The 60,948-nt window shown below is 40.3% G+C and overlaps 1 protein-coding gene and 1 pseudogene across 3 annotated transcripts; one reads left to right on the forward strand and one right to left on the reverse strand.

The window, feature by feature from the left end:
* The first annotated feature begins 9,769 nt into the window (after positions 1-9,769).
* LOC132384483 (small nuclear ribonucleoprotein Sm D2-like) lies at positions 9,770-10,290 on the forward strand (annotated as a pseudogene).
* Positions 10,291-17,603: 7,313 nt separating this feature from the next.
* On the reverse strand, positions 17,604-59,520 carry dhx58 (DEXH (Asp-Glu-X-His) box polypeptide 58). Of its 3 annotated transcripts, none has more exons than XM_059956460.1 (13): positions 59,384-59,520; positions 54,374-54,554; positions 48,844-49,048; positions 47,079-47,269; positions 42,085-42,201; positions 39,401-39,527; positions 37,767-37,958; positions 36,212-36,465; positions 23,212-23,361; positions 21,973-22,134; positions 19,982-20,172; positions 19,285-19,378; positions 17,604-18,271 (listed from the first exon to the last, which is right to left on the reverse strand). In XM_059956460.1, the coding sequence occupies exons 2-13, from the start codon at positions 54,545-54,547 to the stop codon at positions 18,095-18,097; spliced, it is 2,034 nt and encodes a 677-aa protein (XP_059812443.1). In that variant the 5' UTR covers positions 54,548-54,554; positions 59,384-59,520; the 3' UTR covers positions 17,604-18,094. The 3 variants fall into 3 exon arrangements, with proteins under 3 accessions (XP_059812443.1, XP_059812442.1, XP_059812444.1); XM_059956459.1 differs by lacking the exon at positions 59,384-59,520 and adding an exon at positions 56,646-57,494; XM_059956461.1 differs by lacking the exon at positions 59,384-59,520 and adding an exon at positions 54,988-55,004.
* Positions 59,521-60,948: the final 1,428 nt, after the last annotated feature.

The following is a 60,948-nucleotide window of genomic DNA, read 5'->3' on the forward strand; positions in this document are numbered from 1 at the left end:
TCTCTCCGTCTCCCTTTCTCCCTCTCCCCCTCTCCCCCCCTCAACATTCTCTGACACCTAGGTGTTTAGTACTCAGCCAGGTACCCCATCTGAGCCAGATTCCTCAACTTCAACAGCATACTTTTAGCTTCAAGATTGTTTCACTCACAAATAGAAACTTGAAACAATTTAAACAACAGAATTAATCTCAATTCCCATTCCTAATCAAGATGTTTCTCCAGTCTTATCTCAGGAACTATGTACTTCCCTCCTTTTTGCCTCCAAAGGCAGTGAGATCACCAAATTCCTCCCATTGTCTATTCAAACTAGTTGCATGTTGTTGTGGGACAAATTCACAGGATTAATTGCAGCTAAGGCCACTGAAGTAGAATTGACTTTATTTTATTGACTTTATTTCTTACATCCTTCACATACATGAGGAATAAAAATCTTTATGTTATGTCTCCGTCTAAATGTGCAATGTGCAATCATAGTAACTTATAATAATTTATAATAAATAGAACAGTCAATGTAATATAGAAATACACTCAAATCAGTCTAAAGGCCTGGTGGAAGAAGCTGTCCCAGAGCCTGTTGGTCCTGGCTTTTATGCTGCGGTACCTTTTCCCGGATGGTAGCAGCTGGAACAGTTTGTGGTTGGGGTGACTCAGGTCCCCAAAGATCCTTCAGGCCCTTTTTTCACACCTGTCCTTGTAAATGTCCTGAATAGTGGGAAGTTCACATCCACAGATGCGCTGGGCTGTCCGCTCCACTCTCAGCAGAGTCCTGTGATTGAGGGAAGTACAGTTCCCATACCAGACAGTGATACAGCCAGTCAGGATGCTCTCAATTGTGCCCCTGTAGAAAGTTCTTAGGATTTGGGGGCCCATACCAAACTTCCTTAACCGTCTGAGGTGAAAGAGGCGCTGTTGTGTCTTTTTCTCCACACAGCTGGTGTGTACAGGCCACGTGAGGTCCTCGGTGATGTGGATGCTGAGGAACTTAAAGCTGTTCACCCTGGTCACCTCCGGACTAACACCTCACTCTTCATTTGGGGCACATGGCAAAGTACCTGAATAGGTCAAAGGGAACCCACTAGGCAAAGCCTCTGGCCTCAGACATCATCCTCCAAATGATTCAGACATGTGAATTCCCAAAATATTTGAGAATTATTATGATCTGGATGATTTTAGTTGGATTGGAGGAGTTTGTGAAAAGAGTAAATACAAACAGCCACAGAATGAGATACATCTCCCTGACAAACCATGTTCCAGCAAAGTGTCTGTTGTTAAGAAAGATGGAAATTATTTACATTTTATCAGAGACTGTGACATACCAGACTTCTGGGAAATTCATCCATTTCAGATTCGAACTATCCAACTTCTCGAACACTGCCAAAAATCTAAGCATGATATACATAGATTTAGGAAAGAGAATTTCAATCCTCAATACTCTCTCGTTTGTCAAAAATAAAACTACCTTCAGCCAAGACTTCAAAAGAGATCTTATTTTAATTTCCTTGGTTGGTAACATAGTGGTTAGCACAATGCTATTACAACACCAGCAATCATCAATCAGGGTTCGATTGCCGCCATTGCTGTAAGGAGTTAGTACATACTCTCTGTGACCGTGTGGGTTTCCTCCAGGTGCTCCAGTTTCCTCCCACATTCCAATGACGTACAGTTAATGTTAGTGAGTTGTGGACGTGCCATGTTGGTACCAGAAATATGGGGACACTTGCTGGGTTGCCCAGCACAACTCTCGTTAATTTGAGTTCATGCAAATGATGCATTTTGCCGTGTATTCCGATGTATTGATGCACATGTGACAAATAAATCTAATCTTTAAATACTATTTCAAAACTGAGGTAATTTCCATCACCTTCTCAAAAAGGTCATTTCAGAGTGGATTCCTAATCCGAGGACTGCCAATTTTCCTAATCTAAACAATTATTTTCTCCATGGAAGGAGAGTATTTGGCCCATTGAATCCATAAAAGCAATCCAGCAAAGTAACAATCCTCCAAACCCTCTCCATAATGCTGTAAACTCTTTCATTTCAAGTACAGATTGATTCATAGTCAAGATGGAATTTCCCTCTACCACCATTCCTGGCAATGCACCCAATCCACTTGTACCATGAAGAAGCTTATTTTCACATCACTCTTAGCTCTTCTGTCGATCCCTTTCATTCTATGTCTTCCATTCACAACTTCCTGCCAACGTAAACAACTACTCTCTCATTCCATGATCCAGGCCCACATTGATTTTAAATATCTCAATCAGATGCCCTCTTAAACTTTTCTTTGCAAGGGTAACTCCACCTTCTCATCCCTGGAATCAAATCATTCTAAAAGTCTTTTCAGCCTCCTGTCTAAAGTCTTCACATCTTTGTTCATGTGTGAGACCCAGAACTGTGCACAAAAAGCCACACCAGTGTGGCACAAATATTCATTATGACTTCTTCGATCTTACACTACTTATAAAGCTCAAGTTTCTTCTTATGCTTTTATAACCACTTTCTTGGTCTGATTTGTTGCTTCCAATAAATAAAGCACATGCACTCCAAATCATATCGTTCTTGTACCTATTTTGGATTTGTAGAACTAAACTGTCAGTATAGATGTTTACATATTTAAGTGTTTACAAGTGTTTAAATATTGCAAACCATTTGAACTGAGCAAGGCAAACCCCTCAGTGTTCTCTCCTGTACAGTTTTATTGTGTATCTTAGCATTTAAAATGGTTATTTGCTTAATCAAATCAAGTTAGAAGTACTAAACTGTCAAGAAAGATGCATTAAAATGGCAAAAAATAGGGGCCCAGGTTAGACTTTGCAAGGGTCTGACATCAATATCCTTCTCTGTACAGCATCATGTCCTGTAATCAATATCTCACTCAATGGCCTTCCATTCAACAAACTCCCAACATTGAAGAGGTTGGAATTCATGGAGATATTACGTAACTGGAAGGTAGATCGTGGTAGTGCGTTGGACAAATTTGGTAAGAGAGGGAATTAGCAGAGAATCAAATCAACTTGCGACAGAAGGAATCAATCAGGAAGAAAATCAGAGGAGATGCGGGCTGTTACGAGTGGAGGAAGTTAGTAGAAAGTGCTGCCAGCATGAAGATAAAAGGAAATGATCAAAAATATCAATCAAGGATGAACACAACCAGATGCAGGTGTACCAATCAGCAGGAACCCAACTAAGGGAAGAGGACCAGAGAACTCCAGTCAAGGCCACATTTAGTGTGCAAAGCCTGAACCTAATTGTACAGAACACTTTTGTTCAAATAACGATAAGGTCAGACTTTCATTATTACACACACCTAGAGGCTTCCATTCAGGTAAACATCTTGCACTTGAGGGATCCAGAGCCATTTTCTGGAAGCATGAGGGATGAGCACTGAGTAATCAGTTATGTATTTGATAAAGGTCTATTGAACAGCAAACAGACACATTGCAATACTTAACAGAATTTCTACACTGTGATCTTTACATTAGTCTTCATCCCTTTGTTTCTCTTCCTTGCATCATTCTTCATATATCTTGAGCAATAGACCACAGAACAATGTAGCACAAAAGCACAAGAACAGGCCCTTTGACCCACAATGTTGTGCTAAACTAATTAAACTAGTAAATGCCAAACTAAACTGATTCCTTCTGCCTTCACAAGGTGCATAGCCCACGTTTCTATGCACATGCATGTGCCTATCTAAGAGACACTTCAATGCCTCTAGTATCTGCCTTCCCCACCCCTCCTGGTAGTGCATTCCAAGTACCCTCCACTCTCTGTGTAAAAAAAACCATTTGAATTTACCCCTCTCACCTTAAATGCATGCCCTCTGATATTAGACATTTCAACCCTGGGAAAAAGGCTGGCTGTAAAATCTATGCCTCTCATAACCTTATAAACCTCTGACAGGTCTTCCTTCAGTCTTTGTCACTCCAAAGAAAACAATCCAAATTTGTCCAGCATCTCATTATAGCACATAATGTTTTCCAGTCATAAGTAACATAATTTGAACAACTCTTCTGCCTATTTAGGAACAAAACAAAATTCCTCAGGAAATTTTTTGTTGCAATTTATGGCTTGACTGCTCTCTGCTTCTGTGTTATTGGCAGATGTGATATAGCTATCCCATGAATACATGCAAATTAGCAGGAACAGGCATACATGTACTGCCCCCTGCTGGTCTCTGCTGAAGTCTTACTACATACCAACATCCCTCCTCAGCCAAGTTTTCACAATTTTTAAATGCATTTACTTTAATCCAGTTCCAGTTTGTACCTTCCATTGCCAGTAAAATTTCCATAATTTGCTCTCCAACTACTTGGAAATCACTGTGGTTCTGCATCCTTAACACTCATAATGTCTCCAACGCTCCCCTAAAGCTCAGCAGTCCTCAGTCCCTGTGCTCCCCTGAAACTTGCATGGGACTCCTGTTCACACACTCCGCTGCAATTCCACAGGGGCCCGGTACGCACGTTCCTCGGAAACTCACCACGGCCCCAGTTTTCGCATTCCTCTAAAACTCACCAATTTTTCTAAATAAAGTAATTTATTTTAATACTGTATGACCTCTTTAAAAAAGGAAACTGAGAGTGTGCTGGAATATTGAAAAAAAATAATATGCAATAGGTCCAAAAATCTGCTAATCCTTCGTCAAAGGGCCAAGCAAGCAGATTATTGTAATTTTTATTTATTAGGCTTAATTTTTAACGTGGAACTTATCAAAAGTCAATCAGCTTTATGTAATTTCATCAACAAAATTATTTAGGTTTGTTCAGGGTAAGTTACCATCTAAATCTGTATTGGCCTTCTCCTGTTATTTCCCACAAAACTGTTCCAAGCTGCCACTTGCAACACTCTCCTTCAGTTTACATATTATTGATAATAGACCAATGAACCTCCAATTGTCAGAGTCAGATTTATTGGCCCATTTAAATTGATCCCAGGTGAGATGCCAAAGGAATGCATGTAAACTAAGTTCTCCTTCAGAACCCAAAGACATCATTCAACTTGTCTTGTTTCCAAGACAAGTATTCTGCTCACAAGCCATTAAAAAATGGAAATAATAGCATTAGTATCAGTGAATAATAAAAAGCACAAAAATAATCTCAAACAATTGACTTTATAACGTTGGAATCAAGTTTGATACCTCCTTAGATGTATACATAAAGGACACTGGGCCTCCATTTTATCTCTCTGATGTTTACCAGTTACAGATAGAAACCCGGGTCTAAAGTCAGAGGCTAATAAGCCAGGGAACCAAAAATCAAGTCAGATAAGTGAGATCAGAATCCAAGTCCGTGTTCAGAGTCTAATATTGTAAAGCAGTGAACCAAAACCCAAGTCAAAGGTCAGAGATTAATATTATCCAGCAGTCAATTAAGAACCAAAGTCAAAGGTCACAGGTTATTTCTATGAACCAGTGAACCAAGAATCCATCTCAAAGGTCACTCAGAGTTGAAATCAGCACTATTTTATAGGACTCCCACAATCCAGTTCATGCTCTCTTCTCGCTGCTGCCATTGGGAAGGAGGTACAGGAGCTTTAGGTTCAGGAACAGTCAAGTCCTTAAACCATCAGGCTCCTGAACCAGCGTGGGAAACTTCACTCACCTCATCACTGAACTGATTGCACAACCTGTGGACTCACTTTCAAGGACTCTACAACTCATATTCTCGGTATTATTTATTTATTTGTCTGTTATTAATATTATTGGGTTTTTTGTATTTACATAATTTGTATTCTTACACAGGTTGTCTGTCAGTCTTTTTGTGTAGTTTTTCATTGATTCTACAGTATTTCTTTGTTCGACTGTGAATGCCTGCAAGAAAATTAATCTCAGGGTTGTATGTGGTGACATATACGTACTTTGATAATAAATTTACTTGGAACTTTGAACTTTTATCAGACTTTCTTCCGTAATTAATTATTTCCATCTTCACCTCCAACAATCTGTTAAAATCTAGGCTTGCCTTACACTGTCACCATCTTCTGTCTAACTGCTCACAGCAGATGACCTCCTGCATTACAGTCCAAGCCATTCACTACCAGCTGAAAGAAAGGCCTGAAGAAGAAAGTAGCTTTGTCCATCAAACCTCAACTGTCCAGCATCAACAGATCATTCTTCTAGCATGTATCTACTACTTGGAACTACAGCAGTACCATCACTGGTTCCGACGCACTCAAAACTCTCCTTCCACCCCTTGTAAACATCAGACACTGAGATGAACACCCAATAATTCCCAAACTCTATCTGCCCTCCTCAATTTAGCCATCCAGGTCCAACGGCCAGGGTGATTTCTTCATTAGCCTTCCAGCATGCTTTGTTGTCAAGCCTCAGGCATGGATTTTGACTAATTGGATTTAATGTTTTATTTGTAAAAGAGGTTAAAGGAACTAGGGGGCTAAATTATTCACACAAATAGTAGTTGGTATCTGGAATGAGGTGCCAGGGAAGGTGATGGTGGCAGGGACAGTAGCAACATTTAAGAGATGCCTTGACAGGCACTTTGGATATGGAAGAGCAGGCAAGTGGAATTATGTTCAGCATGGACATAATGGGCTGAAGGGCCAGTTTCTACACTGTACTGCCCTACAACTCTATGAATCTACTGAATAATCGCACAGAACAATAAAGCTGGATGTTGATAAAAAAAAAATAAAAAGCACAAAATGCTGGCAGAACTCAGCAGGCCAGACAGTATCTACGGGAGGAGGTAGTGACGACATTTCGGGCTGAAACCCTTCATCACAATCCAGATCCAGTTCACCCTCCTGATAAAGGGTTTCGGCCCAAAACGTCGTCACTACCTCTTCCCATAGATGCTGTCTGGTCTGCTGAGTTCTGCCAGCATTTTGTGTTTTTTTTTATTTCCAGCATCTGCAGATTCACTCGTGTTGCAGCTGGATGTTGAAATGGACTGTCAATAGATCCTGCTCTTCCTTGAAATGTCAGATGTGTCAGCACAAGACTCTGTAAATTTAGGGTGTAACATTAAGAACTGTATCAAATACAATTAAACTAAAACTGTAGGGCAGTGTTCGCCTGTCAAAGTAGGTGCTGGATGGTCAGGCTAAAAATACATTAAAGCATAGAACACAGGAATACACCCTTAGGCCTGCAATGACCAATTAAGCTAATCCCTTCTGCTGACACACGGTCTATATCCCTCTATTCCCTGTATATTTATGTGTTCATCTAAAAGCCTCTTGAATGCCACTATTGCATCTGCTTCCACTACCACTCCTAGCAATGCATTCCAGGCAAACACCACTCTCTGTCTCTTGCCCTGCATGCCTCCTACACTTACTCCTAATTCACAAATTTGTCTGTTTGGATGTATTGTGAGACTGTAATCCAACTTCTAGGCTCCTCGGCCATGGGAAACAACCTTTCAAGCCCTCTTAAGGGTATTAATGACTCTGCCACTGACTGCCCCAAGCCCGGCTGCAAAAGGAGGAGGTTGGGCACAAGGCAAGCAACCTCATCCCATAAAACTCAGAGTGACGGAAATGTCAACCAAAGCTCCAGAGGTCACATCCCTGGGTGAGGAGGGAACTTCAAAGATGGACTGCTTCTGGGTAGAACTTGGAAGAGTGGCCCAGGACAAAGGGCTCTGGCAAGCTGCTGTTGGCAGAAAGTAAGGGAGAGATGGGCTGAAAGTAAATTAGTAAGAGTATTGCTGCAACAGACTGAAACCAGTCATTGGTCACTAGACCTGGCATAAAGGCAGCCTAAAAGAAGTCAAGTAATCATTTTCTTTTGGTGGGAATGCCTTTTTCATTTGACCACAGAATAACATGACAAAAGGTCTTCAAATTGCAACAGTGACTCTGATTTTTGATTTATATTAAATCTATTTCTCTTTCCTCAGACGCTGCCTGCACTACTGAGAGTTTCACAATTCTTCAAGTCAAGTCACTTTTTATTGTCATTCCGACCATAACTGCTGGTACAGTACACAGTAAAAACAAGACAACGTTTTTCAGGACCATGGTGCTACATGAACAATGCAAAAACTACACTGAACTACATAAACCAACACAAAAACTACACTAGACTACACAGAACAGTGCAGGCATTACAATAAATGATAAACAAGACAATAGGCACAGTAGAGGTTAGTAGGGAGGGCTGGCCGGCAGGCTAGGGTTTGCTTTTTTCCTGGCACAGACTCCTGCCCGCTTGCCTCGCTTCCGCTTCCTCGCACACCGCTTATGATGTCCCCACCTCTGGCCACTGGCATCAAGCGACTCTGAGGACTGCAGGCCCGATTCCCTCAGCAAGCGGAGGTCACGCAACCTGACCAGCAGATTTTCATGAAGGTTTGTTTTTGGGCGATCTCTGTATTGTAGCAGTATCTGGCGATGGTAGATACTGTTATCCATTGCCCTAAACCCTAATTGTGCCTTAAAATTAAATTTAAAAAACTAAATTAAATTAAAGCAAACTAAATTAAAGTAGCACCAGATCCGAAAGGCCGCTGCTGCCGTGTGCCGCTCTGCCTACTGGAATTCTTCTGTTTTTATAACTTTTTGAAGACTTCCTTTAATTTTTTTTTCATAAAAATCTGAGATACAAGGATCAGATCAGTATCACAAGTGGCACAGGAAGTTAATGGAGAAACTATGATGATGCCGTGCCTCTGGGCGCTACTTCCCAGAGACAGTTGGAGAGGCCAACATTGGCAAAATATTCAGAATGAAAGTCAGAATGAAATAGGGAGAGACGGTTTTGAGTGTTATGTTGGCACTGGAAGGATGGCGATACTTGCAGGCTGCCCCCAGCACAATCCTTGCTGATTTGAATTGATGCAAACAATGCAATAAAGCTCATCTAAAAAATCTTCTGATTTGGAGGAAATTGTACAGTGACACTAAAGAAAAGCACTAAGATAGCAAGACAAATCATGGTCACTATTTTTACTTAAAATACCTGCAAAAAAAAACAACCCATCAAAAGTTCAGGAAGAAAGGCACTATCACAAAGACTCCATGAGAAGTGCAAGTCATATCCATTTAGATTCAGACCACATCTGTGGTTTGTTACTTTCTTTTGCTACATCACTCCCCCTGCTGGTCAGTATCCCAAGTATACTCGATGAGCCCCAGAATTAGAATTGTTTTCACTGACATATGATGTGAAATTTGCTGTTTTGCAGCAGCAGTACAGTACAATACCTAAAAATGTACTATAAGTTACAATATGATATAAAAAATAAATAAATAGTGCAAAACAAAAGCAAGAAGTTGTTCCTAAAATGTAGAGTGTGCATTTTCAGGCTCCTGTACCTCCTCCCTGGTGGTAGTAATGAGAAGAGGGCATGTCCTTAATGATGCGTTGCACCTTCTTGAGGCATCACCTTTTGAGGATGTCCTCGATGCTGGAGAGGTTAGTGCCCATGATGGAGCTGGCTAAGTCTACAACTCTCTGCAGCTTTTCCCAGTCTTGTTTCTTGGAGCCTTCAGTGACATAACCAATCAGAATGGCCTCTACGGTAAATCTGTAGAAATTTGTCAGAGTCTTTAGTGACTTGTCAAATCTTCTCAAACTCCTAATGAAATATAGCCTAATGAATTATTGGGCACCACAGGAAAGACAATAATTGCTGATTTTTATTATTTAAAAACAAAATTGCTGGAAATCTGAAATAAAAACAGAAAATGCTAGAGATAGTCAATAAGCCATTCAGTAACTTTGGAAAGAGAAACTGAGGGGCCTTTCTCTTCCGGCGGGAGACGAAGCGCGGTTGTGGGTGAGGAGGCGATCCGGCGCCACAAAGAGAGAGGGAAGCATGAGTCTATTAAAAAATGAGATGACTCCCAAGGAATTGCAGAAGAGAGAGGAAGAGGAGTTTAATATGGGGCCCCTCTCTGTTCTGACACAATCTGTCTAAAATAACACACAGGTCCTTATTTAACTGCTGGAACAATAAGAAGCTGCTTGGCAGAGTCAAGGCCTTTGACGGACATTGCAACATGGTGTTAGAAAACATGAAGGAAATGTGGACCGAGGTACCCAAGAAAGGGAAAAAGCAAGAAGTCAAAACCCATCAACAAGGACCGATACATCTCTAAGATGTTCCTTCGAGGGGACTCTGTGATTGTCGTACTTAGGAACCCACTGATCACAGGCAAATGAACGCCATTTTCTGAGAGATTTGTAACGTATCACATGACATAAGCACGCAAAAGTTAGGTTTTTGGATTTATTGTCTGTATCATTGTCCCAATGATATCTGTTTAGTATCTGTTTGATATCTGTTTGACCTTTGACAAGGTGCCACACATGAGGCTGCTAAACAAGACAAGAGCCCGTGGAATTATGGGAAAGTTACATAAGTGGATAGAGTGTTGGTTGAGTGGCAGGAAACAGAGAATGGGAATAAAGAGATCCCATTCTGGTTGGCTGCCAGTTACCAGTAGTGTTCCACAGGGGTCCGTGTTGGGGCTGCTTCTTTTTAACGTTGTATATTAACGATTTGGATTATGAAATAGATGGCTTTGTGGCTAAGTTTGCTGATGATACAAAGAAAGGTAGAGGGGGCAGTAGTGTTGAGAAAACAGAGAGTCTGCAGAGAGACTTGGATAGATTGGGGGAATGAGCAAAGAAGTGGCAAATGAATTACAATGTCGGAAAGTGTATGGTCATGCATTTTGGTAGAAGAAATAAATTGGCAGACTATTATTTAAATGGGGAGAGAATTCAAAGTTCTGAGATGCAACGGGACTTGAGAGTCCTCGTGCAGGATACCCTTAAGGTTAACCTCCAGGTTGAGTCGGTGGTGAAGGAGGAAAAAGCAATGTTGGCATTCATTTCTAGAGGAATAGAGTATAGGAGCAGGGACGTGATGTTGAGGCTCTACAAGGCACTAGTAGGACCTCACTTGGAATACTGTGTGCAGTTTTGGGCTCCTTATTTAAGAAAGGATGTGCTGACGTTGGAGAGGGTTCAGAGAAGATTCACTGGAATGATTCCGGGAATGAGAGGGTTAACATATGAGGAACATTTGACTGCTCTTGGACTGTACTCCTTGGAGTTTAGAAGAATGAGGAGGGACCTCATAGAAACATTTCGAATGTTGAAAGGCATGGACAGAGTGGATGTGGCAAAGTTGTTTCCCATGGTGGGGGAGTCTAGTACCAGAGGGCATGACTTGAGGATTGCAGGGCGCCCATTCAGAACAGAGATGCAAAAAAATTTTTTTAGCCAGAGGGTGGTGAATCTATGGAATTTGTTTCCACGGGCGGCAGTGGAGGCCAAGTCATTGGGTGTATTTAAGGCAGAGATAGATAGGTATCTGAGTAGTCAGGACATCAAAGGTTATGGTGAAAAGGTGGGGGAATGGGACTAAAGGGGAGATTGTATCAGCTCATAATGAAATGGCAGAGCAGACTCAATGGGCCGAATGGCTGACTTCTGCTCCTTTGTCTTATGGTCTAGTATCATTTGTAATAAAAACTATCATTTTGATGAAAAAAAATTTAAAAAAGGAAAGAGAAACTGAGTTAACATATCAAGTTGATGACCTATCAAAAAATTAAAGATCATCAAACATAAAACCTAATTCAGTTTCTCTCTGAATATTTCCAATAGTTTTTGTTTTTGTTTCAAAAAAATGTCCTCAATATGCAACACACACAAAACGCTGGAGGAAATCAGCAGGTCAGGCAGCATCTACGGAAGCGAATAAACAGTCGACATTTTGGCTGAGGCCCTTCTTCAGGACTGAGCAGCGAGAGAATATGTAGGTGGTCATTCAGGATACTGACAAATACAAGCTAATATTTCACATTGCAAATCTTATAGCTCGGGGAAGGTTGATGCCCCATGCTGTCTGTTGTGCTCAAGGAGAGGAACCTTGGAGCACATCTTGAGCTGCTGCCTGAAAACGCTTGGAGACGGCCGATACCACAAGAGACATGACCAGGTATAGAAGACCCTCGTGGAGGCAATCTTCTTAGGGATCAATAACAGTGAACGAGCTCAAGCCTGCAATCAAGCCATCGTCTTGTGAGAGATAGAGAGCAACCAGAAGCAAGAGTAAAGCCACCCACAGAGATTCTGGCACCTGCTCCTGACTGACCTAGGGAAACAACTGAAGTTCCCACAGCACTTTGTCAAGACCACCATCAGACCAGACATCCTCATGGTCTCAGAGGCAGCAAAATACATCATCCTGCTGGAGCTGACAGTGCCATGAGAGAAGCTCTGGAGGTGCTGCCAGATGCGAGGAACTGGACAGTCTGTTGGAGGCAGGGATGGAAGGCAAAGAACATGCCTGTTGAAGTGGGCTGCCATGCCTTCACTAGACAATCTCTTCACAGAGCCCTCAGTGCATTGGCATCGCTGGTAAAAGGAGGCAGAGAGCCATCGGAAACCACAGAGGCAGCAGAGGAAGCCTCAAGATGGCTCTGGATGAAGAGAAGAAGTCCATGGGGATCTGCAGCACATGCTCCCTGAACACAAGTCGTGGCTTGATCAACCACGGCTGGGTCGCCTGGTTGAGGGTGTCTGATGTTGAAAGACCTGAAGCACCCAATGACCCCAGGTTATATCACTGATGATGTGTCCCAAGGCATTGTGAGAAGTATTCTTCAATAAATAGTGGTGTTGAAAGAAATTAATAGGCCAATCAAATCCATAACAACTCTTAGTGGAGTGATGCTAATTTTGTGTTCCACCTCACCTTAGTTCCCAGTAATTTATTCTCTGATTTATACCCAGCAATTCCTTTTGCCATTAACTTACACTAAGTGGTAATTTACAAAAGCCAATTAGCCTCCATCATTGGGATGTGGGAAGAAACTGGATCAACCACGGAGATAATGTGCAAACTTCACAAGACAGCACCTAGGTCGGGATTAAACGTGAGTTACCATGACTCCCATCCTCACTCACATTTGCTGGGGTACTGAATGTCCTTCATCGTCCCTGGACTATCAGCAGTAATGGAGTCTCCAGCCTTCACAGATCACACAGGAAATACCCAATCTCTACAGCCTTGCACTGAGAACCTTCAACACTCATCCCAAGTTCCAGCAGTTTTAGCTGAAACACCCTTTTTCCCTACCACCAGCTCCTTGCAAAAGACCTCTCAAATCTTGCTTCCTTAGCCTCATCATTAATCATCTGCCAAAACCCTTACTGTGTTTGACCCACAGCTTACAGACACTGATTAGCCTAATATAATAAAGCTTTTTGTAAGATTGCACCTATAAAACAACTTCACCTAATCACAAGACCAGTGTAGGTGATGTTGATCATCTTAGTTCACCAACTCGTAAAAACACAAAACATTATCCACACAGTCAACAAATGATGCAAGGGTTCTCATCTACAACTCTTTACCTGGGTCTCATTAGTTATTCTCCACCATTAGTACAATGGTGTCGCATTACAGCTTTGGCGACTCAGGTTCAATTCCCGCCACTGTCTGTAAGGAGTTTGGAAGTTCTCCTCCAACAGTGTGGGTTTCCTCTGGGTGTTCTGGTTTCCTCCCACATTCCAAAGATGCACAGGTTAGTGTTGGTAAGTTGTGAGCATGCTTGGTTGGCACCTAAAGTTTGGTCGCATGGGTGTAACAGTGCAGTGCAGGCCCATTGGGCCAGAATTTTAAAAAAATATAAAATCTGCAGTTGCTTGATTGGTACTCTCGCCTTTGTGTCAGATTCTTCCCTGTTTTAAGTCTTACTGCAGGGATTTATGCACAGACAATGGTCTACATTAATAGCATAATGCTAGACTGTCTGTAACAGTGCCTTTTGGACAAGTGATAAAACCAAAGACCTCTCTGTCCCTTCTGGAGAATTTAAGTGTTCATATGGCTTGGGAAAACTCAAATGATTTCTGAACAGTCCACGAATACTACCTCACTATTTCTCTTTTGCTCTATTTGTGTGTGATTTAGAGGAATTTTTAATGTCTTGCACTGTACTGCTGCCACTAAACAACAAATTTCACATCATACTGTATGTCAGTGGTAATACAGCTGATTTTAACTCTAAAAAAAGACACACCTTAATAGCAACGAGTAAAATCTGCCACGTGAATTGCAGAGAACAAGAAGCATAGATGGTTTTCTTCTTCTTCCCCCACCTCTGTCCCTTTGCAAACCAGGGTCAGTGATTTACACAGTTCAAGGCAAAACCAGGGACCACTGCAGAGCTAAAACCCTGTGCCAGCTTCTAAATAGTGGCCACTATTTCTTGAGTTACACTTGTACTTCATTTTACCTCCTTTATTTCTTAATCTCGGCTATGGCCATTTGAGCTCTGGAGCCCAAGGGCAAATACGAAAGCCAGAAACTTGACTGAATGGGGAAAAAATGCAAGCAGTGCCCCTCAAATCTGCTCAGCTTCCTTGTGCATGAAAACTTTTTGTCACCTCACAAGTGAAGCTGTAATTCATAGAGGGGGTAGAGTAGGCATTTGCTGTTGAAGTCAACAATAATGTACATGTTGGTATTATGTAGATGTTATTATTTTATAGTTACTTTATATATTATATAATATATACATTAATATATAATGTACTCTATGTGTATACAATGTACATTACTATATACAATATAATGTATGTACATGCATGTGTGTGTGTATGTATGTGTGTATATATATATATATATATATATATATATATATATATGTATATATATACACTGTGTATATACAGTGAAACCCCGTTATAATGGGATTGTTTGGGTCCATAAAATGTCATTGCGAAAAAAGTGGGGTTGTGCTAAATCAGGGTTCAAACTGACCCAATGTTGATCTAACATCCTAAAACACCCCTATTTTCAGGGTTATGGACGATCTCAGCGTTATTATTTTGGATCCTTCGTCAGGACTAACGGAAAAAAGAGATAGTAAGAGATTTGGCAAGTGGCAGAGGGAGGGAGAGATCTGAAATGATAGGACAAGACAGGAGGGGGAGTGATGAAGCCAAGAGCTGGGAAGTTGATTGGCAAAAGGGATACAAGGCTGGAGAAAGGGGAGTATGGATTGATATGAACATGGATGGACATGGAGTCCAACGACTCATCGCGTTGTATCCAAATTCGCGTTAAATCGGGGCACGTAAAATTGGGGTTTCACTGTGTGTATATGTATATATTAAAAAAAATGTGTTTTATAGTAATTTGTTTTTGTTCCAATCCATGCCTGGTGGCGCATTGGGCAGCAATTGACACTTCTTTAGCATCTATCTGTTATTTACGAGGTCGAGTTGCCAGCTCGATGCTCAACCCAGCACGGATGGAAAGTGTGCAATTGGCCGGACAGATTCGAACCCGGGACCAGTTGCCTCGAAGTATGGAATGGATGCCACTACACCACCGGCTGGCTTTTATGGTAATGCATATTATATAAGTTATACACAATCAATGGTGACGTACGTGTGTGTGTGTGTGTGTGTGTGTGTGTTCACGCACGCACATATGCTTGCACACACGTGCGGGTCTGCACGTCAATATGCTAAGTCTGCAGCTGAGCCTGCCCTCCAACTATCTTAGCCCCACTGAACCAAATCCTTTCTATTGATGTAAAAGGGAATGTTGCAAAAAATAGTGTGAGAAAATAAAGTGTATATAAACAGCCTGATGTTAGCTAATGAGACACCACCATATTTTGACTTGCTCAACACTCCATCATGCTACATTGTGTGTACAAAAACAATATTACTGAGGATACAAATAATGATGACGGACCTTACAAAAGAGCATGTGGAATCAACATCATCAAGTTCAGATGAAATAGAACTGACAGAAGTATAATTGCATTACTGCTCACCCATGCAGTTTGAAACTATTAGTCTTGGTGTAACCAACTACACTGAGTAGATGAGTAGGTTGAGACCTCAGCTCCAATATGGGGCTGCTTATGCTGCAGATTCCCTTAAATAGAGGGTGGAGGTGTACTCACAACCTGAAATATTCACTTCTACACAACCCATAGGGACAGCAGTCGTGTAGCATTTAGCTTAACTCTATGGCAACACCATCTATTGGAGTTCAACTCTGCTGCTGTCTGTAAGGAGTTTGTACGTTCTCTCTGTGACTGCGTGGATTTCCTCCGGGTGCTCTGGTTCCCTCCTAAAGTCCAAAGACGTGCAGGTTGAAAATCACAATTGTCATTTGGGGGTAACTGGGCCGCGCTGGCTCATTGGGCCAGAAGGGCCTGTTTACTGTGCTATATCTCTAAATAAAATAAAACATAGTCGATTTTGAAAAGCTTTAGTTATGAATTAAATGCTTGCATCCTTTTCAGATTTGCGAGTCCCTGATAGTTTTTAGAAGGGATTTTATTATTGAGTATTGTTAGGATATGCAGTGTCCTACAGGTGCATAACTATTTCAAAAAAGCTAGTTTGCATTAAAGAGAGAGAGCGATCTGAGCCTATGACTCCTCCATGAGATGGACTCAATGGACCAGGTAACCTCCTTGCATACTATATTAGTGCATTTTTGAGGACCAAGTTGTCAGATCATTGCCAGACAAAAGCCAAAGGAGAAAACATTAAGAGACTATTAGATCGGCACATGGATGACAGAAAAATGGAGGTGGTGTTAGATTGATCTTAGGGTAGGTTATGTGGGCCAAAGGGCCTGTACTGTGCTGTAATGTTCTATGTTCTAAAACTTTCCCCATGGAGGGGTTATCAGCTACACTGCCCACACCATCCCCAATAAATCACCAAGCAACCTTTCAGGGGACAGGATAAGCAGTAGTCTGGCAGCTGGTAATCTCTTTACTCTCAAGGGGCTAGGAATGCCCCTGCAAGGGGTAGGAGGCGTAGCAAATAAAGCAAGATGGTCACTAGATAAATAAAATTGCCAAGGCTATAACATCTGTAGTCTCTTTGATGTTGCTGCTTACAGACATCCCATCCTGCAAAAACTCATTTAAGGAAGGTAGCACCTTTGTTTAGTGATTTTGTCTAATTTGTAAACCAAGTTGGGGATATGCAGAAAACGTGACAGTAAAATATGTACTTATATTATCATGGAGTCACTTTTTTATTCTATTAAACTTTAAGCAAGTCTACAGGGAGTTTGGCTTCATCACGTTGGACATCAGTAGAGTAACTCCTTAGCAGCTAGCCAGCTCGTTTAAATAATGTTAGCTATACTAATGAATGAATGACACCTGTTCAGCTCACCTCAACATATCTTTTACATTTTAACCCACCATGGGCAATAGAAAATTCACTGTTGCAAACAGTGCGGCGAGCAACACTGTCATTATTTTTGAGGTTGATTTTAAAGCCCACCCACAGGGAAAACTGATAGGTCTACTTAGCACAAAGAGAGACCAATCAGGATGCTCGCCCTCACTCCCTCTCTCCCTCTCAAAAAAATTGATTTCCGGGATACTGTATATAATTTGGAGGAGTTAGGAAGCCGCTATCAATATGCGGGAGACTCCCGGAACTTCCGGGAGAGGTGAGATCTCTGTGCTTACCAAGGCAAATAACACTGACTGATTGAGGCCTCTGTCAGTTAGGGTCAACCATGGATGTTGCGGCCTGGCCGTCTAGATACACAAGCCTGGGCAGTACAACATAGAGAGCAAGCTGTTGCCCATGTAGCAAGCTCCCCCTCTCTGCACATCTGATGAACACAAAGGAACAGTTTTTATTGGTTTTTTTTAAATCAAGAAAGCATAGTACAAAGGAAGTTTGTGCAGTACATACCACATAACAAATATACAATTTACATCGATGACAGAGATGCACCTATGCTACAATCATCCTTTGGTTGCCTCCCTGCCCTGCCCCACCCCTCCCAATTCCCATCTCCAAGCCATCAAAAGGTTAAACAGCAGTTTATAACTTTGCTTTGAATAAAACCAAAAGTTTGGTTACAGATGAGTAAGTTCCTACAGAGCATCCATTACAGTAAAAGCTCAATCTAATTGCAAGTTTCACTTCTCTAACTAGTACTGAGAAGAACCTCTGAAATCATATTGTTAACTAAAATCGTTTTACATCTTTTCAAGATTTTTCTCATCATTGCACACTGGAATATGTAAATTCATTTCTAAGATGTCTGAAGTATAAACTAGTTGGAAGGTGTCATTGAGAATTAAAAGTTTATTATGCTCATTCAGATATCTAGAATGTTGTCTTTACAATATTCAATGTAGTTGAAGTCCTGGATCTGGCAGGGAACACTTTTCCATTGCTTGAAGGGTCTTCTCTCATTTGGCAGCTCCACCACAAAGTTCTTGATGCATAAACTGGGAATGGGCACTTTCTTGTAGATCATCTGCATTCCCCAGTTCTGTGTGGAGAGATACATTAGAGGGATAATTAAATGCTATTTCAAAACTGATTTTTGGAGACAACCCTAGTAGTGTGATCACTTGAGTTGAGCATGATGTTCTCCCAGGGAGTTATTGCCTCAGTGGAGAATGCCTGTGCATTACTTTGTCTAACGTAGGGAGGCTGAGGAAATGGGCAGTCATCACATGGTCCTTGACAGATTGGGGTCAGGGTCCAGTGACGTGGCATGGAAGGTGACTGGGGACCCTTCCCTGTTGTAACCATCTTCTGCCTTCACTGTGGTTGTGATTGTGTCATCATTTTCTGCCAACTCCACCGCTGATGTCTGTGTTGGATTGCACTTTGTCTGGAACCTCCCCCTTGACCTTACCGCCATGGGTGACCCTACCAGGAGCTAAGCTCCAGCCAGCATCGCTCTCGGGATCTCAGGAACTCACAAGCCTCTCCACCACAACAGGATGATAACCACAGTTAGCACCAACAATCTAGATTTCAAGGAAGAAGACAGTTCACATTGCTAATGCAGTCTGCATCCTATCTGACTTGGAGATGGAATCACGTACACAGCTGTGAATCAAGGCAGAGATTAGGCAATTCCATCAGCTTAACTTGTCAATTGGAGATTGCTTCTGATGGACATATCATTAACACAGAAAGTGGGATTTAAATAAGGCAAAAGCTGTATGAATGCAGTGGTAGGTGAGTCACAACACTCAGTTGTACTAATCCACACAGAATAACAAAACCCCTGTTTATCCCCAGATAGTCTAGGTTGGTTTGTGATAAATAACTTTAATAGAACTCAGTACATTGTGGTTCACAGTGTCTCCAAAGTACTCTTGTTAAATTTACAAAAGGTCTTCAGTTATAGATTGCATATCCCACTTTTTCCAGTTGCATACATATTTTTTGGATATTAATGAGGCTCAAAATGAGTTTTGCCAAGGCAGTTGTCTGCTTCATTTCCCAAGTTGCAACTGGTCACCATAGGGCTCACTGGATCAAACATACCTGGCCACATTTCACACACACAACTGTGCCACCTGGTTCCCAGTCTTCAAATTTCCTTGGAAGGTTAATTTTTCCATGGACTTTGTAGTAAATCCTGGAAAAACAAAATAGGAGTCAAAAGCGAATAAAACGTTTATATTTAGCTGGGGCCACAGATAAGGGCTCATCCTTGTGTTAATGTTCCATTTTCAGCCTTTTAAAAAAAAACCTTCCAAAATCTTGAAACCAAAAGCAAGAAGTATATACCAAAAATCTGAAATTTTAAAAAATGTTGCAATTAATCATAGCAATAATCTACTATACGAAGACACATAAAATGCTGCAGGAACTCAGCAGGTCAGGCAGCATCTGTGGAAGGGAATAAACAGTCAATGTTTCAGGCTGAGACTCTTCATCAGGACAGCACCGATCTACCAGAGGAACTCAGTGGGTTAAGCAGCATCAGTGGAAGAAGAGAAATTGCTGATATTTTGTGTCAAAATTGTCTTGATGCAGAGAGCATTTACAATCTGGAATTCAATGCCTTTATGAGCAATGGAAACAAACTCAGTGCCTTAACAATGAAATTGCAGGAGCATTTATTGGAGAATAACCTGTACAATTATGGGGATTAGAGCAGGGGAATGGGCTTGTTTGTCACAGAGCAGGCCTGGCCTTGTACTGCATTTGTGCCATAACTGTAATTCTGAACACTTACCGGAAGTTTGGATTCACATTAACATGATGCATGCCCTCAATGATTCGGAGGTCACTGGCAGAACACACTGCCTTATTGCAGTTCCGACAGCAAAACCTCACATGTTCAGGAAGATTTTCCATCCTCATGGAATCTTGTTTCTCATCTTTCACCTTCTGTTTCATTATGCCTTCCAACTGCAGCTCTTGAATCTAAAACAGAGAAATCATTTTGGGTTTAAGCAGTTCCTTGTTTTCTATGAAAGCAGTTTAACAGCTCTTTCAGAGTTTGAAAGCACCAGCAAGAACATGGACTTAGCGAGGATGGCAACACAGAGGCGAGTGAAGCTGAACTGTGGTATTTTTTCATTAGCTTTCTATGTTAGACGTACATCAAAAAAATAAGCACATAGTGACACACTTTGTTTTGCGCCAATGATCAACACAATCCAAAGATTGCTCTGGAGCAGCCCACAGGGATCAGCATGCTTCTGGCATCAATGTAGCATGCCCACAACTTACTAATCCTAACTGTACATTTTGGATGGTGGGAGGAAACTGGAGCACCCAGAGGAAACCCACGCAGTCACAGGGAGAACGTGCAAACTCCTTACAGACACTGGCAGGATTTGAACTCAATTGACCCACTTGTCTGTCTCCAATTCCTGAATCTCATCCTATCCCAAGCCAGGAACCCGGCTCCTGACTCTGGCTACTCACCCAGCTCACATTACCAATGTTGACTACAGCCTTGAATCCTGCCTGTGTTTCCAAGCTCAGCTCCAGCCACATGCCCTCATGCATTCCCGACTCCAGACCATATGTGGCTCATGGTCCCAGCTCTCCAGTGACACACCGGGTCCCCATTCCTGGCACAAGCCTTTATTTACAGATCACCATCCATTTATGATCACTCAGCTCCGCAAACCAGTTCAGATGAAGCCTCGATAGGCTACAAAAGTTTGAGTGATCAGTTCACCCTGTGGATCACAAACTATCCGAGTTGTTCAAGATAATTAGCTTTCTTTTTCTCTTTCTCACAGTAACAGACCCTTTCAGCTCAGTAGCTCCATGCCACCCAATTACACCTATGTGAGCGATTAACCTACCAATTAACCCATATGTCCTTGGAATGTAGGAGGAAACCAGAGCACCCAGAGGCAGCCCACACAGTCCAAACTCTTTACAGACAGTGGCGGAATTGAACACAGGTCACTGGTGCTCTAATAGTGTTACACCACCGTGCCACCCAAGTTTTCAAACAGCTTCACTTACTTTACAGTCCCTAAAGGGTCTGTACACATTCATTCGATCCCTGCTCAAATGGGAGCCTATCATTTCTCTTTGGGAAATGTTTCGAGATACCATGAACTTATGTAATTATTTTGGCAACTCTGTTGCGCTTAAGGTCACCCTGACACAAGAAAGACATATTAAGTGCAGACGAGTTTTATAAGGACGTTGCTAGGTCCCAAGGCACTCACTTATGGACAGATGATCAGGCTGGGATCAGCAGGAGAATGAAGGGTCATCTTAAAGAGGTGTATAAAATCATGAGGGGGCATGGGTGAATGTATTCAATCCTTTTCCCAGAGTTGTGGAATCGAGAACTGGAGGACATGGGTTTAGGATGAGATGGGAAAGATTTAATAAGAACCTGAAGGGCAAATTTTTCACCTAGTGGGTAGCCAGTATGTGGAATGAGCTACCAAAGGAAGTGGTTAAGGCAGGTACACCTACTTTTAAAAGGCACTTGGACACGTATGTAGATAGGAAAGATTTAGATATGGGCCAAATGCAGGCATATGGGACTTACTTAGATGGAAATCTTGTTCAGCATAGACCAATATGGCCAAAGGGCCTAATTCTATGTTCTATGATTCTAATCATGACTAGATTTTATGGTTGTGTACAGAATAGATTTACACACAGGGGCCAAAAGTTGCAGATGAACAGTCTCCCCAAGTTATGTTGGATTTGCAAAATAAAGCAAATCTCATGTCAAATAATTACCTTTATTTGGTAGTCTCGGTCAAGCATACGTTGCACATTCTCTATTGCTTGTTTCATTAGATCCTCACGGAATTCATTTACAAATTCCCGTCGCATCTCTTTCCCTCCTTTTTCAGCAACAACTGAATAAACACTGCTTTCAGCCCGTGCTCTTCCTCGGGCCTTGGAAAAGGAGATAAAAACCAGACCATTATACAGTAGCAAAGCACAGTGAGTTGTTCAAGATGATTACCTTTTGAAACGATGGAGATGAATTGTTTATGTATTATTTGCAAACACCTACATTGCACCTGTAATCTAAGAAGAGCTGTGATCAGGCAAGTTGGATGAAACCCTAACAAGAAGATAATAGGATAGATGACTGTAAATTTGGTTTGAGAATTAAGTATTAAGGAAGGCCATAAAGAAGGGAGGAAAGGCAGGCATAAGAGCTGGAAGGGAAAGGTTGATGAATACAATAGTGAGGATATATAAGAGGCCAGAAGCAGAAGATGAGAGAGTTTGGAGAATATATAAAATAGAAAGATAGGCCATCAGAGACAATCTTACTTTTGAACCTAGTCTACTTTCTCTTACTCCCCAAATCAAATCTGTACATTCCAGGTGAAATGAGAAATCCCATTTCCTTCGAAGTGTTTCAACTATATACCATCCATAACACTAGGTGGTGGTGTAGTCCACATGGTAATGCTGCCTCGGTCTCTTCAGCAAGCTTTCAATGCGCTCTCTGCTAATGTTGGTGATTACTTCCAACATTACTTTAAGAACTTCAGTCATGACCCCACTCATATTCTTTCCAGTAAATATATATTTTAAATCAAGCCCTTTTTTCATTAGTTAGTCATCCCAACCAGCACTTGAGATGGTTGAACCCAATCTATTCCCCACTTGGGCACTTCTCAGGTAGCACCTCCTCCACATAACTTCAAGGACTCTAAATGAAAAAAATACCTTTACCTGAAATTAACTGTTTCTCTTCCCACAGACATGGCCTGACCTGTTACTTCAGAATTGTTTGTTTATATTTTAATTTCTGGGACCAGTTCCTATCAGCCAACAGCATCAAAGAGGAATTCTCCAAAGTGTTTTACCCGTTATTGGTTTGTGGTATGTTCCTTAGAAGTCTGCTTTTGATAGAAAAAAATTAGTCTTCACTTCACACATAATATAGTGTGTACTGTGGGCTCCTTACTCCTAGTGAACAAGAAGATGGACTCTGAATAGAGGGAATTAGTTTACCTGAACCATGGAAATCTCATTAGTGATAAGTCCATAGCGGATGACGATGTTGCATGCTTTTATGTCAAGGCCTTCTTCTGCCACACTGGTAGCAACAAGGAGGTTGATTTCGCCTGTTCGGAACTTCTGAATAACTTCCTGTTGCTCTTGCTGAAAAATCACGGTCACACACAAAAAAATTAATGTTCCATTCACAGATCACTCAAATGGGATCTTAATGCTTACTCCTATTTCCTCTGTGGATTGTAACGAGGTCAAAACAAGTCACGGGTGATAAGATTAGTATGGAAAGATACCCACAGGATCAGTGTGGATGAGTTGGGCCAAATGGTCTGTTACTATGCTGTATGATTCTATGCTTAAATGTCATTTTAGAATTTGACATCAAATGATGCTGGTGAAATCTGTTGACCTTGCACATTTCCCACCAATAAAATAAAATATCTTTTGGTTGGGTGTATGTCATCCTTTCCTGTAACATTTGCCAACACATGTATCAAGGAAACTAAAAACTGCAGATGCTGGAAATCTGAAATAAAGCAGGAAATGCGGGAAAAGCTCAGCAAATCAGGCAGCATTTGTAGAAGGAGAAACAGTCAACATTTAGACTCTGCAACTCAGCTCGGATGTTTCATTTTCCAATGATGCTACCTGCAACTCAGCTCGGATGTTTCATTTTCCAATGATGCTACCTGACTTGATGAGATTTTCCAGCATTTTCTGAATTTGTCTATGGGAACTGTCTATGTAAACTTTCAATGTTGCAATTACAACTTCTGGCCAAGAGTGGCATTGCAGGGTTGATTTTGCATCTTCCAGTTATATGATTGCAATGCAGTGAATTCCTTTCTTAGTTTTCAGTCGTTTTATTTTGTTGGATATTGAACTATAAATAATTATTTATTTAGCTGCTTTAAAAATGTTGTCAATTCCATCTGAGGATTCAATGCTATACCACATCTTGTGCTTTCTGTAAAGTAGCTTAACAATACACAAGATTCCCACAGAACAGTTCATTACTTCAAACATAGCAGCTCCAATCAAGATTAAGTGAAATATTTACTTCAAATAAACTATTACTATAGATAAACATACTAATAAAAGAGTATCAGTTGGGCAAAAAGCTCCTGAAGCCTTCCATTGATGCTACCTACCTGATAATTTCCTCCAGAATTTTGTGTGTTGAACCCCTGAAGCCTCGTAAAATGGTGGCATGCACAATCACAGCAGCTTCTCTGGGGTCAACCGAAAGCATTATTGTCCTTTTTAAATGTATTTCTTTATGATCGCAAGACCCTGCTGGACATTAAGAACTGAAAGCACTGCAGTTCTACCCTGTCAGTGAGTTGCTCTACGGCAGAAGAACTGAAGGAGCTGGACTTGGTGCAGATCGTACTGCAGCCTGCATCAGAGAGTCCGTGTGCGAAGGTGGTGTGCAGTCTAACAGCAAGTGATCATCTTAGTCACTTTTCCTGTGATCGCAAGACCCTACTGGACATTGTTAATGTGGAATGCTGCAAGACTGATTCACTCATTTATTGGCAGATGGCAGAGGAGCTGTCTGGCCCTGGTTGTCGTGAGGACTAGGCCTCAAGCTGCAGTGTAGCCTGTTTACAGCCGCCCAGGAGAGAGGCATTAGAGTCAGTGCACTCCAGTGGAGGTGGTGTGGCGTGACATCCAAGCTGGACTCAGTGCTGCCCCCAGTGATCGCTTGGCAGAAGGCAACCTGTATTGTGTTCAACTGCAGACTCCTGCAACATCCATGGACTCAGGGTCTCAGTCTATATATTTTTTGTGTGACTGCATTTTACTGATATCTTATACATGCTTGCTATCTTGCTATATGCCTGCCTTATGCGTGTGTGGCTGTTGGTACTGTGTGTTGCAAATTGGTCCTGGAGTAACACTATTCTGTTTGGCTGTATTCATGGTTGAATGACAATTCAACTTGAACTCGAACATCTAAAAAATAGTGTTTTTTTCTGACTCAAACCCCATTTACTGTCTATTTGCCATAACTGTTCATTCCCTTGCTTATCACCTCCACAAGGGGAAATATCTCTCCACATCCAAGATGTCAAGACTTCTTAGGTCCTCATAGATTTTTGGTCAGGCGTCCTCTGACTCTTCTAGATTCCAGCAGATGCATGCCTAGCCAGTCCAGCCTTTTATCAAGAGACAACATTCATGCCCATTCCAGATTTTATTCTATTGAGCTTTCTCTGAAACTGCTTGTAACGCATTAAGATCCTTCCTTAAATAATGAAAGCAATTCTGTACTGATACTCCATGCGTGATCTCACCAATGCCCCACGTACCTCCCTCCTTTTGCATTCAATTCCCCTAGCACTAAACAACAGCTAGCTTTCTTAACTTCTTGATATATCTGCACACTAGTCTCTTGCAAATTGTGCAGTAGTTCATCCAGATCTCTCTGCAGTTGCCATTTCTTAAATCAGTTAGGTAGTATGTTTTCTTATTGCTGCTGCCAAAATGAACAAGGTCATGATTTTCTCAATTTCCTCATTATCTCTACATAACTTTGCTACCTCCTTTTTTCTCATCAGCAGATCTAGCATTTATACCTTTAGCATTTTGGAAGTAGCACAGTAACATAATGGTTAGCATTATGCTGTTACAGCTCCAGCTGTAAGATACGGGTTCAATTCCCTCTATTCCCTATCAGGAGTTTATATGTTCTCTCCGTGACTGTGTGAATTTTCTCTAGGTGCCCCCCCCCCCCACATTCCAAAGGCATACTGTTAGGGTTAGCAAGTTGTGAGCATGCTATGTTGGCACCATAAGCGTGCTGCCAGTGCAATCCTTGCTAATTTGATTTGCTGCAAACTGTTTTGCTATATGTTTCGATGTACGTGTGATAGTAAAGCTATTCTTTAATCTTTAAATCTTGGTGTCTTCATCCAAATTCATTTACTTTAATTGTAAAACAAATTAAGGTCACCTCACTGATCCCAGTGGCAGCCCACACTTGCCAATGAGGAAATGGTTTATTTATGCCACATAATGAGCAAAGCTTCCACCTTGCCAATCGTTACTGCACCTCGTACGCCAGGAACTTCTATTTCCTTTCGAGCAAACGTCCTTGCTGCCTATTTTCCATGAAATCCTTACTTGCCCATTTTTCTATCACTGCCCATTGTTTGAAAAACTCTATAAAGAGTTGAATTTCTGGATCTGACAGAATGTGATTGCTTTGAAATGGACTATGAACTCTCCCATTCCTAATACAGAAATTGCCTTGAGCCCTCAACTTTCCCCAGCTATTGACAACTCAGAGTGAACAGGAAAATCTAAATCTTAGTGTCTCTTAATGCTCTTGGTCAGGGTAAGCTGTAGTAGCGAATTCACAGTGAACCAAGTAAATACATGGCTGATGGCACTTGAGGTGAACCCTAGACTACCTCAATGATTTCATTCCCCTTTTCCTACCGGTTCAGGAACAGTTATTACACATTAGGCTCTTGAACCAATGGAGTAATGTCACTCAACTTCAGTTGCCCCATCGCTGAATTGTTCCCCCATCTATGACTCACTTTCAAGGACTCGTCATTTTATGTTCTCAAAATTTATTGCTTATTTATTTATTATTAATATTTCTTTTTTCTTTTGTATCTGCACAGTTTGTTTTCTTTTGCACACTGGTTGCTTGTTCACCCTGTTGGGTGCGGTCTTTCATTAATTCTATTATGATTCTTGTATTTACCGAGTATGCCCACAAGAAAATGAATCTCAGGATTGTATATGATGACATATATGTACTGTACTGTGATAATAAATTTATTTTGAACTTTGAACCCTCAGTTGCTTTATATCATAATTTCAACTTATCCCTTATTAGCCTCTCTGGCACCAACCATTTCATTAACTTTCACTACCTGCAATCCTGGCTCTGTCTGATGCAGCAATTCATCACATCACAAATTTGGCTTAGTCCAATATCATGAAATGTCAACTCTTCCTCTTTCCCCAGATTTACAGCTTTTTCTATTGTTATCATAACACATTTCTTTCCTCAGACTCACTCACCCTCCTTTCTGAACTATCAGACTGGGATTTTAGGTTTTTCACTGGAAATTCCAAGTGGACTTACAATTGATTTTAATTGTTTCCTCACATTCTATTTAAAAGGGTCTTCTGAAAATTAGATCAAAAAGAGGCAAGAGGCGGGAAATCAGTTAACCTCTCAATGTCACCACCACCCTCAAACATTCATCTTTCTCCAAGGCATTCTGAAGCATTGCTGTTCCTGCAGAACTTGCTGTAAAACATAATAGTAGCTCTGTGGGACAACTCCTTTAGCTTTGTGTTCTGCCTCACATTTTAAAAAGGCTGTAATCTGTTCTTTGTACATTCAGTTGCTTACACTGCATTGACAAATGTGACAAGTGTTCAGGAGTATTACTTCCTTGTGGTCACCATTGAGGTAAAAATATAATCAAAGTACTTCATACTAACAGTTGAAAGAAAAGTTGAACAGATCTCAATGAAGTGCAATAGTGTACAGTGCACACCCAGAAAGAGATTCCAATTGGCTCTGGCCTGAATACTTACATATCACAGAGTTGCTACATTTGGTCTCAGTGAAAAATTAGTAATAGTTCCTTGAGTTAAAAAGGTAAATTCTATGAGAAGATTCATCTGTATAGATATCTTCAATAACAGATTGACCTCGTCTGATGCAGCTAATCCACGATCATCCAGTCTGATCATCAATCAGGATGATAAAATGCATAGATTGAGTGAATAACTAGATTTTTAGCTAGTGCAGAAATGGCTAATATGAGGGGAATAATTTCAAGGTGATTGGATTAAAGTATAGGGCAGATGTCAGAGGTAAGTTTTTTTTTAGGGAGAATGGTGGCAGAGTAGAATTTCCTGCCAGGGGTGGTGGTAGAGGCAGATATATTATGGACATTTAGGAAACTCTTAGATAGGCACATGGATGATAGAAAAATGGAGGGCAGTGTGGCAGGGAAGGGTTAGATTGGTTTTAGAATAAATTAAAAGGTCGGCATAACATCATGGGCTGAAGGGACTGTACTGTGCCATAGCGTGCTATGTTCTGTATTCGTGGAATATTGTTAATAATTACTATATCAACTCCAGGCACCTTTCCACATATTGAACTTCTTTGAAGCCAGTGCCGGAGAAGTTAGAGTGCAAGAAAGGTGAAGAATTAAGGTGACAGTTTGCAAGTTATTTGCCTAGGCTGACAGTTGAGAGAGATAAGGTGCAAGCTGCTACCGCTAGGAGATGGAAAAATACTGGAGTTATAATTACGTTATATTTTTGAAGAATATAAAAAGAGGCATTTCTTTATGCTACTGGGAATCTTAGTTGAGTTGCTGATCTCTGGAACTGCAAGGAGGGCAAGGAGGGGGACAAAGCGAGAGCAAAAAGGACAGGTGAAGGAGGGAGGGGTTAAAGGGAGTGGTGGAGAGGGGGAGGAGAAGATGTGGGGAGAGAGAGATGGAGAGACCTTAAAAGCTATCGGACACTTGCGGTTCCCTTTGACAGTATATTGTGTAGAGTTGCTTGGTGATTGGATGATAAGTATTACTTTGTTTCTTTTACTACTTTATTAACAATTTTTCTTTTTTTCTGTATATTATTCTTTATATTGCTCTAAAATAAATTCTTTTCTTTATCAATCTTTTTTATTAACTTTCAAATATATAAACATAACAATGAAAGTGATACAAAGAGATCGGGATTACACTAATAACGGTTAACGTATACAGACATAGACTCCGAGTAACATGTGTAATCTAAGCCTCCCAATCTCTTAGTAACTAAACATGAGAAAGATTCAAAGAAGAAAGATCTTCTACGAGAAAAAAAATCCCCCTAAGCTAACAAAAAAAAACAGAACAAAAACAAAACAAAAGCTGGGCTGCCTTATTTCATTGGTTAAAATCATTATTTGACATTAGCTCTGCTCCTCTAGACATGAACAAAAAGTTATTGAGAAGGATTTAGAAAAGGTCAGCTTACATCATATGAAAATGTTAAATAAATGGTCTCCAAGTTTCTTCAAATTTAATCAAAGAGTCGATAGTGCCACTCCTAATTTTTTCCAAATTATAGCATGTTATAGTTTAGTAAAAGCACTGAAATGTAGTGGGGGGGGGGGGTTGAATCTTTCTATTTAAATAAAATGGATCTTCTGGCTAGTAGTGCAATAAATGCAATCAAACGGCAAGCTGAAGGAGTTAATTGACTAGAGTCCATCACTGGTAATCCAAAAATTGCAGTGATAGGATGAGGTTGTAAATCAATACACAAAACTACTGAAATAGTATCAAAAATATCTTTCCAATATTTTCCCAAAAGAGGGCAAGACCAGAACATCAAGGAAGCTACCTCAGAATCACATCTGTCACAGACAGGATTTATATGACAGTAAAAGCGAGCTAACTTATCCTTGGACATATGGGCCCTATGAACCACCTTAAATTGTATCGAAGCGTGTCTAGCACACATTGAAGAAGGGTTAACTAGTTGGAGAATTTTCTCCCATTTCTCTATAGGTAAAGATACCTGAAGTTCTCTTTCCCATTCATTCTTAATTTTATCAGAAGTACCTAGACATATTTTCGTAATCAGTTCATAAATAATTACTATTAAACTCTTCTCACAGGGGTTTAAACCTAAAAGTTTTTCTGTAATTACAGTTTGATGTGATACCGGAAAAGTAGGTAACATAATAAAAATGTGATCTAGGCAAACTATATTTATTAGACAACTGTTCAAAAGACATGAGACAGTTATTGAGGAATAAGTCATGCCAACATGTTATTCCCTTCGTTCTCCATAAAAGAAAAGCTTGATCAATTCTGGAAGATTGGAAGAAAAAATTAGATATAGTAGGACTTGATATATTAAGTTTATTCAATACAAAAAATTACAAAATTGAAACCATATTCATATTGTATGTTTAATTACTAGATTAATCATTTGTTTATTGAGTTTAATAAGTGCAAAGGGAAGCGAGGCCCCTAAGATAGAAGCCAATGAGAGCCCCATACAGACTCGCACTCGAGGTTCAGCCCTCATGGACAATGAATTTCATCCAGATCTTGTGTCCAAAACGTTAAACATCAAGTATTAATTGCGCAGTAATAGAAACTAAAATTCGGCATTGCCAAACCGCCCTCCTTTTTTGATTTCTGTAAATATTTCTTACTTAATCTAGGATTTTTATTCTAGATATATATGAAGAAATTTGAGTCCATAATATCAAAAAATGATTTAGAAATTAAAATTGGTACCACCTGAAATAGATACAGAAATTTAGGTAAAATAGTCATCTTAATAGTATTAATACTACCAATCAATGATAAGAACAATGGGGACTATTTAGTAAGCAGTTGTTTAACATGATCAATTAAGGGTAAAAAGTTTAAATAGATCCTTATGTTACTTAGTAATTTTAATGCCCAAATAAGTAATCATATTGTCTATAGATTGGAGCTTGCATAAAAGTTCACTCTTATTAAGATTCAATTTATAACCAGAAATAGTACTAAACTGAGCAAGTAGTGATATTATTGCAGGGATGGATTTCTCTGGGTTAGAGATATATAATAACAGGTCATCTGCATATAGTGGTACCTTATGTATCTCATTCCCATGAATAATGCCAAATATATTGGGTAAATCATGAAGAGCGATTGCCAAGGGCTCTAAGGTAATATCAAATAGTAAGGGACTTAAAGGACGGCTCTGTCTAGTATCTCAAAAAAGCCAGATAAAGGGGGATCTCTGATTATGGGTAAGTACAGAAGCCAAAGTTATATAATATATCAATTTAATCCAAGATATAAACTTTGGGCTAAAATTAACTTTCTTAAGCATATTAAATAAATATTCCCATTCAACTCTATCAAACGCTTTCTCGGCATCAAGCGAAATAACACATTCTGGGGGTATTAGATGAAGGAATATATACAATATTCATTAACCTCCTAACATTAAAATACAAATAACGATTTTTAATAAATCCTGTCTGGTCATCAGAGACAATTTGTGGCAATACATTTTCCAATCTAATTGCCAATATTTTGGAAAAGATTTTGGAGTCCACGTTCAACAAGGATATAGGTCTATATGATGTACATTCAGAGGGGTCTTTATCTTTTTTAGGAATTAAAGAAATAGATGCTTCATAAAAGGATTGTGGTAATTTACCTACAAATAAGACATCCTTAAAGATTCTACATAACCAAGGAGAAAGTAGATTTGAAAAAGATTTTTTAAATTCTACTGTATACCCATCCAAACCAGGTGCTTTACCAGAATTCATCAAAGAAATTGCTTTCTTTATTTCTTCTTCCATGATGGGTGCATCTAATGCTAAATGTTCATTAAGTGGTAATTTCAGAATATTTAATTTCCTTAGAAATTCATGCATTATGGTAGAATCATCAAGAAATTCTGATTGGTATAAAGAGGTATAGAATTCTTGAAAAGATTTATTAATCTTGTCATGGTCAACCGTCAAACTACCATCCCATTTACGAACTTTAACAATCCAATGTTCAGCCCAAGCAATTTTCAGATGGTTGGCCAATAATTTACCCTATTTATCACCATATATATAACATTGACTCTTAGTTTTAAGTAATTGATTTTTAATTGGGGATGTTAATAACAAATTGTGCTGCATCTGAGTTCAACTCTTTTTTTTTAATAAAGCTGCAGATTAGGAGCAACAGAATGCTTTTTATCAATTTCTTTAATCTTATCGACCAATGTACGTATTTTATTTTTAATTTGTTTTTTCAATCCAGCAGAATATGATATAATTTGACCATGGATGTATACTTTAAAAGTATCCCATAATATCCCACTGGAAATTTCTTCCATAAAGTTAGTTGAAAAGAAAAAGGCAATCTGTTCTTTAATAAAGTTAACAAAGTTTAAGTCCTGAAGTAGAGTAGAATTGAACCGCTATTGCCTAGCACTAAAAGTTACATCAATTAATTTGATTGATAGTTTCAAGGGCGCATGATCGGAAATGGCGATTGCATCGTACTCACAGATGGAACTAACCGAGCGTCAATAAAAAAGTAGTCAATTCTAGAATAATTATGATATACATGAGAAAAGAATGAAAATTCTTTATCGTTAGGATGTAAAAACCAAATATCTAAAATTCCGGAGTGAACTAAAAAGGAATTAATAAGAATAGCAGATTTGTTTGGAGGCGCCTGATTAGATGCAGACCTGTCCATCAAAGGATTCAGACAACAGTTAAAATCTCCACCCATCATAAACATATATTCATTTAAATTAGGAAGAGATAGAAATAAATGTTTAAAGAATTCAGGATAGTCGGCATTTGGTGCATAGATATTAACCATAACAACTTTTGGGTTATAAAGTAAATCAGTAATTAATAGAAATCTATCATTCAGGTCTGAGTTTGTTTCATAGAGAACAAATGAAATGGAGGAGTCTATAAAAATAGATGCACCTTAGCCTGTGAATTAGAATGGAATTTCCGACCCTTCCAAAACCTAAAGAAAAGCTGATTATCCTCCTTCCTCACACAAGTTTCCTGGGCAAAGATAATCTGAGCATTCAATCAATGAAAAACTTTTAAAATCTTCTTCCGTTTAATTGGATGATTCAAACTATTCATATTCCATGAGACAAAGCTAGTAATATTATCCATTTTATTTGAATAAACCATATGGTATGTAAATGGTTAACCTTCCTTCATAGGAAACTCATGAATCAGGAAGAAGGAAAAAGGTTTAAAGTGGAACCGAAAGTTACGACAATTCAGACATATTTGTAGTTTCAGTTCAGCCCAGATGAAAAAAAAACTAAAATAATTTCTTATAGCATTTAACATGTGTGCAGTCCCTCCTTTATTTGTGGATATCTCTTGCTGCTGAATCAGAAAAGAACAAGGAACAAAATTTAAAATATTTTCATCAGCGAGACAGACTTGAACCTGGACCTTTCAGATACAAAGGCAAAAAACTGTAACTGGATCAGTGTTGAGCAGAAGTGAGTGGTTCCAGGGAAACAGCACCAAAAGAAAGACATTAGTACTGTATCCGGAACTGCTACCCACTCTCAATGCAATTTATTTTAAGAAGCACGGAAAGCTGGAGGAACTCAGCAGGTCAGGCATCACCTGAATGAACAGTCAACGGTTTGGACAGTGACCCTTGTTATGAATGTACCACAGCTCTGAGGGGCCGAAGGGTGTGGGGTAGCTCCTCCTTGGTGAGAATCGCAAGATCACTATTGATTTGGGTCAGGAGACCCAGGAAATGAGAGAGAGACGTGCGTAATGTCTCGTTCCCCGGCGATATAAAGCTACAGGAAACGGCCATTGTCTCTTGGAGCCGAACTTGTGTATTGCAATACTGTGCTACATGGAAGCCCTCAGGCAAAGTGGGCTGATTGAGGGAGGGATTGCATCATCCCCCTACCTGATTGACATCTGAGACCCTGTGAGTCAGGATAAAAGAGGGTCTGTGGGAACAGCCCCTCAGACTCACCAGAAGAAACGCTAGCGATCCCATAATAGCGGAAGCTGGTAGGGAGGAGGCCACATGCATTCGGTTCCATTTGCCCCGGAACCGGTGGTTTTTTACCACGGGAGACTGGCTTTTAGCTAACAACGGGGAAACCAACTCCCAAAAGACTCGAAGGATTAGCATCATCAAAGAACTGGGCAAGTTTAACCCGTCTCTCTCTCTCAAAACCAAAAACGCTGCAGCTTGAACGAACTAACAGTGACTCTTATATTTCCATCGGACAATACATTATCCCCTAGACAACGATAGAGCTATTTCTTATTGATTATTATTATACCCGCGCTTTTAGATTTAGTATTGATGACGTATATTATCTGTATGTTTGCATTGATCTTATTTTTGTGCCCCTTTATCAATAAATACTGCTAAAAATAGTACCATCAGACTTCAACGGACCTCTCTATCTTTGCTGGTAAGTGACCCAGTTACGAGGTTCGTAACACCCTTCATCAGGACTGGATAGTGAGCAGGGAGATTAGAAGCTGGCAGGTGATAGGCGAAGCAAGGTGAGGGGGAAGGTGGATGGGTGGGGGAGGAGAGATGAAATAAGAAGCTGGGAGGGGATAGGTGGAAGATGTAAAGGGCTGAAGATGAAGGTACCTGATAGGACAGGACAGTTAGATTGAGACAGTGACAATAATTGGAAGAAGGAGGGGAATCAGAGGTAAGTGTAGAAAAGGGGTGAAAGGTTAATAAGAATGGGGAATGGAAAAGAGATAAGGGGAAAGGGAAGAGTTATTACTGTAAGTTACAAAAATCGGTTGGAACCTACCCAGACAAAATGAGGTGTTGTTCCTCCACTTATTACTTACTTATTTTAAGTTGTGCCTTTTAGAATATGCTGAAAAGGATAAGAACAAAATGTGCAAACTTGTGTTTCATCAATTGACCTATAGCAGTTGATGTCACGATCTCTGTGAACATCAGATGGAGTTGAAGACCTAGAACGAAATGTCCTGAGGTGAAGAGCAGAATAGAACCAAAGGTGAGGTTTAATTTATAGTTTAGTTTTATAAATTAATAGAGTAATATACCACAGAAACAGACTCTTCAACCCAACCCATCCCTGCTGACCAAGATACCGACCTACAGTAATCCAATTTGACTGCATTTGATCTAAATCCCCGAACACCTTTTTTAATCCATGTTTTGTTAAGCATAATTGTACCAGCCTCTACCACATCCTCTTCAGCTCATTCTCTGTCTGAAAACCTACCTCTCAGATCCCCTTATCCCTCCCCTCTCAAGTCTCTGCCCCTAGTTTTAGACGCTGGGAAAAAGACTGGGACTCTCCACCCTATCTGTGTACCTCATAATTTTATAACCTTCTCAGCCTCCTTCACTTCAGGGAAAACAGTCTCTCTTTATAAATGGAAGCCCTCCAATCCAAGCAACATATTTGTGAATCTTTTTTACACCCTAACTTACTCATATCCTTCCTACAACATGTTGATTAGAACTGCACACAATATTGCAAGTCCAATGTTCAAAGTGAATTTCATTATCAAAATACATACATGTCACCATATACAACCTTGAGATTCACTCTCCTGTGGACATACTCAGCAATTCTCTAGAACAGTATCAATGAAAGATCAACCAGAGTGCAGAAGACAACAAACTGTGCAATTGCAAAATGTACTGAAATAGCAAAAAATAAAGAGAACATTAGATAGAGTCCTTAAAGTGAGATTATTGGTTGTGGAAACATCTCAATGATGGAGCAAATGAGCATAGTTATCCCCTTTTATTGACAAGCCCACTGAGTGAGGGGTAGTAACTGTTCTTGAACCTGGTAGTGTGAGTCCAAGTGTGATCTAACCAATATTTTCTGCAACTGTTATATGACCCACCAACTTTGGTAAGCAACACCATGGCCTTCTTTGCCATAGTATTTACTGTGTTGCCACCTTTAGTGGATCCAACACCATTTGTACAAAGAGCTACCTGTTCTAAAACAGGGAAGGAGTAACGTCCATCTTCTTGTATTCTTCCCCATTACTTCGTACAACCAGCTCAAGTTCAAGTTTATTGTCATTCAACCCTACACATTTTTACAGTTAAAAGAAACATCGTTCCTCTGGGGCCAAGGTGCAAAACACAGTTCATACAGTCATACACAGCACATGTAGTTGTAATCCCATACATACATAGAGTAACTAAGATTATGGACTGCTTCTGCCGAAACACCCAAATGCATACCAAATGCTTGATATGTATAGCAGGTCGAACCAGCTACAAAGTACAAATATGCCCTGATGAAGGGTCTCAGCCTGAAACATTGACTGTTTATTTCCCTCCGTAGATGCTCCTTGACCTGTTGTGTTCCGCCAGCATTTTGTGTGTGTTGCTCAAGATTTCCAGCATCTGCAGAATCTCCGGTGTCTATGACACAGCAAAAGTAATATTCCCCAACTCACCTGAGTCATGTGCTTCGTCTGACTGCTAATGCCAGCCCCCGTTAAGCTTCCTGGTCTGATTTCAGATGCCATCAACCGCTCACTGTTCATAATCCAGCCAAACAAGGCATGGGCACTCTGCCGCGTCTTTGTGAAGATAATTCCTTGCGAATTTGGGGTCTTAAATTGCTTCAGGAGTATATTCTCCAATCTGTCCAGCTTTGGATTTTCATAGTCTTTATTGAGCACAAGTAAGAGCATCTCTTCAATGTTATCTGGTGGATGAACCAGACAGCTTGTGAATGCAAAGTACACTAAAATCATCCATAACTAAATAGCTTGCATAAATTATCAGTAGTCTGCCAAAGTTCAAAGTTGAAATTAAATTTATTCTCAAAATACATGTATGTCACCATATACAACCCTGAGGTTTTCTTACAGGCATTCACAGTAGAACAAAGAAATAAAATAGAATCAATGAAAAACTACAAAGGCTGACAAACAACTAGAAGATGACAAACTCTGCAAATACAAAAAAAACACAATTAATTAATTAATACTGAGAACACAAGTTGTAGAGTCCTTAAAAGTGAGTACACAGGTTGTGGAATCAGTTCAGTGTTGAGGTGACTGAAGTTATCCATGCTGGTTGAGAAGCTAGATGACTGAAGGGTGATAACTGTTCCTAGACCTGGTGGTCTCCTGTACCCCCTTTCTGATGGCAGCAGTGAGAAGAGGGCACAGTCTGGATGGCGGGGTGGAGGGGGGGTTCGTTGACTTTTGATGCCGCTTCCTTGTGGCAGCGCTCCTTGTAGATGTGCTCAGTGGTGGGGAGGGTTTCATCAGTTTTATGATAAGTGTTGGTATAAAATAATGGACTTCTTGTTGTAAAGCTCTGTTCTGATTTTCCCCCTAAAATTGTGAGTTTTCCTAAATGAATCCACCAATCCAGTGACTATTCTTTAATATGCAAGCATGGCAAGAGTTGCAGGGAAGGTACTTGACTGGTGGAGAACTATAGCTAAACTTGACTGTGCTCACCAGATGCCCACAGAGTTCCAGCACATATTAATGAATAGCAGTCACGAATGGAAGCTTGGCCTCTTCTTCCTACTCCCTTTCCAGGTTTGGTACTTAACTTATCCATGGTGTTGTACCCAACATGCATGTCAACAGTAAGTTCTGTGTCCCCATTACCGCTTTGCTGCTTGGGCCCGAATGTTTCACAAGGCCACTGCTTTGAGTTAAAATTTCTTTATTTTCAAATTACTTCAGAACTTTTCATGTCCTGGACTAGCACTTTATCCTGATAAGCACCTCTCACTCCTCAAGCACAGATATCACCTTAACTCTTAAACCTCCTGAGCTTATGCAGTCAAATACCAAATACCAAGCCCACATATTCACCTCACTTGTGGGGTTATGTGGGCACTGCTCTTGCATATCCACTCTGCAAGCTTCAGCTCACTGAAAAAGCCACAATGCAGACCTACGTACGTTCCACTGTATTTGGTAGGTTGTAGTACCAGACTGCAAACAGGCCAAAATCACATAGCAAGTCTTAAGGCATGCTTACCATCAAACAGCTTAAATAGGAATCGATCTGTCTGATCCAGAAGAACTTTTGTTTTTTCTTCATTCCTGTAGAATTCCTCCAGGTAGCGAAGTGCATCAATCATCTGCACCGTGTCATTGATCAAAAGTGAGTCGTTGTACTTACGGAGGTGAAGTGCACAGATACGCTTCTCTCTGTTGGACTCAATAGCACCTAGCACAGAAAAAAATATTAGACACTCAAGATTGGGAAGTCCAATTACTTCCGAGAGCAAACAGAAAGTTTGCAAGCTAATTATTACTGACTGATGATAACAGGACCACAAGTTCATTATAGAATCATGGAATTTTATAGTACAGGAGGATGTTCAGTTCATTACATCCGTGCCAGTCAAGAAAGAGCTATTCAGAATCTAATTCAGAGTTAGGTTTATTATCTCTGTCTTATATGATGTGAAATTTGCTGTTTTTCAATGGCAGTACAGTTCAAAAACATAATTACTATAAATACAAAATAAATAAGTAGTGCAAAAACAAGGAAAATTGAGATAGTGTTCATGGCCCATTCAGAAATCTGATGGTGGATGGGAAGAATCTGGCCCTAAATTGCTGAGTGTAGATCTTCAGGCTCCTGTACCTCCTCCCTGATGGTAGTAGCAACATGAAAAGGGCATGTGCCAGATGTTTAGGTTTCTTAGTGATGAATGCCACCATCTTGCGACACTGCATCTTGAAGATGTCCTTGATACCAGGGAAGCTTGTGCCCATAATGGAGCTGACTACATCGACAACCCTCTGCAGACCTTTGCAATCCTGTGCATTGGAGCCTCTATCCCAGGTTGAGACGCAACCAGTCAGGATGGTCTCCACCATACAGCTACAGAAATCTGCAGAAGTCTTTGGTGACATAATGACAAAGTAGAGCCACCGGAATGCCTAAGCCAGGATTAAAACTAATGCCTTTCTTTTCATCCTGCAAACTACAGTATTTCACCTGCTTATCCAGTCATTTTTAAATATGATGAGCTTTTCTTTGTAAAAGAAGTAATTTCCCTTCTAATCAATCCTCCTTAAATCTGTGTCCCTTGGTTACAGATCTCTCAGCTAAAGGAAATGGATGTCCATTAATTCTTTGGCTAATAGGAAATTGTTTATTTGCACTGCACTTCCTCTGTAGCTTTTACACTTTATTCTGTATTTTTACCTTGTTTCACCTCAATGCACTGTGTAATTATCTGATCTCTATGAACAGTGTGCAAGACAAGCTTTTCACTGTACACGTGTCAAAAATAAACCAATACCAGTCATTCCTGCTCAGTCTCCATTGATTTTTCATCATATGCTAAACCTTAACCAAATTTCTCTTAAGACCTTCTTCCAAAAAAACAACCCCAGACCATCACTATTTCTCCTCAAACAACAAGACAACAATTCTGGGCATTTAATTTGGATTATTCCAAAACAAAGGAACATTCAGAAGCTCACCTTGGTTTTTTTGGTAAATCATATTGCTCCCTCCATTTTCCAGTGGGCTATTTGATGCTGAAATTTCCTGATTAAAACTAAATAATCAGGATATAGGGAACATTTTATCTTACTTCCCTTCTGAGCTGATGCAAATTGCTTATCAGCAACCAGAAAACATCATCTCCTCACCTATTTTTTCCAGCTCTACCACAGCTTGTTCATAAATCTGTGACCCAAAATTCCTTGTGATTGAAGAATCACTTAGGTGGCTGTGAATTCTTGACATCATCGCCTTAATTTTGTCCCCAAAAGGGTCCTGTGAATGAGTCAGGAGAGAAAGTGAAAATGTAGAAAGAAAAAGCTGCAAAACATATTCTGCTTTAAAGAACAGATTTGTTAAAAGAAAATCTTCATCTGAGATCACTTTTTTTCTTTGTTCTTGCATTCAAGTCTTCATACTCAATATCCTCTTTGAGTTATAACTCATGAAGTAGGTAGTATGGACTCCATTGAAATTCAGTGTGTCAGTCTGAATCATATAAATGGGCAGTGGTGTTCTGGATAATTACAAAACATTTTCATTCAAAATATATGGATGTTGATTGATCTATTATATTCTACACAACATTTCTCTGCAATGTGAAAGAGTAGGAAAGGACTCATTCCATTAAGTTTTAATACAGCTGAATGTTAGTACACAGAACTAGATGCATCTCTAGTCAAGTTGTTCCAGTACAGGTACAACACTGGCATTGTCCCAACATCTATAAAGGCAGCATAAATCAAATCTGGTCAATTAAGCCTCATTCAGTATACTCTTAATCACTGAAGTGCTGCAAGGTGTTATCAAGTGGCTCAACAAAGCTTAATCTGTTTCACCAGACCTTAGCAAAGGCTTGGTCCAAGTATAGACCAACAAGCTGGGTTCCAAGGATGGGATGAATGTGACTGTCCCTGACATCAAAGCAGCATTTGACTGAGTGTGACATCGGGGGGCCTGGTAAAACTGAATGGGCATCAAAAGGAAACAAAACACTTCAATGTTTGGAGTCAAACCTCAATCAAGGGAAGATAGTTGAAATTAATAGATTAAGGTGTTTCTGCAGGATCTATGGAGTTATCCAGAACAACGGCATGTCATTCAAAGATAAGGGGCTGCCCCTTTAAGAAGGAAATTATAATAAAATTCTTCTCTTAGAGCAGGGGTCCACTGACCACTTGCTTAATGGTATTGGTCCATGCTATAAAAAAGGTTGGGAACTCCTGTCTTAGAGGAACTCATTGGAATTCTCTACCTCAGAGAGCTATAGACACATTGAATGTAATCCAGCTGGAGACTGACAGACAGTGAAACTAAAAAAGTGTCAAGGGGTAGGCATGGGGAGAGTGTGAGAAAGTGGAGCTAGTGGTTTTCAGTCATTTCTCTTGAACAGTCTAATCAATCACTCATGCCCAAAGCTTTGAGTGCAAAACAAAAACTAACTCCAATGATAGGATTATTTCCAGAGTTCCAGAATATACAAACTAGGTTCATATTTAAATTTATTCAGAAAATCATTTCATTTAAAGATTAAAGTTAAAGACTGGGCAGAATCTAATCCCGATGCCTGGATTTGCCTCTTTTCTGCCAACAGCAGAGTGGCTGTGCAGGGAAATCTGCCCACTGAAGATACTCCAAAACCTACAGGCACTTGAATGGAGGGGAATACAGAGAAGTCAGAAATATGCAAAAAAATGCAACAACTTCCTTTGTAAGTGATTCAGAGATATTGTGGAATATTCAAAGCTTTTGATGCTTTCAACAGCTGGATAAATCAGGGGGCATGATTTAGCTGGATGATAACTTTTTTGTCAGTTTTTTATTGGACAGAGCACTGCACATGACAGTAATGTTTCATATAGGGCCTCATAGCTTTAAGCTTCAAGGCAGACCTGGATTGTGTTGACCACAGTAAATCTAATAAAGGTAAGTTCACACTTACTGCACGGTTTGACACCTTGCTGCTGGTAGGAAGTTCTGAACCAAGGTTGCAGTCCATAATTCCATGTGCCAACATATCCAAAGTTACATAGCCAATCATGGATACAGCAACCCAGTGAATAAATTATCTTGTCATGATTTTATGAATGGGGATACAAACACAAGGGGACAAATCACACTCCTGCTTCTATTTCTTATGTTCAATGCAATGAAGAGGGAATTTGGCATGCTGGTCTTCATTGGTCAGGGCATTGAGTACAGGTGATGGGATATAGTGGCACTATTGTACGAGAGGTTGATGAGACTGCACTTGGAGTATTGTGTTCTGTTTTGGCTGCCCTTTTATAGGAAAGATGATATTGAACTAGAGAGAGTGCAGAGTTTTACAAGAATGCTGCCAATACTTGAGGGTCTGAGTTATGGGGAGAGGTTAGACAGGCTAGGACTTTATTCATTGGTGTGTAGAAGTTTGAGGGGTGGCCTTAATGAGGTGTATATGATCATGAGGGGTGTAGATAGGGTGACTGCATTTTTCTCCCAGGGAAGGGGAACTTAAAACTAGAGGGCATAGGTTTAAGGTGAAAGATTTAAAAGGAACCTGAGGGACATGAGCTGCCAGAGAAAGTAGTTGAGGCACTTTTAAACCAATATTCAAAAGATATTTGAGTAAGTACATGGACAGGGAGGACTAAAGGGATTTGAGCAAAATCCTAGCAGATAAACCAAGTTTGCTTGAGACTATGATCCCCATAGACAAGCTGGGCCATAGGGCCTGTTTCCATGTTGTATCACTCTTTGACTCAGTAACACTGCACAGTGTTAAAAGTGTGGACTAGGTAACGTGCTTTGGATGTGATAATTTCATGGTATTTATATTCATTAAATTTTGTACCTGTTTTCTTTCTTCTGTAACATCATAGCTTTTCATAACCTGAGGGACCACTGCATCCAATTGTGGTTTATACTTTGAAGAGGACATGATCATCTGAGCATCCATATTGGCGCAGATCTGTGATTAACAATAAAATATGCATCAACAGATAACATTGAAGCTTTTATTGGTGCAGATCTGTGATTAACAATAAAATAAGCATCAACAGATAACATTGGAGCTTTACTAAGTAGTCAATGTTAAAAATGGCAATGCCTCAAAATTACTTTCCTTCCATGCACATTAAAATTAGTTCCCTTTATTCCTTCAGCACTTGGCAAACTGACCCTGACCTAGTCACTTGCAGAAGCCAAATGAGGAACTCAGCAAAAATTGGAATCTCAAATGTGCTTACCCATTCACAATGCATTAAAGGCCGCATATTGTAATTGGAATGTGAAAGTGTCAAAACCAGATAAATCTGAGTTTTATTTCCATTGTGGATTAACTTTGAATCTGAATTTCAAAACTCCTGAAGGAGGCAGAAGGCACACTATTTATTGGGAAGTCAAGTAGACCCTAGCCTGGGGTATTACACAATAGTGCAGGCTCACTCTGCATTTAGTCTCATTGACCTCCACGTGAACCATTTCAAAACAGCCTTCTTTTTAAAGTATGACCTAATGAGCTTTAGCTAATTACTATTACCAAGTGAGACTGAATTGATTACAAGGATTATTCAGTCTATAACTATTACTTGAACTGTAAGATTAGATTGTGGCCTTTGAAATTACTCTCCGCTACTTGGTTTATGAAGTGAAAATCCTTATTAACTTAGGTGCTGTTGCATTTTGAGCTGTGATCTTATTGCTGTCAAAAAGCATGCATCATGCATTATGTCAATGAAATGGAAGATGAACAATCGGGCAAAACCAATCGTTACATTAGAAGATATAATTTATGTGGAAATATAACATAACATTTTGCATTGAAGCTTTAATTATGATTAAGGAGTCAATGTTTGTAAATGTGTCTTCATTCAAAGTTGCTTTCATGTACTATGTTAATTTACCTCAGAGATGTCAAATGTTTAATTGACACATATGTGGGTTCCTATGTCAAGTGTTTCAATGATTGTTCTATCAACCTGACTATGTTTCAAGCTGCCAACACCAATCTATTCTGACTCAGGATTTACACAATCAAGCAACAGTCCAAAATTTTTAAAGCAATCAGTCCAGTCCAAAACCTTCAGATCCATAAAATTTATGATGCCTGAGATTATAAACCCTAATCAGACTCACTATCATTCAATCATTCACATATTTCCATGTGTGTGATATAAAACCATGGAGGCAGAGGACCTATTGATGGATCTGAAGCACCAAATCCTTCTGTTTACCTGACCAATGAATTCCCTATGGAGCCCAGTCTTGTGTCACTGTGGGAAGCTTCCCTTTGGACCTGGCTCAAGATCCTTGATGCCAGTGATTTCAATAGGCTTCACGGGGCACAGATTTAAAAAACAAACAGGGCAAAAGGCAAGTTACATTTTTTAATTTACCTTCCCTTATTTTAATCTTAGTAATATTTTTGTTTCTGATTAATATTTTAATCAGTTTTGTGTTTTATTTATTCATATTTCATTTGAAAAACATTTTATTTAGTTCAATTAAAATGGTTTTGAAATGTTTGAGATAGTTTCAAAATTTTAACATGATTTATGAATTTAGAGTTGCCAAAGCTGAAACCCTACATTTCAGGCTGTTCTGAAGACAAGGCCTCTGCATTATGTTGCCTGTTTACCAACTGGACTCCAAAGAACTATACATGGCCCCACACTCAGTGTGACAATGTGGGTATCATGTGTAACCCAGGTTAATTAAAAGCAAAGGTGTGATGTTAGAAAGCTCCACCTATGAAGGGAGGGAAAAATGGTTTACTGAATTAAAAGAAAGAGAACTTGAAAAACAAGCTATGTGAGAACGAGGTGTGGACAAGTGACAGAAACACAGCACACTATAGAAACTAACTAAAGATATAAACTGTTAAAAGTGAAGTTAGTAGTTAGTATCTCCACCCTACTTACTGGAAATAGGGTAAAACTCTTGGAGGAGAAATGTTATCAATAAAAGATCAATTGAAGCTACAGCTATAATGTGCATCAGCTACAGCACAACGATATCAGTGGAGAGTGGTGTCCAACATCTCTATTGTGTAACTGGGAATTAGTTCTGTTAAATTATATCAAGGGATTTGGTGAATTAAAAAACACTTTAACTGTTCCAAGTGTATAATTTGTGTGTGAAATATGTTCAGTAGTGTAGTAACTGAGAAACATTTGGAAATGGCAATGTGATATTGAGTTATTTTGAAATAGAAAATAGAATGTAGTAAGAACTTATGGATTGTAATCCTGTTGTATACAGGTCAGGTTTTGTGACCTGTAAGTTTTGTGAATCAACTTTCTGTGGATGACCCACTATTTCATCCATCAGACCAAGGAATAAGATGGCAAGCCACCCAAGATCGAAGCGCCAGCACAGGAACAAAATGTTTCAAGAAATAGAGTATTTAATACAATTGGATGTACAAGTTTGTTTTTCATTAGAAGGATTTGAATTTGAGTTTTTGGAAGAACTGATTATTTTTTCAAAGACTTAGATCAGTGATTGAATGAAATTTACTTTGTTTAAAAGCTGTGATACTGGAGGATTTGTCGCGAAAAGAGTTAAGCTGTATATATATATTTTGGGGACTGAATTTGAATTTGTAGGCATACTGACCTGAAACTAAGTCTAAGAATAGGGACTGAATTAGCTTTCTAACTAACTAGGGGTAAATAAGAGTGAAAGATTAGTCTGTAAACCCCAAAATAGGAGAATAACAATAGATCTAATTAGTTAGGGAAATTGGAGTAATAACGGTTATTCTAATTAATCTCATTGATTCTAACTAAAAAGCAATTTAGTTTTCGTTGATATCTGAGATTTGGAACCTAAACAGAATGTTGGGGTTTTGAATTGTTCTTACTCATGTAAATATTTTTTATTTACAGTCAGTCCTCCTTACCCATGGGGGATTGGTTCCAGGACCCCCCACGGATACCAAAAAACGCAGATGCTCAGGTCGGTGGACTTTAGGACCTGGCGGAGCTTGGGACCTGCCGCCCGCAGTGTCTCTTTTCCATTGACGGAAAATGATCACGATTGAAAATAAAGTGGAAATAATAAAGTGATCGGAAAGAGAATGAAATGCCATCGGTCATTGGAAAAGCGTTAGACTACAGTCGGTCAACGATCGGAACAATTTAAAAGGATAAAGTGAGAATAATGGAGCATGTGAAAGGACCTGCCCCGATGAAAGCTACAATTATTACTAAGCAATGCAGTGGTTTAATTATTGAAATACATACGTTTCTTAAGTGTTTCATATGCATTGTTACGTACTCGTGACATATGACAGTGGTACCCTTGTCACGTGACTGGGGTTGAAGGTATACTGGACTTGAGGTAATGGTCTTGTGATGGTGGAGTGATGTCATTTTCCCGCCAGTAGGGATCATGTGACAGGTTTTTTTTTACAGGTTATAAAAGGAAGACCCCACCCTATGAGGAGGGGCAGTTCGTGGCTGGATTTGCCAAGTTGACTTCATGCCACTGCGTGATTTAATGTGATGACGCAGTTTAGTTGAAAGATGAAGTTTTTATCTAATGCCTGAAGTTTAAAAGGTCATTGCCAGCAGGTTCTTTGCAATACTGCTAGTTTGAGAAATCAGTGGAGAGTGAAGATCAGAGTTTGGGAGTTAAAGATCGAGGAGAAACTAATTTCGACGGTGAAACGGGTTCGACCTGAGTTAATCCTTATTTGAAAGGAATTTGTTGACTGTTCTCATGTTAATCTCTGCGGGATAGCAGAAGATTGAGGACAGTGTGAAAGGAAAGGTCAGTGCCTTTAATCCGTTTCGTTTCGTAAATTCTTCGTGGAAAAGTTCGACGTCAGGGATCGAAGCAAAACGACGCGAAAGAGAATTTAAATCGTTGTATAAAGTCTCTCCTTTTAAATGGACTGTGAGCATTTTTACCTTTTGGCAATCCTACTTAAAAGAACTGTTTTTGCAACATCGCTTTAAGAACTGTTTAAGCTGCCGCACAGCAGCTGGTTTCTGGTTACGTTAGTGTTTGTTTACTTTTGGGGGATTTGTTTTCAGTGTTTAATAAATGTGTTGTTTGTTATAAAATCCCTTGCCGAACTCATATATTTATTGTTGCCTGAATACGTAACAGCATAGAAAGGTAAAATATATACTATATACTAAGACAAACATTTTACTGACGCTAAATAATACTGGATGTACCTGTTCCAACTTAGAGAACTTCTGTTTTTTTTTCGATTCTCGATCTATGCACATCCTCCCGTATACTTTAAATCATCTCTAGATTACTTATAATACCTAATACAATGTAAATGCTATGTAAATAGTTATACTGTATTGTTTAGGGAATAATGACAAGAAAAAAGTCTGTACATGCTCAAACAACAAGTGCTGGAGAGAGAACTTTCGGGTTTTCCCGATCCGCGGTTGGTTGAATCTGTGCATGAGGAACCTGCGGATAAGTAGGGCCGACTGTACTGCTATTTTTATAAACAAAGCTTACTTCCAGAAGTGTGTGTTTTCTATTCACTCCCTCCTTCTGGTACCTAGAGCTTCTACTAACACCTGGTGTAGTACTATGTCATTTCATTTTCTCAAAGTGTGCTGCAATCAGTCACATAAGACAAGCACTACACAGGTGTTACACGTGGGCAGTGATTTCTAAACAGGAGTTATTGTTCAGCTTGAGCTGGCCCTAAGTAAGCAAACCTTGGCACGCAAGGCCTCACGGCAACTGGTTAGCACTTCTGGTAAGAGGATGGAGGTAACTCTGACCAAGAACATCAACTTTCCCCAAAGCAAAAAACATTAAAGGTATGAACAAACTAGTTATTGGTTGAGTTCTTGGAGCTGTATTAACCTGTAAGATGTGGTTCATTGCTTTGTCGACTGTATTGGCGCCATCAGTTCCAGGTGATGCTGTGAGTCCAAGGACTTGAGGTAAGTTGGTCACATTCTTACGCTTTGCTTCAATGTACTGGGCCATGATTTTGTTATACACACCATTCTTCTGAGTATGATGACATTCATCAATTATCAGCAGAGAAAACTCTAAATTCAGAAAAATAACAAAAGTTATTTCCGAAAGAAAATCTGTTAATCTGGAAGTCAGTTCCATACTTCACCTCTGTGCCTGAGTCTCTTCAAACTCAATGAGATTTTAATTTTCTTGAACTCTCTAACATCAATCAAAACAAAATCTATGGAGAGACACCAGAAGTTCATCACATCATGGGACTTCAGAGATATGTACGTAAGGAATTTGTGTATGGAAAAAACATGTTCTAGCATATGGGCAGAATATGGGAACTCACAAGAAGATTGTTGAGACTTCCATTAATATTTCTTTGGGGCCCTATGATTATAGTACATGGATCTAAAGACTAGAAAGTAACAACCATGAACTAATAGGACATAAAGAGCAGAGTATAAGCTATTCGCGTTTAAGGTAGTTAAACTAAGGTCAATGTTGGAAAAATACAATGGTGCACATAATGCTTTTAACATTCACCAATCTGTGTCCTGACATATGCCTGTGAATATTTGTTAACCTTCTGGGATCAGATGTTGAATGATCTAAAGTGCCTAGGCAACCGGCATATTGGCCTGGAAAGAGAAATTTGATCACCAATCTATATGCAAAAGGAAAAAACAAAAGCTGGAAGAACTCAGTGAATAAAGCAGCATCTATGGAGGCAACGATGTACTGTATGTTAGACATGAGGAAAGATTGCGTCATCTGGGATCACACTCACTAGAATTGAGAAGGATGAGAGAGGATCTTTTAGAAGCATATAAAATTATGAAAGGGATAGAAATTATAAAGGCAGGAAGGTTGTTTCAACTGGTAGGTGAAACTAGAACTCAGGGACATAGCCTTAAGACTTGAGGTAATAGATTTAAGATAGAAATGAGGAGAAACTACTTTTTTACAAAAGTAGTGGATCTATGGAATTCTCTGCCCAGGAAGCAGTAGAGGCTACATCATTAAGTATTTTTAAGACACAGCTAGATAGAAGTTTCCATAGCAGGGGAACTAAGGGTTAGAGAGAAAAGACAGGTAGGTGGGGCTGAGTCTGCAGACAGATCAGCTATGATCTTATTGAATGGTGGAGCAGACTCAATGGGCCAGATGACCTACTCCTGCTCCTATTTTTTATGTTCTAATGTATGTCGATGTTTCAGATCAAGACCTTTTATCAGGACTGAGAGGAATTTGAAAAAGTAGCCAATATATAGCAAAAACATGTGACAGAGAATGGTAGGTGATAGGCTGGGGAGGAGATGATGGGTTGATGGAACCAGATTGGGGAGGCGAGCAGCAAAGTGACTCATTTGTCCACTATGTACATGATCAAAGCCTTCCATTGTAAACCTGTTCAAAATTAAACATTTTAGCACAATACACAATCCTGAATCCCTTGCCAGAAGGGAAGAAATAAATAATACTAGTTACCAATGCATCCTTTGCATCCAAGCTAATCGAAACAAGTCATCCCATTTAGCTTATCCAGTTAATTGCTAAAAGTGCAACCATGTGGTCTGCTTTCTCTCCATGCAACACTTTATAAACCAAATTGCTTCTACTCAGAAGGGCACAGAGCTCGAAGATTAAATTGTTCTACCTGTTAACTCTACGTGCTTTTCTTCTTCTGTACTGGTCAGTGAATTTTGCAGGATCTGTGCTGTGCAGATGATAACATCATTCATCCGTACAATGTATGCAAATTGCTCCTTAAGCTCAGTGTCACCAGTTACAGGAATCACATTATACCTGGGTGTTAGGGCTGGCTTAAACTCTTGTTCATAATGCTGATTCACCAGAGGCACCTGTAAAATGAATTCCCATCATTTTGTTTACCATACAGATACTTATATTTCAGTACTCTTGATAAGTAAGAATTCCATACCCTGATCATAATGTGTATACATTTACTTAATCAAACTTATTAATGCTCTCCCAGGGAATTTCACCAATACTGCTCAACACTGGGGAATTTTTGGGAGCACTACAAGGAAGAAAGAAAGAATTTTTTTTATTGTGATACAGAATGGAATGGGCCCTTCTGGCCCTATGAGCCACACCACCCAGCAAACCCCTGATTTTAACCCTAGCCTAATCACAGGATAATTAACAATGACCAAGTAACCTACCACTGGTAAGTCTTTGGACTGTGGGAGGAAAACAGAGCACCTGGAGGAATCGCACGCAGTCATGAGAAGATTATATGAACTCCTTACAGGCAGCGACAGGAACTGAACCCGGGTTGCTTGTACTGTAAAGTGTTGTGCTAATGACTATGCTACCGTGCCTCCCTAAGAGCTGGAAAATGATATAAAGTCCTTCAAATCAGGTCCGACAATCAATACCGTACCACTACGTGCCCAGGTTCTACCTGTCGCCCTGGCTACGAAGGATGGATCTGGCCCTTTTCCCGTGCAACACCCCTGTCAGCTGGTTGCTGCTGCCATACCTGTCCTTCGTAGAGAAGTTCTTTCAGGTCAACGCCTTTGACCACAGGGCCATTAGGCAGTGGTCAACACGTAAGGTTCTGCAGGCACTGCAGGAGAAGGATGTGATTGGCACAGTGGGGTGGTTCCCTGAGCAGACTGTCCAGTTCATCTGGCAAAATGCCTCATCGCCAGACCTCACCAACAGGCACCAAGACCTCGCCTGGCTGGCGGTGAGAGGGGCCTTCCCAGTCCGATCCCTCCTGTACGCCCGGAACGTTGTCTCCTCACCCCTCTGCCCATGGGAGGACTGCAGTGAGGAGGAGTTGGTGACCAACCTCTTTGCACACTGTGGGTTTGCGGAGAAGGTGTGGAGGAGGATGGAAGGGGCAGTGTCGAGGTTCATCCCCAGCAGCTGCGTAACAGAGGACTCTCTGATCTACGGGCTGCTCCTGGGGATGCACACCGAAACCAACATCCGGTGCTGCTGGCAGATCATCAACTCGGTCAAAGACGCTCTTTGGTCGGCCCGAAACTTGATGGTCTACCAGCACACAGAGATGGCCATGGGGGAATGTTGCCGACTGGCACATTCTCGGCTGCAGGAGTACGTGCTGAGGGACACACTCAAACTTGGTGCAGTCATCGCAAGGGCCTGGTGGGGAAGGACCACAGTCTAGGGTTCTTCTCCTGTGGGAGTTGAGGGGTGGGGAGGTTGGGGGTATACCCCTTGAATGTAAATATGAAAGAACAAAGTGCCATGTGGGTGGCAAAACTTCTGAATTTTGAAAATGTAAAGACAGTAATGGTACCAACTGTAAAGAATTGAAAGTCTTTGAATGGTTATTGTATGTAATTTTATTTTTAATAAAGTATATTTTGTTTAATAAAAAAAATGACTGTGCCTGAGATTCTAGTAAAATTCAACTTTCTTCCTCAGTTCCTCTGTTCAACAGAATAGATGACGTCCTTTTAGAAAGGAGATGAGGAGGAATTTCTTTAGCCAGGGAGTGATGAATCTGTGGAATTTGTTACCCACAGGTTGTTGTGGAAGCCAGGTCTTTGGGCATATTTAAGGCAGAGGTTGATAGATTCTTGATTAGTCAGGGCACAAAGGGATATGGGGAGAAGACAGGAAATTGGGACTGAAAGGGAAATTGGATCAGCCATGATGAGAATAAATAACAAGTCTAACAGGAGGGGGTCATCACTTCCCCAGCTATAGGTTGACTCAGTATAGGGCCTAATGGCAGAGGGTGAGAACGACCTCATATAGCGCTCTTTGGCGCAGTGCAGTTGTCTTAGTCTACTACTAAAAGTGCTCCTCTGTTCAGCAAGGTGACAGGCAGAGGGTGAAAAACATTGTCCAGAATAGGTGGATTTTCCATAGGGTCCTCTGTTCTACCACAGCCTCCAGTGTGTCCAGTTTGACTCCGATAACAGAGCCAGCCTTTCAAATCAGTTTATTGAGCCTGTTGGCATCACCCACATTGATGCCATTGCCCCAGTCCACCACTACATGAAACAGGGGTCGCCAACCTTTTTTTGCACTGCGGACCGGTTTAATATTGACAACATTCTTGCGGACTGGCCGACGGGGGGGGTGGGGGGATGTTAATCACGACTGGAATATAGGTGATAAGTCAACTATAAGTCACTTATACTCAATTTCATTTCTAAAGGGCTTATCTAACGAATTTAAAATTAAACACACAGCACATATTTTCCTCACATGAATATAGTGATAAGTCAATTATAACTCTCTTATTAGTCCTATCTGCCTGCATTTGGCCCATAGGCCTCTAAACCTCTCTTATCCATGTACTTATTTAGATAGCTTTGCAAATGTGTCCACCTCAACCACCGTTTCTGGAAGCTCATTCCAAATTTGCAACATCCTTTGTGTGAAGAAGCTGACCCTGATGTCCCTTTTAAATCTTTTGCCTCTGATCTTAACCTTTTGCCCTCTCGTTTATAGCACCCTGTCCTTGGGGAAAAGACTATGTGCTTTCATCCCATTTGTGCTCCTTATGATCTTATATATCTCTATTGGGTCACCCCTCATGATGAAATGATGAAAAGAACTGGTGAGCCAAATGGCCTAATTCTGCTTCTATATCTTATGCTGTTATGGTCTCATTCCTACTTTTTTCCCTTTGTACCCAAAATTCAGCAATGGATATACTTACCAACTTGGCTTCCTTTTGCCCTCTCGTTTATAGCACCCTGTCCTTGGGGAAAAGACTATGTGCTTTCATCCCATTTGTGCTCCTTATGATCTTATATATCTCTATTGGGTCACCCCTCATGATGAAATGGCTGATGAAATGATGAAAAGAACTGGTGAGCCAAATGGCCTAATTCTGCTTCTGTATCTTATGCTGTTATGGTCTCATTCCTACTTTTTTCCCTTTGTACCCAAAATTCAGCAATGAATATACTTACCAACTTGGCTTCCGTGGAGAATTTCAAAGATGTGCCATCTTTGAATGAAGATGTTTCTCCCAATCTCAATCTTAAATGCCTGACCCTCACCCCGACTTTGTGATACATATCTCTGGATTCTCCTCAAGGGGAAAAATTTTCATTCATCACCCAACTTGACAACCCCTCTAAAATTCCAACAGATGTTAGTTACATCTTATCCCTCCAAACATAAAATATAAGGTAAATCTAAAAGCAATAGTTGGAAATGCTCAACAGGCAGAGAGCATCTGTGGAGTGGAAAGTACAGGTAGCATTTCAGGTCAAGGAAAGATCATTGATCCATACATAAAATTCTTGCTTCCCTCTCCACAGATGCAACCTCGTTTGCTGAGTGTTTTCAGCACTTTGTTGACCTATTTAATTCAACTCTCATTGCAGATACATCAATCTAATGGATTCACTGAAAGCACTTTGCTGCAAAGCTCAAGACTAAATTTCAAGAATAATATTTCAACTGGAATTGTTGCCTGAAAGCTACAAAGAGATAATGGACTCTGCCTTTAACAGGGGAATTATCTCTTTCAATCCACACAGTGATGTTATACAAGAACAAAATAATCCCTTTGGGAGTGCTTCAAGGCAGGGCAAATTTGATCAGGTTAACCCAGATTTTTGCTTCATCTCTGTCCACAAGTGAGTTTCTGGAGGGCTGAAGGGTACCTTGGTTTGTGGAGCATTTCAAAAACAAGCCTGAGAACTACAGGCCAATGAGACTGACATTGGTGATGAGTAAATTCTGCAGGGAATTCTGAGGGACAGGATCTACCAGCATTTGGAGAGACAGGATCAAATTTGGAACTGTCAGCTTAGCTTAGTTCATGGGAAGTTGTGAATGACAAATCTCTTGGAGCTCCTCAAGGAGGCAACCAAAAGGATAGATAAGTGAAGTGCAATGAATGTTGTCTTTATGGACTTCAGCAGGACCTTTCACAAAGTCCCTCAAGGCAAGCCGGAAAGTTAGATCGGATGGGATCCAAGGGAAGATAGTGGATTGGATTCATAGTTAGCTCAGTGGCAGGAAACAGAGAGTGTTGATTGACAGTTGTCTATCAGGTAGAGGCCTGTGTCTAGTGATTTGTCATACAGGTTAATAGGGTTGTAATTTATATAGCTATTTGGATGTGAATGTTCAAGGAATGGTTTGCAAGTTTGTGGATGATACAAAAATAGGTGGTGTTTTACATATTGTAGTATGGAGGAGTTACTATGGGAATCTGAATCAGCCAGAATTGGGGCTGAGGATTTCAACCCAGAAAAATGTGAAGTATTTAATCTTGAGTGATCAAACCACTGTATACTTACAGTGACTGGTAGGGCCCTGGAGAGTGTTATAGAACAGAGGGACCTAGGAGTGCAAGTACACAGGTAGAGAGGGCGGTGAAGAAGGTGTTTGGCATACTGTCTTTCATCAGTTAGGGCAGTGACGTTAGGAGTTTGGGAATTATATTGCGGTTATAAAAGGCATTGGTGAGGCCAAACTTGCAATATTGTGAACAGTTTTGGTCACCCTGTTACAGGAAGGATGTTGTTATACTAGAAAGAGTGCAGAAAAATATTAACAGGATGTTGCTTGGACTTGGGAGCCTGAATTACAAGGAGAGGTTGAGTAGTCTGGGACTTTTACTCTCTGGAATGTAGGACACTGAGCGGTGACCCGATAGAGGTACATAAGATCATAAGGAGCACAAACGGGATGAAAGCACACAGTCTTTTCCCCAAGGAAGGGGTGCTATAAACAAGAGGGCAAAGGGTTAAGATCAGAGACAAAAGATTTAAAAGGGACATCAGGGTCAACTTCTTCACACAAAGGATGTTGCAAATTTGGAATGAGCTTCCAGAAATGGTAGTTGAGATGGGCACATTTGCAAAGCTATCTAAATAAGTACATGGATAAGAGAGGTTTAGAGGCCTATGGGCCAAATGCAGACAGAAAGGACAAAGAGTCAGAATAAACAAGTTAGGCCAAAGAGCCTGTTTCCATGCTGTATGACTCTATGACCAAAGCTCAGATGAGACAACACTGGTTATGTTCATCCAGTAAATTTGAGAAATCCATTTTGGATTGTAGCAGCAGTTACACTGGCAGCTGCTGCTTGTTCAACATTGAACAGCCATTGACTACCAGCAAGTTCCTTTGCCAGCAGTAAAGCGGTTCTAAACAGTAGTGACTCAGTAACCCCTGGTTTATAATATTAAAATGCTGACTGTATATTTTACCTTATTTACAAGAACAGCTACTTTGCCTTGTCTTCTCGAGTCCAAATGGTGTCTGGCAACAAACACAGCTGCCCGAGTTTTGCCTGCACCTGTCGGTAGCCATATGATGATATTTTTTCCTTGGAGAGCAGGCTCCACAACCTCCCACTGATAATCTCGCAAATCAATTTGCATTGTGTATCTGCAACAAGACCAAAAGAAGTTAACCCCCTCAATCATTTTAAATTCAAAGAGGACTGTGGATTTAGCTTAGGGTTGATATATCATCTTTTTAACACTTTGCAACTAAAGTAATCTGCTTTTTCTTGTCACCTTCACTTAAAAGGTGTGGTTGTAGATGCTTTATTGATCCCAAAGGAAATTACAGTGTCATGGTAGCATTACAAGTGCACAGATGTACTAATATTAGAAGAGAATAAATAACAAGTCTAACAGGAGGGGGTCATCACTTCCCTGGCTATAGGTTGACTCAGTATAGGGCCTAATGGCCGAGGGTAAGAATGACCTCATATAGCGCTCTTTGGAGCAGCACAGTTGTCTTAGTCTATCACTGAAAATGCTCCACTGTTCAGCAAGGTGGCATGCAGAGGGTGAGAAACACTGTCCAAAATTACCAGGATTTTCCATAAGGTCCTCTGTTCTACCACAGCCTCCAGTGTGTCCAGTTCGACTCCTGTAACAGAGCCAGCCTTTCTAATTAGTTTATTGAGCCTGTTGGCATCACCCACATTGATGCCATTGCCCCAGTACACCATGCATAGAACAGGGGTCACCAACCTTTTTTGCCCCGGGGACCAGTTTAATATTGACAATATTCTTGCAGACTGGCCGATGGGGGGGGTGTTAATCACGACCGGAATATAGGCGATAAGTCAACTATAAGTCACTTATACTCAATTTTGTTTCTAAAAGGGTTTATCTAATGAATTTAATATTAAACACACAGCGCATAGTTTCCTTGTATGAACATATAAAATCATTGCAACACACCAGTGAGAGGACAAGGTAGGAGATCTCCGTGCCAAAGCTGTGGCGGTCACAGTCTGGAGAGACAGGGTGTGCACCCGCTCCCCTTGTAGGTAGTGCTAACGGTCCATCTGTCCGCGCTCCCGGCCAATACCAACTGCTACGCGAGACAGCTGGTTACCCAAGGCCAACCAGTGATACCTGGTGCGAGGCCATCACTGCGTTTAGGCGCCTGATGACCTCGGGTGCGTTCAAGTTCAACAGTGGGCGTGACAGGGAATGAGGAAACGTGCAGCTGATTCATATCGTTTCATATCGCCAAATTGTATCGTTTCCTCACGGCCTGGTAGTTGGGGACCACTAGCATAGAAGATTGTACTGGCGACAACAGACTGTTAGGACATGTGAAGGAGAGGCCTGCACAGTCCAAAGGACCTCAGTCTCCTCAGGAAGTAGAGGCGACTCTGGCCCCTCTTGTACACAGCCTCTGTGTTGGTGCTCCACTCAAGTCTGTCATCCAGGTGCACAGACTGGTCCTAACCACATCCACATCCTCACCATCAATAGTAACAGGGCGCAGTGTAGGCTTAGTCTTCCTAAAGTCCATCACCATCTCCTTTGTCTTACTCCATGAAAAAACTGGAGTATCTACAGCATAGCCTATAAGGTGATGGATGTGCTTAAAAGATCAAAAGCAAGCAGTGACAGAGTAGCTTTAGGGATAGAAATTATGGATCTTGTACTGCTGAAAGCTGCATTGTGAAGACTACACGTAAAGACCTAAGGCATAATTTTTCAATCTCCATTGTCATTATTTGCATTCAATCAGAAAAAATATTATCCCTTTAGCTCTGCTTATATTATAATGTCTTTATTCTTGAAGCATTTTATCAGATTTCCAATAAACAAATAAATGGAAATGAAAACTGGGCATTTTCCACAACAGCCAACACACATTGACAGCTCCACGTCTAAGTAACAAGTTCAGAATTGGGTTTATTATCACCGGCATGTGACATGAAATTTGTTAACTTAGCAGCAACGGTTCAATGCAATACATAATCCAGCAGAGAGAAAAAAATAAATAAAATAAAAATGATAATAAATAACCAAGTAAATCAATTACATATATTGAATAGATTTTTAAAAATGTGCAAAAACAGAAATACTGTATAGAACATAGAACAATACAGCACAGTACAGGCTCTTTGGCCCACAATGTTGTACCATCCCTTAAACCTGCCTCCCATATAACAACCCCCCCATCTTAAATTCTTCTATATAATGCCTTCAGCAGACAATGTACCTTCTGGTTCAACCACGGTTTTTGGTTTGGGAATGTACAGTAAGTCTTTGTGGGCACACACTCATCCACACAGATTTTAACGAAGTCGGTAACAACTGCATCATACTCATCCAGATCCAAAGATGAATCCCTGAATACAGTCCAGTCCATTGATTCAAAGCAGTCCCGTAGGCGCTCCTGTGCTTCCCTTGTCCATAGCTTCTTGGTCCTCACTACTGGTGCTGCAGTCTTCAATCTCTGCCTCTACTCAGGGAGTAGAATTACAGCCAGGTCAGACTTCCCGAAGTGAGGGTGTGTAATAGCACAGTAAGCATTCTTGATGGTGGTGTAGCAATTGTCCAGTGTGTTGTTTCCTCTGGTATTGCAAGTGATTTGTTGATGGTAGTTGCTTAGTGATTTTTTTCAGACTGATCTGGTTAAAATCTCTCAAAACTGAACTGTTTTGTCCACGTTGATCCCATTGCTCAGATCATCTAAAAGCTGCTTGATATTGGCCTGAGGTGGAATGTAAACTGCTACCAAAATGATCCCGTGGTAGGTAAAATGGATGGCACTTTACTGCTAGATATTCCAGGTCTGGTGAGCAGAATAGGGACAGCACTGATATACTTGTGCACCAAGATTTGATCATGAGGCATACTCCTTCACCTCTGCTTTTGAGAGACTGTAGATCTATCCTGACACTGTATAGTAAACCCGTCGATCTGAATCGCTGCATCCGGTACGGAAAGGGTTAACCAGGATTCCGTGAAACAAAGGACACACGCGGTCCTACCGTCCCCAGGGTTATTCAGCACCTGGCTCTGAGATCATCAGTTTTATTCACCAGAGACTGCACGTTTGCCAGCAAAATAGTCGGTATGGGGAGTTTAAAACCCCATTTCCTTAAACGCCCTTGTAACCCTGATCTACACGCACGCCTCCTCTGAGGTGTCCTCCGTGGGCACTTCCGACTACAATCGGTGTTGTTTCTGTCGGTTTTAAGCAGCGAAGTTGGAAATTTTCCCAAATTTTGTTTGTGGAGAGTGCACTGACATAAATATCCCATGAGTGTTACAAATCTACTAACATAGTGCAGTTAATTATTCTCCATGGTAGAGCAAAATGAAATTTAACGTTATTATAATTAAATCAAGGACTTTCTCTCACTCTTTTTGCCATGATACAGATCACTCATAGATACAAAAATTCATAGAGTTATTGTACATGAAAAGAGGCCCTTTAGCCCAGCTCATACTTAAACTGCACTGTCTGTGACATGATCCAAGAAATACAAGGACATGAATTAGAAGCAAAAGTAAGCCACTCACTCCTCAAACTTGCTCCATCATTTAATGGGACTAAGACAGACCTTCTAATAATCTCAATTCCAAATTCCTATTATTGTTTGCCTTTTATTCCCTTGTTCATTGAGTATCTTAGTTCCTCTGTCTTAAAACTATTCAAGAAAATGCTTCCTCCACCCTATACACTCAGTGACCTCTTCATTAGATACAGGAATGGAAACTGGTGTGATCTCCTGCTGCTGTAGCCCCTCCTCTTGAAGATTTGATATGTTGTGCATTCAGAGATGCTCTTCTGCACACCACTGTTGTAACACGTTATTATTTGAGTTACTGTCTCCTTCCTGTCAGCTTGAATCAGTCTGGCCATTCTTCTCTGACCTCTCTCATTAACAAGGCATTTTTGCCCACAGAACTGCCACTCGCTGGATGTTTTCTTGTATTTCACACCACTTTCTGTAAACTCCAGGACTCTTGGGCATGGAAACTGCAGGAGATCAGCACCCTGTCTGGCACCAACAATCATTCCACAGTCAAAGTCACTTACAGATCTCATTACTTCCTCATTCTGGTGTTTGGTCTAAACAACAGCTGAACTTCTTGACCATATCTGCATGCTTTTATGCATTGAGTTGCTGCTACTTGATTGGTTGATCAGATATTTGCATTAAGGAGCAGATATACAGGTGTACCTAATAAAGTGGCCATGGAGTGTATATGACTAATAATGATTGCACCTTCTAGCATTCCTTGCAATGTTTGGACTTTGCTTGTAGGTTACAACATTTTAAAATCTCACAAGAGATTTGGTTCATTACAGTTACTTCAAGGTATGACATAAATTAAAAACTAACTCACTGGGACTTACCAATCACCCATTGAACGAAACTGTTACATTTAGCTCAAAGAATGGCTGCTTGCCTGAGATGTTGGGGGTTGCTGAATCTGATAAAACTGCATTCAAGCTCAAACAGCCATCCACACAAGAGAGGAAAACAAACACTTAGGTGGAATCCATACCTACAGTTGGGTTCTTAGAATTATTTTAGTTAAACTAAGCCAGTATTTAATCAATTTCAGGATGTCATTTACATCCACAGGAGTAAGGTACTACCAAGGTAAAGTGCATATAGTAAGCTCCCTCAGGTAACCAGATAATTACACAACATTTAGCAAAACAACAAATTTCACGACATATGTCAGTAATACTAAATTTTATTCCAATGATTAAGTTCCAGTGACTTAGATGCTCCTGAAAGTAGATGGGTCTTCATTCAACAAACACACATCCGATAAAGCTGGACTCCCACCGGCACTACACTGGGACCACAGCCTAGATTCTTGCACTCAAATCTCCCAAGCAGGAATTGAACTCGAAAAATATTTTAAAGAGACTTTCAGCAGAAGCTCCAGCCAAGATGCAAACACCATTTTTTGAATCGAAAACCCACTCACCTCTAAGCCCTTCTTGTTCTTTCCCGGTGAGCAGCGAGGAAATGACAACATTTGATTCTGCCTTGGCTTTCAAATAGAACATTTAAGTTCTGTTTTATTTGCTTCCAGAATAGAAACTGAAACTAAGTGAGTGGCTGGAACCTACATCAAGGGCCTTTAAAGGGGGTACATGGACTGCCAATAGAAGCTAAATGTTTGAAGTTCAAATGACATTTGAGTGAAAAAAAATTCACTTTTGCCACAAATAAACAATGTTTTGATCGGTACCAGTGGATTGACAGGATATTGATCAAAAATTGAAACTGCAAGCTAACCTACTCAACAGAGGAAAGGCTTCCAGCAGAGATTTTAACTTTTAGTGCATGATTTCTCATTCACAGACTATAGAAATTACCCTTAAAAGTATAGTTTTTTACCATGTTTTTTTCTATTTTATCATGTACTGCTCCTGCTAACTTAACAAACTTCACGACATATGCCAGTGATATTAAACTTGATTCTGATATATTTATATAAAAGCATTAACCTTTCATTTTTTAAAAGTGTAGGTTTTCTTAGCTTAAGGATCAGAATTTTTAATGGGGTTAAGAGCTATGAGAAATTTGTAGCTAAAAATTTGCCAAATACATCAGATACAAAATCAGGTTTAATGTCACTGGCATATGTCATGAAATTTGTTAACTTAGCAGCAGCAGTACAAGGCAATTAAGAATAGTAGTGCAAAAACAGAAATAATTTTTAAAAAGTGAGATAGTGTTCATGGGTTCGATGTCCATTTAGAAATCAGGTAGCACAGAGGAAGAAACTGTTCCTCAGTCGCTTGGGAGTTTTAGTAGCAGAACTGACCAATACTGATGCAAACAGAGAGGAATTACCTAAGAGGGAGACACAAAAGACCCTGCAGTGGATAGTGAGGTCAGCTGAGAAGATCATTGGGGTCTCTCTTCCCGCCATTAGACATTTACACTACACGCTGCATCTGCAAAGTAAACAGTATTATGAAGGACCCCGCGCATCCCTCATGTAAACTCTTCTTCCTCCTGCAGTCTGGGAAAAGTCACCGAAGTATTCGGGCTCTCACGACCAGACTATGTAACAGTTTCTTCCCCCAAGCCATCAGACTCCTCAATACCCAGAGGCTGGACTGACACCAACTTACTGCCCTCTACTGTGCCTATTGTCTTGTTTATTATTTATTGTAATGCCTGCACTGTTTTGTGCACTTTATACAGTCCTGGGTAGGTCTGTAGTCTAGTGTAGTTTTTTTTCTGTGTTGTTTTCACGTAGTTCAGTGTAGTTTTTGTGCTGTTTCATATAGCACCATGGTCCTGAAAAACGTCTTGTTTTTACTGTGTACCAGCAGTTATAACCATATAACAATTACAGCATGGAAACAGGCCATCTCAGCCCTTCTAGTCCGTGCCGAACGCTTACTCTCACCTAGTCCCACCGACCTGCATTCAGCCCATGACCCTCCATTCCTTTCCTGTCCATATACCTATCCAATTTTTTTAAAATGACAGTATTGAACCTGCCTCTACCACTTCTACTGGAAGCTCGTTCCA

This window comes from Hypanus sabinus, chromosome X1 (assembly GCF_030144855.1).
Source record: "Hypanus sabinus isolate sHypSab1 chromosome X1, sHypSab1.hap1, whole genome shotgun sequence".
NCBI classification, from domain to species: Eukaryota; Metazoa; Chordata; class Chondrichthyes; order Myliobatiformes; family Dasyatidae; genus Hypanus; species Hypanus sabinus.

Bases quoted from the DNA above. Each gene is read 5' to 3' on its own strand.
- dhx58 (XM_059956460.1), bottom strand. From the start codon at position 54,547: ATGCAAATTGATTTGCGAGATTATCAGTGGGAGGTTGTGGAGCCTGCT. The intron at 19,379-19,981 runs GTAAGTGTTCAG...TTGTTTTTCCAG, and splicing joins AATGTGAATCCAAACTTCCG to GATTTACTACAAAGTCCATG. The intron at 18,272-19,284 runs GTATGTTTGATC...CTCTCCACACAG, and splicing joins TGTGTGTGAAATGTGGCCAG to AACTGGGGAATGCAGATGAT.